This window comes from Oreochromis aureus, linkage group 13 (assembly GCF_013358895.1).
Source record: "Oreochromis aureus strain Israel breed Guangdong linkage group 13, ZZ_aureus, whole genome shotgun sequence".
Lineage (NCBI taxonomy): Eukaryota > Metazoa > Chordata > Actinopteri > Cichliformes > Cichlidae > Oreochromis > Oreochromis aureus.
This window is the reverse complement of record NC_052954.1, coordinates 9716610-9780713: the sequence shown is the minus strand read 5'-3', so window position 1 is coordinate 9780713 and position 64104 is coordinate 9716610. Positions and strand designations below refer to the sequence as shown.

The following is a 64104-nucleotide window of genomic DNA, read 5'->3' as shown; positions in this document are numbered from 1 at the left end:
AAGTATATGTGGTATGAAACAATATTATTATAGATCAAAATCTGATAAGGATAATTCATAAAATAAGTTAAAAAAAAGAAAGAAAACAACTCAAATTCTTTGTTTAGTTTAGTTATAAACAAATTATAAACAAAATCCACACATGTAAAAGCAAAGATGTTGGTAGATCAATCAACTTTTTAATTGATCAAGTCATCCTTACCTAATCTGTAGTCCATACTTTCACATTGGTAATTTTATTGGCATAATCAGAAAATTATTTCTAAACTAAATAACATAGGAACATAATGACATACATAAAACAATAAAGGGTTCCAGTATAGATCCTTGTGGAGTCACTAATTCATTATATGCTATTCTAGTGTCATCATCTTTAAAAGTCTTGTAATATTCAGGATATTTACTTATACTTGTGGAAACAAATACTTGTATGCAGTCTAATATATTTGCAGTGTCTGTTATTAGATAAGCTGCTAAGAGTTAAAATTGATGCAAAACGATATCAATAAAAGCTTAAAATAACCTTCTGTGCGCTGTAACATGTATTACACATGCGCTTTTCTCTTACGCTTTACTCACTTTTTCGGTTTTCATTTTAAACCTCAGATGCTATTTTATTTTTTTGGTTACTCAAAGGTGGTGTTTTGACCTTTTCTTTTATTGCTCACGGTCGCATCTTCACAAACATACTGTATAGTCAGGTTCTGATTGTACATATAGTACATTATTGCTTTTCTTTTTAAGAAAATGTCTTTCTGTGATGTATAGAAGCTTTCTCAACGTTTCAACTGAAAAACAAAGTCATCACAGGGTTAAGGATTCCCAGGTTGTACCTTTAATTATTGAGCCTGGATGGAGGAGACCTTAAATATAGCACAAAACAACATGAATATCTTTAATTCAGCTGGGCCACACAGGTGTTTTGAAAGCATCTCTCTTTGCTTTCATACAATGTAAAACATCAAAACCAGAGCAAACAGTTAACAGCCCCCGCAGCTTCACTGTGAGTGATAGTGAGACGGCTTTTGAAATGGTATCAGTGCAGTGGAGATGGCTGAAAATTACAGGAAGAGAGTGTAGAGCTGAACTGCTGACAGCAGGAGTCACAATACATTAGCAGATCCTCGAGCCGGCTGCTTGTTCGGCGAGACGATCCCACTGTACTGACTCGAATTGTGAACACACATTGTTTGACGTTTTCATTGTTACATTTTCTTTCTTTCCTCCTTTTTTTGCCACATGGGAGAAAATAGTGCCCCAACAAGGTTATCAAGCAGGTGGAACTCCTGCATTTGGCTTGCAGGTTGTGGTGGAGAGCTCTCAGTTTTGCATGTTTGGAAATTGCCACCAGAAGTGAATAAAATGGTCCCATCTGTAAACTCCAGCTTCGTGGGCCCACTTCAGAGACCTGAGATCAATTTTGGTGCATTTATTCTCTGAGAGAGGCACACAATGGGAGTTCGCTGAAGATCAGTTTTCAATTGGATAATAGGGTTGTGAAAAGAGGGGATCTAGAGGGCATTGCTTTCACACATTCTTATGGTTTCATATCTCTGTAACACGAACCATGTACTGCTTCAGTCTCAACACCTCTATAAGCCGTTTTTGTTCCCGAAATCAAATTCAATTTGCACCCGGGACGGTTATGAGCTGTACTACTATATTGTTAGACCACACTGAAGCTCTTCTTAATGAGATACTCAGTCATATAATCAAATCGAATCAAATTATGTCCCTGTTTTCTTTTAATTTTACAGCGCAGTGCATCAAAAGATAGGTTTCAATCAAAGCAGAACTGTTTTGTATCTTTCCGTCCATCCACTCATCCATCTATCTGTCGGAGAGTGCAGCTAGCTGAGATCTAAAACATGCTGCTGACACTGTCCTCCTCCTCCCCCTCTCTCCTTTAACCCACTGCAGCCACTAGATGGGGTATGATAACCACAGAGAGGCTTTCCCAGTGGGATGCCTCCAGCTCTGATGGGTGCTGCCGCCGCTACTCCTGGCAGAGGTGAGGAGAGGAAATTGTCTGCCAAGTTTACCACAGATTCCTATCAACTTCTCATTAGTTTTTACTGTTTCTTTACAACCCGCATAATTCTCAAACTGATTTAATGTTTTTCTCATATACTTAGGTACATATTAGACGTGGAAAGCAGCAGTAAAAGTTCAGCTGGAAAAGCATCCGCTGGTGCTGTTGCTCAGTTCAGCTCAGTTTCCAGTAGCTGTGCATTTTAATGGGTATAATGAATTATCTACATAGTTTTGCAATTTAGCGCTCCAGTTTTTGGCTGATTTTGTGTGTGTGTGTGTGTGTGTGTGTGCATGACTGATATTTTAAGCTTCAAGTTTTAGACAGTCTAAAGCAATAAATGGCACTAAATTACATGTTTCAGTAGATTTATGAAGGAAAGAAACCCAGCTCAAAATGACTTAATAAGCTTGATTCAGGAACTTCCTAACCAGGTGTGATCATTTACTTAAATGTGCAACTTAGATGTGCTATAATTTAGGCTGAATCCTGTGCTCAGTTTTGGTCGGTGCGCACATTTTATTTAATATACACATCATACAAACACACAGACGGGCTGCCGTGCCACAGCTCTCTACCTCGCCAGGATCATGACACTCATGCACAGTGAAATCTATAGCAGGGAAATAAACCTTAAAAACCAACTTTGCTTTACTTTTTAAAACTTAAAAAAAGTCAGCTATCTGTCATATGAAAACAAATTAAATCAAATGGATCAAAATGTATGTTTTAAACCCTGTTTTTTGACTTTTATGACAACAAAAATTAGTGCTATTCATCTGTTATGGTTTGTTCACTGACTGAACTGTGATGCTTGTCACACTTCTGGTCTACAGTGCAGCGCGGTCTGGGGCTCATGAACTCTGCTGGGCTCTCAGGGATTCCCACTACAACAAGCACTTATTATTTTACTCATGATTGACTCCCGAGTTTTTGCTCCATTATCTCCAAACCTACAGTTTGTAAAAAAAAAAAGAAGAAGAAGAAGAAAGGAACAAAAGAAAGGAACCAAAAAACAACAACAAATGTAAAAAAAAAATAAATGTAGTTGAATGTAGTTGATTATTACAAGCTCCCCCTCCTTTGCATTGTTACACAGCCAGCGCCACGCTGCTAACAATCAGTAATGATTTGTTCAAAAGAAGAAGAAAAAGACTGGCTTGCTTGTGATCATAAATTGAAAGCATGCATGTTTTTAAAAACACCATCTCTCTTGAATTTCGTGCTGATTGGTTGAAATCAGCCTAAATTCAGAACATGTACACTAATTTGTGCCTGCAGTCCTGAAAATGACTAAACAAATATTTTGGGGGTTAAAAAAAATCTCTCGTAATTGCATCTCGCTAGTGACTGTGAGGACGACTTTCAAAGGCTACTGTATTGGACTAGTGTGTGTGTGTGTGTGTGTGTGTGTGTGTGTGTGTGTGTGTGTGTGTGTGACAGAGAGGGAGAGAGAGATCGGTGAAGACTATAAACAGCAATGTTATTTTCTTGAGCTCTGTAAATCATTGCAGACAAATTGAAGCTATAATTTCTCTTGCCAGTCACCGGGCTTTGCAGAACTCTTGCAATACCTCTGATATTCTGCAAAAGTGTCTTTAAATCACTTTTTATATCCTATCGAGGAAAGCTTTGAACTATATATTCCTGAGCAGATAATTGTTTCACAGTCCCTACAGTTTTATTGAGATGTTACTGAAATTTGAAAACACTCACAGCGGCGCCTACAAGAATAATAACTCTGTGGTAGCCATATTCTAATGAGCTAAAGGGAATGTATTCTCCCTTATCTGCATTAATGCTTTAAATGGTTCACAGAGAGTTCATTCACATCAATGGACAAAATAGATTTATTTTACTTGGGGCACCTATGTCAACAGTAGTTACAGGAATTACTCTGGATGTGATCCCATTATAGGATGTCAAATATTTTGATGCCATTGGTAAATGGCAGAATGGTGTGGAGGACAACAACTGGATGGCAATTCTGCAATTCCTGGATCAGAATAAAAAATATGCAGCCCGTCTGCTCACCTCTGCAATCTCAGGACTCACCCCAGCCGGCAATGTAATACTGAACAATGAATTTTAAATAAAGTCAAACATTTGCTTCATGCTCTTCTACAGTTTAAACAAGACATTTCTGATGGAGACGTGTGGATTTATTGTAAGTAAGAGATATAAGAGATAACTTAATCCCCAATTGGATTGTAGACCCCACCTCCACTTCACGTGGCTCCACCCCGTCGCACCGCTTTCTTGACCTTTTGTCTCATTTCTCGGCGGGTAATGAATGCTTTCGGACTATTTCAGACGAAAAGATCTTGCACATAGTCCAGAGCATTGGAATGTCATATCAGAAAATCACCCCATCAGCATGCTGGTGTTGAGAGCAAACACAGAGCGAGGCTGCGGCGCTCGCAGAACACTGGTGGACTAGGTCGTCTGGGTGTCAATATAATAGACTGGCTTATGATGTGTAAATAACACACCACTTAATGGTCCTCTCCCACTCTGTCAGAGCATTTTGAATCACATGGAGGGCAGCGGCTTCCTCTCCACAGGGTCTCTTCATCCACTACTCATTCAGCTCGCCTCTTTCATCCACAGAATTTTACAACAACTGCTCTGAGAGATTAAAATGACACCCATTATGTGAGTTTACAGTAATATTACAAGATCCGCTGAGAGGACGTATCTGTTAATTTTGTTAGGGGAATTGTGGTGAAATATGTTTATTTGTAGCACAAGTGCAAAATCCAAAATGTCATTCTCTCTACTGCGTGTGTTTCCAGCGCCTTTAGCTATAACCTGTTTTTAATTTTCCTTCCACTCATTCTCCCAAGCAAAAGTATTTAGAATTAAAAATATCAGACTTATCAAGTAAAAGAAAAAAGTTGACTAAGGTTGATGAAAGCTGCTGCCTCAATATATACAATATACAAAGATATGCTATTTTCTACAACAAATGTGCATTTTATGGCATTCTGAACCTCTAATTTATTTGTTTTAAGCAGAAATCTTTTATATGTGTATTTATGCCTAAATAACAACCTTTTACAATTGAATGTAAGTTCCTTAACTGAATAAATTTAACTCATTTTTGTCATACACATTATTTAAGTTGCAGATTTTATTTTTAACATTCAATTGTGTTTACATGTTTGAACTTTTATTTAAATGTTTTAAATGCACTTATTGTTTTTGCATTAAGTGTATTTCGGATTATTCACTCTAAATCTAAAACTAGAGCACTTTTTAATATACTTCACTTTCTTCTATACTCTATAAATGTGTTTAAATAAATTCTTACTTCCCAAATGTAAAATATTTAAATCCGGCATTTACTAAACATTACAATTAATTCAGCAAGATGAATGAGTGCATGCAGGGTAGAAGACACATTATTTCAAAAAGTACTTAGAAAACAAATACACCCCAGAGACATTATGTGACACATAGGCTAATATTTTTGTGATTTAATAATTAAATAGACACCTTTTTTTTTGTAACTGTTTGATGTTGGGTGTCCTTACAATGGTGGAAAACACCATGACATTTATTACAATAGCCTTGAAATTACTAGACTGAGTCAATGACACACTCGCACCGTGTATTTGCTTTATTTGTTTACAAATTTGAACATATTTGACATTAATACAATGGAATGCTTTCTGTGTTAATTTCACACCCTGTGCTGCACAAATGAGCTGCAGCTCTCTGTAGTTAAAAGTTAGAGGAGGTCCTGTGTGCTGATACCAAAATAGAAGAAGTGTGACTACCGCTTTACAAATACACACACACACACACGCTCAAAGTAATGTGATGGTAGTGCTGTGTAAACACACACAGGTAAATACGGGTCTTAAGTCAGTTGTGTAATCTGTAGCCACTTGGATAACAAGTTCCAAGATGACAAGTCATTCACACCTGCTGATGACATACCTCAGGTGTCATTACTGGTCCTTCCCTTAAAGACCTGCTGCACATATGATACTCTCCCACTGCAGTAATAAATAGATATGACCTCAGTAAACGGATCACTCATGAGCCGTCTTTGATTTGGTCACTGTTTCCGTCAGACCCAGGAGACTAGCAGCAGTTCCCACATCCACTGACCTTGGAGTCTCTTTAGAGCCCTTTCCAAACCCGCTACTCAAGGTTGCATCCAATCTGTCTGTAGTTTTCTACATTAGCAAACCTCAGCCCTCCTTCAACCTGGAGCCCCTCTTGAAAACTAACACCTGAGTGCAAGGGCCATGGTGAGAGGCGACATGGGAGTGCGGGTTGAGGTGGGTCAGATAGAGCGATCAAAAACAAAACGATAGGATAAAAAATATGATTTTACCTCCCCCATAATCCCGGGCTTCCAAGAATGACCTTTGATCTCGCAGCATGTGTGGTATGCTGAGCCGCCTGCTCGTGCTGCATGCCGCTCTGATCCTGGGAAGCAATCACCGAGCGCACCGCTATCAGAAAGGCTGCTGGGGGAAACACTCTAAGCCCAAGTCTGGAGGTGAGCGCCGAGCAAAAAGCAAATGTGCAGGGATGGAAAAAATAACCGAGTGCAGCCAACCACATAGAAAGCCTGATGGGCCAGAGCACTGCATGATAAAGGTAAAGTGGATACTGTATCTACAACACAGCCTGAGGTTGAGTGTGATTCAACAGCAAACAAAAATGGAATGATCTTAACTGGTGAATTGCTGGCTAAAAGAAAAGATTTCCCCACTTATTTAATGTAAGAACTGTATTAATGTATTAGTTTGCATAAATAAAATCCCGATGATTTTTTTTTTTTAACTTGGAAAACAAATTCTTTTTCAGCTTATTATGACTGCTGCGGCTGAAATAATAATAAATTTTTAAAATATACATTTCTGACTCAATTAACACCGAGATATTTTTCATCAGTGTTTTGCGTCTTTTCAAAGGTGTCAAGTCCAACCAGCAAATCTGAAATCACTGCTTTACAAGCTCCATTTGAATGCCTTAGGCATAGCAAATTCTCCGCATGTGCGTTTATTTGATTGTTTAAGAGCGATTTCCGGAAACCAAGTTTTGGACGGGGCAGGAGCTGCCTTGTAACAATTATGGGGTTAAATGGCAGTTGGCCACACAGGAGGGCATTTGCCTGCTGGCAGCCTCTTCCTGCTATGGGTGGGTCAGAGGTCATAGACTTTTCAGGAAAAGTCCATTTCTCAAGCACCCTGAAACAGGTGGAGGCCCGGACAGCCCTGTTTACTCAAACAGCAAAAGGAAAACTGGAGAAAATGGAAAGATTCAACCAACGTTTGGACTCAAGAAGACATTTACTGTGGCTTGTTTTGCTCATGTTTATGCTGCATTGTGGCTGATGCAAGATTCATTAATATCTTTTTAAAAAATTCAGTGAGCTCAGAAACTAGTCTTTTCAAGGCTCGCTAAAGAAGCTGTTTCATCTGTGTTCATACTTTAGAGCAACTCTGAATGAGAAGATTGGAAATAGGAGATTTAATTGTGAGAATTCAAGGAGCAGAATTGGTGCTACAATAAGTGTGGCGGCCTGTGACAGTTTCAAAAAATATAATAATGACACTTGTGTTTTTACAACTGCATCTCTTGATCTTCAATCAGTGGGAAAGGGTTAATACACTGAATTAAAAGAAAAAAAGGGCAAAAGGCAACTCGGCCGAACTCGACCCCTCAGTGCTCTCACTATTTGGATTGGTTAAATCGCCGGGACCTGGAGCTGAACCCATCAGGAAGGGCTTAAGTGTTTAGGATTAGGGATCTAAAAGGCATTTGGAGGCCCTGAATCAAACCCGCAGGACCGGGGCGGAGGACAGCCCTGGTGTTTGGCCTGTGCTGTAATCAAACAGGGGGAGGTAGGACCTTAGCACACCTGCAGGAAGGGCCCACAGCAAAGAAAAAGGTCCCAGCGAGAAGGGCAGACGAAGTAGCGGGGCTTTTTTCTGTGGCTGCAGAGTGACAACAGCTGGGGTGTTGTACGGTGGTGTGGCCCAAGGGCAAGGTCAGCCCGGCAGACCGAGGGGGGAACAGCAGGAGGATTGTTTTCACTCGGGTAGTGAAAACAGCAACCGTGAAGATCCTGAATGTGCCAGCTGTGGTTGTGGATTTCTAGTCCACAGCCTGACCCCATATTAACACTATGATGGGAAGCTGGATTGCTAATGACCAGTGGCCTCTGGCCTCACCTGAGCTCCTCCCACGCAGCAGCAGCTAGATCTCTGGACACACAGTGAGTGCGCGTAAGGAAATCCTAACCGCTTGGATTCTTAAATTAGACGCCTATTAAATGTTTATTACTTTTAATTTAATAATTCCATGTTCTCTAACTAGAAACCGACATAAACTACCTGAATAATAATGAGATAAAAAATTATTTTTACGTTTTAAAAATTCAGGTAAAAAAAAAGTGATTTAATTTATACGGCACGTCTGGGATAGGTTGGTGTATGGTTGCAGCACACAGACGGTCAACCTGAATCCATCCATGAAAGCGTCAGGATTCACACATGTCCTCGGGCTTAATTGGGCTGGACAGTTAACATCAAAGAAGCTGGGCTTTATATGTAATCTGTTCGCTCCTCTGCCACATTCTCGTGCCGGCACTTTTTTTTTTATATGTTCAAACGTTGTAATGAAGGTCATTCTCCATCAATTCACTTTGATCTAAAAATGACAAAAAATTTAGCATTTTAATAAAAAATTCCCTCATTCCGTCTTTCGCCGCTCAGTTTTGCCGTCGTCTTACACCCTCTTTTCCTCACTTTTTCATTTTCTCTCCCCCTGCCTTCTCGTCTTTATTTTTCCTCTTTCGTCGTGTGTGTGTGAAAACAACTCGGCTTATATAAGGCAGGTAAGTGAGACTATTCTGAAAGAAAAAAAAGGATGACAATAAAAATACACCCTGTCTCATAATCGAGCCTCAGACATGCCCTAACACCTGCAATAGCTTTATAATTAAGCCGTGTGAAAGTACCTTGCTTTATAATGATTAGTTACTTTTATAGGCAGTACAGAGTCAATTATGTGTAAACTATAAAACATTTTTTTGTGGCAATAAAATTCCTCTCTGTGGAAATTCCCTCATAGCAGGCTAAAGATTATCATTTAGCCTCTTAAATTGAAGGGAGGTTTGTTGACTTTGTTTATTGCCACGCCAATCTGAATCAGTGGAAAAATGACTGTAATAGTCCCCTGGAATTCTCCTATAAAAGAAAAAAATAACAGATTTGCTTTGAAAGAAAGTTGCGCACCATGGCACGCTCAGACACCATCTTTTGCAGCTGTGTGTTTCTATCAGTCGGTTATAATGAGAAATCAACTGTCTTGCAGATCAGCTGCTGAAATGCTGTAACGAGCCGTGAGTGCTAATACTTGAGGATCAGTTGCACTGGATGAGGCGGCTTTATCCAGTTATTAGGGTAATGTAATGGAGTCTCCTAATCCAAACCCACCAAACCCTTCCACCGTAGGGGGCACAATAGTGAGGCAACACGTTATTCCGGCACAAAGCTGACTTCCCCGCTAATATAGCAGGACACTGCGGCTCACGGCCTGTTCAAACAAGTCCTTCACAGTATCTCCCATAAAATGATTTTCTCCCTTCTTTCTCTCGCGCTCTCTCCCCCTTTCCTGGGCTAACTCGCTCCCCTCCAACAAACGCTCTGCTGGCAAGGCATATTCTACGCTCTTTAATGCCAAATTAAACCCCAACTCTTTTATTTTAAATGAGAAAAGGCAAAAGAGAGTGCTGACAATCTTGATTAGGCCAAAGAGAAGGAGGGGAGAGAAGAGGAGCAAAAATTAAACGGTATTAAAAAATATAGAACATTACATTAATGCCGTCCGGCACAATTGGTGCTAATTGGCAGATAATCCAGGAGCTCTGGGCTGCCTAATGCTGGGCTGAGTATAGGAACAAGCTGGGCCTCTTGTCCTCTCCCACCACAGAGTCCTGCAAGCCATGGGATGGGGTCAGAGCGTGGTGGAGGAGGAGGGATTAGCACTGGCATTGTTGGCTCTTTCCACTGGAACATGACCTTGACGAGAGTTTAGTTGCCCCCCCCCCTTCTTCCCAATATTCCAGCAACATGAACTTTAATAGGAGCATAATGGCCAGTTATAGACTGCCAAGAGAAACACATGAAACACAGAGACACCCCAAATAAAACCTGACATTCCAACACCTTTGAATGTGAACCCACTTAGGAAAGCCCTCTCGTACTGTATTTACACAACCCCACACTATAACGAGCGTCTCAAATTAGGATTATGTATGGATTCTAAAAGAGTAAAAGGGCATACATAATTTATGCACCAACACAAGCTGATAAAAAACAGAATCTGGTCAAAATTGAATGAAAACAGTTTATCCTGGATGCTGCAAGTATTAGATCAACAGTTTTAATAACACGCTGGGCTCTGAAACAGCTGCTCCATCTATAACAATAAAGTTAAAGTGTGCCAAAACGAGAGTGGTGATCCAAAGTGCTGTGGGAAAGCCAGTAAATGTTATGTGTTTTGAAAATGGTTCCGATAATCTTTATCCTAATCCCTTAATTGGGAGTCAATGTGGGTCTCCGGTGAACATACAAAGCCGCTGGCTGGAGGAAAATCAGGACGGAGAAAAGCTCTTAAAGGGGACCATCTACACCTGGGCGATGAGCGTGCTTTTCACTACTCCGAGGAGGCTTTCAAGCAAGTCCTTGGCTGTGAAAGTTCCCATGTTAAAAGCACTACCTATTAAGGTACATCCGAAAGAGATGTATTTCCGCACAGTGTTTGAAGATTTCCCATTTGCATGAAAAAAAAGTTCCCCTGTAAAACTGTAACTTGTGAACTGATCAAAAGCCAGAGGCCGTTCTCGAGTTGAATGGCTTTCCCCCTTTGACACGAAAGAGGCTCTCTTGAGGCGCCTTCACGGCGGTGGCCTTGGAGGTTAGGAAAATGTAGCCCCTCAGACCATACGGGACTATTCTCTGGAGTCTGGACAACACTTGAGTCTGCAGCAGAAGAAAAGAGCCGGTTTGCCGCTGTGGATCAGTACTTCAACAGGCCTCGCTAACATTCCATAAGAGGGCTTTTACTATTCCTATGCCCGGCCTTTCATGTTGAGAGACGTGTGTGTGTGTGTGACTGTGTGTGTGTCTGTGTGTGTCTGTGCACTTAGGTACACATGTCTATAGCTGTGCTGCTATTAACATGCTAATATTATTTCAAACATGCAAAAAAACTTGTTTTAACTATAAACTATAAAAGTGATTGTGTAAAAAAAAATCTTTTCCTAAGGGTTCTGAAACATGCACAAAATAAAATGTCTTCATAAGGGCTGGCCACATCCACACACACACACACACACACACACACACACACACACACACACACACACACACACACACACACACACACACACACACACACACACACACACATCTGTGGTTGAATGTATATGGGTGCAATCCTCTCTTACAAACATCTTCAAAGTGGAAAGTAGAGCGATAGTAAGCTAGAGCATCTGGACCATTTGTTATTGTTTCCAGGTCTACCGAATGTGTTTTGACTAGATGCTCTGCTTGAGAGGAGAGCTGCAGAGCTGCGTAACGACCGAGCGAAGGTCTCACACCAATAAAGTGTCCCCCGAGCAGCGAACACGCCGCTCCAGATTGATGAGCCCGTGAAGCTCAGTGATTGCCAGGCCAGCCCGGCATCAACGCAGAGATCCTTTCTACTTCCCTCCATCTTTCTCCCACTCTGTGACTCAGCTGGTTTCACTTAGAGAACACGGAGAGAGCGGGTCACGGGGTCATACCATGACCTCATCAAATTAGCCCCAACTGAGTGAGGTGTTTAGCACGAGTTAAAACAAGTAATCTGAAGGGCATTAAATGCAAATGCGACGACCATATGCCCACTTCAAACACGATAGCTCCTATCCAGCCACGTCTACCCCCCCCCGTGCCCTCTCACATACACACAGCAGAGCCATTCACATGTCTCACTGAGTGGGGGGCTGTTAAGATGACAATGGGGTTCTGTCATGCCGACCAGGTGCAAAACATTTCAACTGCTGGCCAAGTTCTGGCCTGTTAGATATCTGTTAAAAAGAACATTTGCAACGAAGAGCCTGCAACTGAATTACCCTTTGAAAGAAGATATCGCTCACATGTATGTATTATCTGCATCGATATCACATTTCATCCTGGCCTTAAACTTGGAATATGGAAATAAAGGCAGAGATGCTTACAAAGGTTATACAGCAGTTCAGGGAGAAGTGGAAAAAAAAAAGAGGAGCCAAAACAGCAGGGTAATACCTCTGCTGTGCTTCATAAACGCTACACCATGTGCCCCTGTTAGCAGGAGTGAGGGCCTGGTCAGGCTGTGGAGATTATGGGCAAAGACTGATTTTGCCCCCTCGGGCTGTGGCCAGGCTGGGAACATGTGGCAGCTCATATGTGCTAATAAGCACCTGTGGAGAAGGAGGAGAGGGAGCTGAAAACCCCCGCCGGGCTCTACAGCCGTGCCACCTGCACAGACCTCCACTGTGCCTCTGACTCAGTGAGGCTGGGAAATCTGATGAACATAACTACCACTGAGACAAAGCAAAGGAAAACTGCAAAGTAAGACATCTTTAGTGCTTGTTTTGTGCCTGAGATCACTCGAGCAAACACAGACGTTTGGGCAGTGCTGTACTTTTCTTTCCCCTTTTGTTTTTGACTTTCTACAGATGGCATTATTTTCTTTTATCTCCTTCTTGTTTATCTCTACAAGGTCTTTCCTTGTTTAGCGCAAAACAAACACGCTGCTGCAGTAAATGCAAAATCCACCTCTTCCTGTGCAACAGTCTCAGGAAATGTCGGACTAAGGGATTTAAATAAAGTAGTCACTGCTTGTAATGTCCATCGATTGAATTTACAAAACTCTCAATGATGTAAAATAGCTCTTCAGAAATGTGTCATGAGTAGCACATTCAGGCCTGTGGAGACTTGTATAAGAGTCTCGCTTGTTCCAAGTCGATAGTGTGTGTGTGTGTGTGTGTGTGTGTGCGTGTGTGTGTGTGTGTGTGTGTGCATGAGCACATGCAGGCCATGCATTTTCAGCCTTCATCTCATTCAAAACGGCGCACAGCTGCTTACGAGGAATGTGAGAGCAAAAAGAAGACATTGTGGGAGAGCACCCTCCTGTCAATCAAAAGAAGTCTTATTAAATTTGTTTAAGCTGTGAAAGCATTTTGCAGAGAAGAAACAATGTTCTTCATGTGTTCCTTATGACCACCGGTTCCCCTCTACTCCAATCAGACAAATTTTTGTACAAATTAACATTGAGAAAAAGTATTAGATTTATTTTTTTCACTAAAAAAGAAAAAAAAGGGAGAGAGAGAGAAAGAGAACATCACTACTCCCAAATCCACATGAATAGATTCTTTCTTTTTTCAGCTAACGGATGAATAGAAATCAGCGCACAGGAAAGTTTTGCACGAGGTTAAGTTCATACCTGACAACGAGTACAAATGAGTTTTTCATATCTGTCAGTAATGTATCTTAGCGGCACATGCTTGCATGTGTGAGAAACGGGCAAATACCTAAACGTCGACTTAAAGAATCAGCCATCGGTGTCTCCGGTTTACGTCTCTTGCTTGCTTGTTCTCCCATCCAAGCGCTCCGTAAACCACATTAAAACCTGCCACTTTTTTTTCTTTTTTAAGAAAATATGCATCTCTGTAATCTTTAGAAATCTGCTTTGAGCCATGAGTGATGTACTTATGCATTTTTCAATGACCAAATGTAGAGAGTTTATCAGCCTCTGGTGATTTATGGGATTTCATATTTTGCACATCTGGATCTCATATACACAGGAATATTTAAGACACCACTTTACTACACTCTGCATACTTCATTGACAATCGGGCTATATCACCCCGAATATCCTCCTCTTTATGAGTCAGGAGGCAAATGCCAGAAGGAGCCAAAGCTCACCAACACAAAGCAACAATTTACTGTAATTCAGCCCAAACACACTGAAAGTGACTCATCTTATCAGGCAAGCTCGGACCCTCATGATGGGCTAGTGAAAAAAAAATACTTGGATTAATTTATGTTTAATATTTGAAGAACATTTAGACATAAACTATAACCTTCTAACTCTAACAACGACGCTTCAAATGAACTTTGCCAATTCTTGTTATTCTCAAAGTTTTGTCGAAACATTACTAATAAAATTTCCAATTTGAGTTTTAATTGAACGCAGCGTTCGAGAGCGAAGCTGATTTTAATTTCTTCCCCAGTTATGGATGTTTGAGGAAATTAGCCTGTGTCAGCACAAGAGTTATCAAGCACATTGGAAGATACCGCACATTTGAGCTGATGTCTCTGAGCTCTTAACTTCCAAAGTACGAGTCGAAAACACTGCAAATATACGCGCGTCATTAATGGAATGAATTCACATCATCAGCAAATTACATAGTTTAGTTATTCTGCATGATTCTTTTAAGGAACCATAAACTTAACAATTTATCTAATAATTTATAGTCACTCCAGCCCGTTTCCTCACTCGTATTTTATTGCTGACTTTGTCAAACATAAATTGTTCTCGCTGGCTTGACGTAAAAACTGCTGCAAAGCATCTGTGTTCTGCACCTGAGAGATACTAATGCAATTAACTGCATGAACAAATTTTACCTTTCAACAGACACGCTCGGAAAACATATGATAATAATTCAGTGAAACCCTGAAACAAAGCACTCATCGAACCGGTTTACATTCATCAACTTTATAAAGTACAAGAAACTTTTTACCCCAAATTGTGTATCGTGAAGTAAATTAGGAAAAATAAATGATGACGTGCACAGAGCATGTGAAATAAATAAATATCACGGCAGGTTTCGCAATTCTCAAGTATTAATTATGCGGTCGAACGAGGACAAACCAGTATCTTTGATATTTGTATCATTTTGTTTTCTTATTAAATTGGCTCATAATGCAGTGCTAAAACCTCAGGTGAGAATGTGTATCTTTGTTCTCACAAATTACAAACTATTAAACAGTCATCTCAGAGCAATTGTGAAGTTTCCAGTCTAAGCAACCACTAAGAGCCAAAATATTCCCCCCGAGCCACCATTCAGTAACATTTCTCTACGTCTTTCATTAGCTCAACAAAAGAACCTAGTTTACAAGATGCTGGTATATTTCTGTGAGAACCACAGTGAGTTAAATACTGTGGACTGTATTTGCAGTTGGCTTTAAATGAAAATAAGCTCCACACATCTTAAATCCCTTCTCTGAGACCCTGTGGGCTTTTGCCCCTTGAAGGAGCAGAAGTCTTTGATAATGACTAGATGTTTTAAACTAGTGACACCCCCCAGCCCCACCCTAAACTTCTAATAAATAGCTTCAAAAGTAAGGGATCCTGATCAGTGCTTTGAGCAAAGGAAGCATTGCAAGAGCATGAGATCAACCCCTGGATTATTCTTCCATACACTGAAAAGCAGCCCTCTCCAGCTCTTGGCCCGGGTATAATACCCATTGGTTGCCAGAAGGAACACTATTCGGATTAAGTGGTGCCCCTTTCACATAAGCAACAAGTGACAAAGAAGGAGATTGGGCAACTAACCTGCTGTTTAGATAAATAAAGGTACTCTATCAGCTCTAATAATTGCTAACCCCCTCTCCTCTTGCCCCATTGTCCACCGACAAGTGCTGCTTGGCCTCCTTCTAATTGCTGACAGATTTGATTTTTCAGCGACAGCAGGAGTTCTGTTTGCGGCCTTTGCAACGAATAATTACTCTTTCGCTGTCTTCCCACCACAACCACCTATTTCAGTCCCGCCTTTACTAAATCCTCCTCCTTCCTTTGCCTCTTTCTGAGGTAAATTTCCCGCTTCTATCTGAATAACGTTCAATTAGATTTAAAGACGCTTTCATTAAGTAATAGTAATTAACCCAGCAATACTGATTAGCCATCCAGATCTCTATTAACACAAGGAACCCTTATACAGGACGGGCAAAATGTAACCTTCATGGAAGTGTTTGAGGGGGTCACAAAGGTTTGGTAATCAGCGCTTTGATATGTGAGTTTATTCAAAGACTCAAAGCGACCGACCTCTGAGCAAAACTATGAATGCATTAGGTAAAACCTGCAAAAATATTTGTAATATTGCATGTAACAGTTTAAAAAGTTACTGCAGTGTATATATATAACACAACCAAACTACACGGACAAAGCAAAAGGTTGAAACTTTTTAACAGCTCTTCTTGTGAAGTTTAAGAAATGCACACCCTTTTTATCCGCACTGCAGTCCTGATAGTAAATAAATCACCATTGTTATCTAGAATGGAAGCTCCCAAAATTGCGCATTCATTAACAAAATTTATTATACGTGTAAAACGTGTGTAAAAACCCGCAGCTGAAAAAGACTCGAATGAATCTTTTTTGTCACAAATAGTAACAACTCTGATTAAGTTTGAAAATGATACTGTAACCTTTGGCTTTAGCCAAAACAACACTTTGTCTAACAGCTAGAAATGTTTCTGTGCCTGCTGCTCTCTTAACAAGTGTTGCCTTCCCTTCTCTCCTCTGGCCTGCAGCTCTGCGTGTAACAAGCGCTGCTACCCCATGGGAGAGCTAGAGGGCTCACTCCAAAAGCAGCGGAGCCCAGGAGAGCCTCCACAATCACCCTCGCAACATTTAAAAGCTAATTATCCCAGGAACAAAAGTGCACTTCATTTTCACTTAACACAATTAGTCATAAACTGCGTTTCGGAGTTCTAAATCTACACAGGCTCCTATTCTTCTGCCAATTATTCATAGTTTCATGTTCATATCACATTCAGAGTTTCAAAGCAAACATATTTTCAGTGCTGGTGTCTGTGTTAATCATCCCACCCACACATTTCATGGATTAGTCATTCACATTGCATGAAATATGAACCGGAGTGCATCTCTGCCAACTATATACGTACATATTATCCAGAATATTTCTATTGGGGAGTTTGAAAGGGTTAGGTAGACACTATATATACACTGACAGAGAGAGAGAATCAATGATTCCTAATCCACTCAACAAGCAGCCGAGATAATTATGCATTTCATAAATGATTAGCAAAATACAGGAATATTTAATCCCCCTTTGCATTGATGTTCTTTAAACAGTGCTTAGGTACACCAGGGCATATGATGAGCATCAAATTGGCCTTTCTGCTAGAAAATAGCATATTTGCAGGAAAAGCCATGTTTGAATGTGACCTTTTTTTTGCAGGCATTAAAATGAGGTTTTAAACATATTCATAATTGAAAATGGGTAACTATTTGCAAACAGATGGAAAGGCTTAGAGTGCATAGCGTTGTTATCGGAGTCAATTCAAATTTAAGGGATTAACCATCGGATGGAATCTGTTTCACATATCACTGATGGTCCTAATGGTGGCAAAAGGTCATTGATTAGGATGCTGGTTGATCCTTTAAGTAATAAATATATTGATTACTTACTGTAACAGGTAGTTTGCACGTGCAGCAGTAGGCTATTCTGCCAAATGTGACTGTGTGGGAGCAGCGAGGCAGCTTTTTGCAAAAAACACACCTCAGCTGGTTTGAATAGAAATGTCTTGATGCTTAAAAAAGAGAGAGATCTACTCAAACCAGTGATTGTAATATCGAGAAATCACAGTACAGTACATACTGTGTACATCACAAAAGGTCATGAGCCTCAAATTGCCAATCAGAGATGTCAGCTCGGCTTAATGTCATCTGAGTAACCTTTTGTGGTTGATATGACACAGGAATTAGACAATACTTCAGCATTTCTCCATCATAGACCTTGACCTTTGTTGTCACATTAACAATGTAACAATTATCATATGCCATCACCTCGTGGAAAGATGAGAGCTAATATAGTTTGAATGTAGTTGTGTTAGTGAATATGCTGTTCACAACATCTGGAAGACATGTTAACCCATTTGAAGATTGTAGCGTTTGACAGTGCAAAGTGTAAGCGCTGTGTCCCGGAGAAGGATGAAGGACGGTGCAACAGTTCGTCTCACCCGAGTCAGACCTTCTGCAGACTGAGCAGCGCACAGTGTTTAATGTGTCTTTTGTGTGCTGCAAGACACAAAGACAACAAAACAGGCTTAAAGCTTTGCATTTTTAATTTTAGATGTCAAAATTTGGAATCAGCTGTTTGGTTACGTTGCAACTATAGTTGTTATGCCCCTCTGCAACCCCCGTTTGGCCTTGCAGTTGCAGGCAAGAGTCTTTGGGTGGTGCATGGGCTTTAGAATGTGTGGAGAAGGTATGAATAAAAAGGGTTGCATGGTCACCACTCTTTGGTGATGGAGCTTGCTTTACCCCATACTTTTTAAGATATTTATTAGAATGAAACTCTAATTTTTGCTAACTCCTGTGTCAGTCTTCACTTTATGTTGTGGCCTACAATCTTTCTTAGCTCCTCTCCAATGCTTAGCAGTAGAGAGGAGATTTTTGTGCCTACAAGCTTTGTCGGTACAAGCCTAGATGATAACAGTTTTAATCAGCCATGCTACAAGAGAGCAGAATGGTGTTTATATAACTTTTTTGGTTCTGACTGATCTCTCCAAGAGTTTTACAAGAGAAACCATATTTGGCTTTTTCACGTGTTCATACAGTACTTTATTCCATGCACTTCTGCTACCTTGCATTTAAACCTATAGCCAATTTAGACGCATCAGTTAACATACCGTGCATGTTTTTGGATTTTGGGAACCCAGAGTAAACTCACACAAGCAAAGGGAAAACATGGAAACTTACAGTTGTCACTTGCAATAATGTGACAGTGCTAACACTGCACCGTACGGCACCACCATCACCTCTGAGGTGCTGATCTGTATAGTAGATCATGGCAGCTGTCATTTAACCTGCCAAATGAACCATAGAATGCATCATTCTGGGTTGTAGGTGCTCACCCTTCCCTGGCCTTTAGCAGAGTGAACATAAAGGTCATCAATATGGAGATTTATCTTCCAAAGAGGAGGGACGTTATCTTTTTTTATTCATGACCTTGCTGACATCCTCCCCGTCAGTGAAACATTCAGACCAATATACCAGCTTTTTTGCATAAATTCTTGTCATTGGATTTATGAGTGCAATTTTTGAGAAAGTGTCTATGGGCGTCTCACTGTATACTGCACAACTGTAATATTCTCTACATGTAATTTTTAAGTATAAAAATTGGTCATTTAATTTAGATGATATTAAGACGGGTGACAAAATAAAGACCATTCAATATAAAGTGTCTTAATAAAGTGTGTCACTGCAGGCCAATAAAACAGCTTCAATGTACCTTGGCATATTTTTTCCAAGTCTCTGAAGCTCTGCACGGATAAGTAGATCCAAAGGTCAAAGGTTCAAAGTTTGCTTTAAGTTTTTAATATCAGTTATCTGTCATTTTAGTGGTCAAAAGTTGATGTCAGAGTTGATCAATCGAGGAACAGGGAATTCGATTTTAGAGGAAATCTTGATTCACTAGTGACAAAAGTTTACATTTTTAAGAATCATATAGTGGATAAAAAAAATAAAAATTTGACTTTAAAAATAAAATAAGCTTTTCTTCATATTTTGGTCTGTCATGCATTTCACTTCAAGGTTTATATTTAGTAAATTTTGAACTTTTGAACCAAAATCAACAGGAAGCAAATCCAGACATTACAAATGTCAAATTTAGACTGTGCATGTTTTTTCATATTTAGTTTTTTGTTTGATTTTCTTTCCATTTTGTAAAAACTGCATAACTCATATCTGTTTATTCATATTGTTGTATTCATATATTGGTTGTCTATACTTAAGTCTGACTTTGCTACATTGTGTTGATACATATATTTGTATACAAAAAAATGTTAATTTGAGACTAAATATACGCAAATTACTTTAAACTGTAGACTGAGTAACTGTGTGGGATGTTTATCCTTGTAGAAAGTGGTAATAAGATCATTCCTTTCTGCTCCAAGCTCTGAAGACTGGTAAACGTAATGATAAGCCCACTCCTTTCTTTCTTGAGAGCTGAAGTAATGCTATCCTCTATATTTCGGTGTTTTTGAATGTGCTTACTGTCCAAACGTGGTATTTATTCTACATGTAAATGTCTCACAGTTAGATAAAATACTGGCTATGCAAATGCCTATGCAAATATGCGTACACTATTCTACTTTCTAACATACATGATATTTGCAAAGGCTCTTTAATCATTAATAAATACTTCAAATTACTGTTTACAGCAGCAGGGTTTAAGAAAAGAAATTAACTGATAAAGCTACGCTGACAGTTATTGCAAATGAGTATTTTAAATATTTTCCCAGCATTTGCAGGTTCAAATATCTAACAGACTGTGCTGTAGTAAAACAAGCCAGGAGAGTACAACATAATGCATGCACCATGTGCTACAAAACCACCAATTTCTTGTGGACATTTGCAAGCTCTCTACATGGATTATACAAAGATATAAGGAGTCTGAAAGAGCCTAACCTCTGTTCTGCCATTCCCAATTCATTCAGAGCTGACAGTTTCCCTTTTCTCTGCAAGCATGCTCTTGTCATTAGCATGCCTCTGAACTTTGCCTCACAATGACTCTGCTGAACAGTTCTGATGAATTATTTCATCCTGTATTGGGCTGACTGCAGGGCATACACATGTAGGTGCTTCCTCTGGCCTGGGTAGAGTCTTTTCATACTGGTGCACGACGGACACCTGTTTCCTTGCCCTGTTAAACACGACCCCAGTGTGTGCTGCTGACATTAAACTGTGCATGTTAGAGAGCACTAATTTACACAGGCCTACGGGCATTAAGTACGGCTACTATATGGACTTACTTACATTAAAGTAGCGTCTATAAACTGGCTGTAGTTTCAAGAGTTGGTTTACAACATTCACCAATAAAAACAATACAATAGATATATTTACCTTATTTACCTTAAACTAGTCTAGCCCTTTATACAGCTGCTCAGTTAAGTATTAAATCAGCTGTTTTAGTGCCTGTCTCTTTAGGCAATGCTAAAAGCCTACATTCATCTGATTGCTCACCTTCTGGATGCCTGCTGAGGAGCATATTATGGTGACTTGGCATCAGCTCGCAACAAAAGGAGGAAAAAACACTGAAAACCTAGTAAAACTTTTGGCTCAAAAGAACTACTTTTACTGCTATTTACTTATTTATTTGTAATGCTGGCCATGTTCAATATGAACATTTGAAAATAAGCATGATGTTTTCTCCAAATCTACATAAAATAATAATAAAAGATGTATACAAGTGTCTTACACGTGTCATTACATTTACACAATTCATTCAATTTATTTTATTAACTACTTATTGTGGAAAAGTAAAAATCCCTGTGATTTAATGGACATTAAAATGTGTTCAGAATTTGCAAACTGATGATCATTCACAAAAGTTAAAAGTACTGGTTTGGCACTGGCAACACTGGCGTTGTATTTACTTTGTATCAGGTCAATACCAAAATGCCACAGCACTAGTGGAAGACACATTTTTAAAAGGTTTTATTATTTGTTGAGCTTAAAGATCTGTCATTACTTTTCTGTGTTAATAAATACACAATGTACACTTGTCAATATTTAGACAAATGGAAAAAGGCGAGAAGCAGGGTACAGGGTCTGTGATAGACTGTGGCAGTCCAATTTAGAATTAACTGTTAACTGCTTTAGACTGTGGGAGGAAACCCACGTATGCACAGGCACATGTGAAGATTGCAGAACATGCAATCTTCACACAGCTGACCAGGAGATTTAACCCTCTACCAATGCGCTAAGCAAATTTATCAATAAGGTACATTATCATTGCTTTGAATTCAGAAAGGTGCTTGAGGATGAGACATGTAAAATCCCTCCAACTGGGACTGCTGAAGGTTGCCTCCTGTTGGGCATTGGTGAAATATCTTTAAGAAGACACATCCAGGACATCAGATGCCAGAAGTGCACTCTGATACCAGAATTATCCCTGAGATCTCATTGTGTCACTATCTAGAGCTACTGAACATAGATGAGTCCTGGAATGTGTTGTAAGTCGGCTGTTAACATTTTCCCCATGACAGTCCTGGATGCCTGGACATGATCTCAAGCTCATACCGTGCCTAACTGTGCAATGAGACTCTCCTGCTACCAATGCTCTAATTTCTACACTAGGGATAACATAAATAATGGTGGCGTCAAAACAGTGTCTCCCAGTATACCACAGGTCTGGGCTTGGAAATGCTGACCCTTGTTTCAATCACAAACAACATTTGAGCAAAACTACTTCAACAGCAAAAATCTAAACTATAATCCACAAGTCAGCAAACTAGACACAAGACAGCCATAAACACAGCCGGGCACAGGGCAAGACTATAGTAGAGGCCCATGCCCTCTGGCACAACAATTCTTCTGTTTATACAAGCATCAAATAGCTCCAGGCAGCAGTCCAGCTTCCATAACACCTCTTTACATAAAAGACCTTGTTTTGGAAATGAAGAAAAATAATTCTACACAGCTCAATACATGGTAAACTTAATATATACTTGGTTTATAATAACTAGGTTTAGAATGTGATGACAAAGCCAAATGTTATCAAAAAGCTAATTAGAGCCGCAGCTTTAAAGTTACCTATTTCCTTCTACATGGTCCTGCTCTTTACTTCTGTGTAAAGCACAAGTCATGAGAGGATGATGCAATTTTTTTTTTCTAGTGTTAGTTTCACTTACTTTTTCTAAGGTTATGAGGTAGAAATCAAGACCTTTAGGGAGTCACCGGGCTGACATGTGGCCCCAGCTTAGCGGCCCTTTTTAGCTCTGCTCGTCATGCTGCAGTCGCACATCTGCACCTATATATCAAAGCCATGCACAAAAACATTCCTGAGAGCAAAGCAGGGGTGATTTGTGTGCCTTTCTCCTTCTTTTTTGATTAAAATTCATCTGTGATCTGACTGTTCGCTCAGCTAAAAGCTATACCTTTTAAATCAGTCATCCGTCCAGAACTTTGACCTGCACCACATTAAGACCAGCACTGACATCACAACTGTTTCCCCTCTCCCCGCCGAGTCTCATGCCTCTTTCATATATTTTCTCTTGTCCTCGACAGATGGACAACCTTGCAGCCAGAGATTTTTTAAGTGTTTAATAAATGTAATACAACCTATATAGTGTTGAAGAAAGGGCCCTAAACCAGAACCATGTGCGGGAAGTGGATGGCGGCCGTTAGGGGCCACAGCTAATGTGGTTCAACATGTGGACCGGGCCATGCTAGAAGGTTCACTTACATGTTGGACAGTTTATGACCTTCAGCGCTGTTCCCTCAAAATGTAGACAGCGTCCTTACATTACTATTCTCTAGTTTATAGCGTGATATTTTGTTTTTAAATGCACCTCTCCACGAGAGGAGAGTAATAAAAGGATACAGGTGATGTTGGAATGCAGTGTCTTTCATGTTTTTATCTCACAGAGAAGAAGCACTGTGGTATTATGTTCATAAAGGGGGTAATATATGAAAATGTTTGACTTATTGTCAAATTAAGGGGAAGAGTGTCATGACCCTGGTTGTTTATCTGCATGCCTCTGGTTGTTATTTCATTCAGCTCGGTCCTGACACTGCTAACCACAACAGACAGTGAAGTGCTCCTGAGAAGGAATGTGAGTAGTGATGCGACTGGATAAATCATAAACACTTGGAAGTTACCCAGCAGCTGTGCAGGGCAATTGCTCAAACTGAAGTATTATCAGATCTTGACCTGAGTTGTAAACAAAAATCAGCAGACTCCCAACGGTTTTTGCGGTTTTGTTTTTCTGTAACTTTGCCCCTGCTTAAAATCAAACAGTTACAAATCTAAGATGTGTTTCTTTGTGGGGTTTTTTTTTTTTTTTTTTGCTATTGTATTTTAACCCGTCACTGGGTCAGTCATTGAGAACTCATGCTCTGCAGTCACATTTTGCACAATCCCACTTCCATCAAATGTCTAATAGGAGTGTGTCACTTGGATAAAAGCTTCTGTCACAGCTAATGCAATTTTATATTCTCGCTGGGAGACTTACTGAGCTCTCGCTCCCTCAGTACAGCAGCCAACATACTGAAAGAGCCGTCACACCAAGGACACCATCTGTTTGACCCGCTGCCCCCTGGTAGAAACTTCGGGTCCATCATGTCACAGACGAACAGATTTAAGAACAGCTTCCACCCTCATGTGAGAACTGAACACTCCCAAACATTTAGTGACTGCACTTACATTCCTAAAAAACTGCACAGATGTGCCCATATCTCAGCTGGCATTCATTGCATTGCATAATTATTTATATAATTATACTTATATCATTACTATCTGAAATTAGCTGATTTTTACATTGTGACTGGTGCATGTGGTGTGGATGCACTTACAGGTTTTGTGCTCCATTTCTGCTGATAGACTATAAAACAGGGTAGAGAAATAAAACAGACACTGTGTTCAGACAATAATCTTTGACTTTGTTAAATCAAGTGAACTGACTACTATATACTCAAGAGTCTTTAGATAAAATTTACATTTTGCAAATTACAACTGGCCTGCTAATTTCTAGAAATATCCACAATGGTCTACAACTAAATGGAGTGGGATTTCATTTGTATTATGGATATGTGTTTACACATGTCTAAACTAGTTACACAAACACAACAAAAAGTTTGATAAAGATGCATTATCCCCTCAAAAGGGTACTTATTAAGGTGTGTTTGGAAAATATACACAGGATGCTTTATAATATTACATTTATTATATTTTATATTTTGTAATTGTTTCTGAAAACTTAATATCCTAAATTACAGCAAAGGTTTTAAAGTCTCTAAAGCTATAAAATAAATCAAATTCAAATACGTTTTAAGATGAATACGTAAAAAAAAATGGCACAAAGCAAGTGAAATACATATTGTTACTTTTTTAGCAGAGTGGATCATACCCGGCCTTACTAAAAAAAATCCTCCAGCTAAAGGAATAACTTGAAGAGGTTTGTAGAGAAAACAAACCTGAAGGTGCACATCAACCTCAATAAATGTAAATATTATATATGCTATATTTAAAAAAATATGTTTTATGTATAAATCCGTTTTAGGTGACACAAAAGCCTTTTTTCCAAGACTAAATGTGATATACAGGCTATGGCCAACATTTTGCCACTTCTAAATGCTTTAAAGCCAAAGCTACAAAGAGACATTGTACTTTCATATTCACCTAATGGAACAGCTAATGTAAAACATGAGGGTGAGATCCACGAATGTATTAAATGCTATCTGACTCACATTTTTGTACAGCCTAATATTTCACTAAGCCTTAGCATTTCATTCAGAGATGTACTCTAGATAAGTGCAATAATCTCAGTTTGATGGATGGCCCAGCCGGAGCCTAGGGCCAGTGGTGTGTACATACTGCACTGGTTGCGGCAGAACGATAAAACCCCACACAGGCAGGTGTGTTTGGTTAAGATGCACTTGTCAAGTGGGGTGACAAGCATGTCTGTGTTCATTCAAGTGAACCCCTTATCGGTACCTCCATGTCCCACTCATGAGACAAAAGCACTTCCCATGTTTGTATGATTTACCTCTCAAGAAAATGCGCGAGCACACGCACGTTGTGCACACACATGCGCAACAATATCTCACAGAAAGTGTGTTTGCTAGAAATTTATACATATTTATATATCCTGTCATTGCTGCTTACCTGTACAGTACACCCACAACCCAGCACCAGTACCGAGTATGGAGAACATTCTTCGGTTATGCTGAATTTGTTTTTGTTTTTCAACTTTTTCTTCGTCTTTGGATATTTAAGCAGCTTTCATTGATTTTTAAAAAATATTCTTTCACCTAATTCCCTTAGAACGCGCGAGCGAGCGCTACCACCTTATTTTGACACCTCAACTTTCACCGGGGTGAGCCGGAAGTGATGTCAGACTAGGAAGTAAATCTCGCCACTGGCCGTCAGCAGTGAGCAGTAATGGACTGCAACAACAGCAAGTTCAGCGAAGATTAGCCGAAAGTGTCGCATGAGTGTGTTTGAGGGAAGAGTTTGTGCCGAGCTGAAGCGCTGAATGTCCGTGTGGTGTTGGTGAAAATGACACCGAGGTAAGAAGCTGTGTGCTTGTGTGTGATGCTCTCTGTGTGCTCACCAGCTAGCCGCATAATGCTAACGTTGTCCTCCAGTCTTAACTGAATTTACCTCTAACAAAGCTTCACGAAAAAGTGACAATTTAATATTGCCTCGCATCATTTAATTGTTGTAATCAGTTTAGTAATATTTACTTTTGACAAACCTGTGGAGAGACGCTCACTTAAAGGGACATTGCATCTTAATGTAACTTACATGGCTACTTACACCACTTCTTTCATGTATACCTGCATCAATGCGTCATCTAGAGTTATCTAGAGCCACAGCCCATGACTACTTTACTTGAATATGTGCACAGCTTCTTAATCTCAGTCAAAACCTCTATTTTCAGTCTAAACTAATTTGAAAATAATACATGAAACGGTCGCTCTATATCCCACTGAGTGACTCACTAATTCAGTGACAATGACACCAAAATGTGTCACTGGATGAGATCATCAATATCTGCCTTGAACCTCCATCTTAGGGACATGTATTTAAAGATATTGTGCAAATCATACAGTGCAAAATGTGATTTCTGCTTAGCCGTATTACTTCCAAAGTGGCTGCCATCAAATTATTAGCAGGCTGCCTGCTTTAATATCAGTTCTCTCTGTGTCTTCATAAGCCAGGCTTTCATTCTTGGCAAAAATAATGATGTTTTCCTGGTTCTTTCTGTTCTGTTTTCTTGCAGATGACTCAGCAGTGGCTTGGACATCTGTGACCTGACAGAAGATGAGACTTGCTCAGTTTGTCAAACTTATGGTCCACTGTAAAAAGTGCTGCTAAACGCTGATATCAGACTATAGTGAATCATGATTGCTGCTTCTTGCATGTCACACTCACTGAAAAAAACTGCTGCATAAATTATATTTGACTTTATTTTGAATGGATTTCAGTTAACAGTCGGTGCTTACAATGTCACTGGGCGAGCAGTCTCAAAAGTGGTTTCCAACCCATGTCCAAGCCACTGTTCTTCAAGCAACTGGTTTACAGGCCAAAGGCAAAAATGGCACCAATGATGCCTACACTATCATCCAGCTGGGCAAGGAGAAGTACTCAACATCAGTGGCGGAGAAGACCCTTAACCCTGTGTGGAGGGAAGAAGCCTCCTTTGAATTACCTGGCCTACTTTTGGAGGGCAACCCAGAAGTGTATGAACTCTGCCTCATAGTGATGCATCGCTCTCTGGTTGGGATGGACAAGTTTCTGGGTCAGAAGTGCATAAATCTTAATGAAATCTTCGATAACAAGGAGAGAAAGAAAACAGAGTAAGTAATAAAAGTGTATTAAATATCACAAAACATCACAAAGGTTCTTAGGGAAGTTTTTTGGGGACATAATCACTACTGCAGTGGGCTGTAGAAGTGATCCATTTATCCTCACTTTTGAAGAAGATTATGTTATAACCATGTATTTTTGCTCTCTGATATTTATGATATATATATATATATATATATATATATATATATATATATATATATATATATATGTGTATATATATATATATATATATGTATATATATATATATATATATATATATATATATATACATATATATATATATATATATATATATATATATATATATATATATATATATATATATATATATATATATATATATATATATATATATATATATATATATATATATATATATATATATATATATATATATATATATATATATATATATATATATATATATATATATATATATATATATATATATATATATATATATATATATACATATAGACACACACACTTCTTGGAAAATATAATTCCCTCAGATTTTTGGGACAGAAATACTATTATTAGCAATTTTTGCAGTCATTGTAAGGTCAATAGTTTCCCTTCAAGAGAAGACCTGGGCTGGTTTTAACACTAACACAAATCATGGGACATACAGCACTTTTTTTTTAGATAGTATAGTTCTTAGACATTAGTATCACATGTACATTATTCAGGGTCTTTAGTCTGTAGTGTCTTGTTGGTATAGAGACAGACCTTTGAGAGGAAGTGGAAAATATTTCCACAGCCTTTCCAGTCATAAGTGGATTACACCATGAGCTAAGTCAGTTGTTATTTGTCACATTTGCCACAAGTATTACTGCCATATTAGACTTCACAAATGTGCTGTCTTTTGCATGTTATATTAGGCACTGTGGTCTCAATTAAGGTCATGACCCAACCCTGTTGCGCCACATGATTTAAGTACCATAGTGTTGGCCTTATTTTCTTTGTGCACTTGCTTTAGAAATACACTTTATTAGATACACAAGTTTTAATGTTAAGAGCAGAGTAAATGAAATGCTCTAACAGAAGCACTTCACTTTAAAACTATTTAGCACACCAGTGACACACTTTCATGCTCAGTTAGCAAGGACATGTTGGTTGTACTTTTTTTTTTTTTTTTTTTTTTTTTTTCCATCTTCATGACACTGTATTGTTTGAGGCTTAGCAATGGATTGGCCTACGCTGCAGAGAGATTATTTTAGAGTAATTACTGACACCAGTTGACCTAACTGAAACTAGTGGAGCTGGACAAACATGTCTTGTTAGCCACTCCTATACTCCATTTTTTGTTTTTGTTTTTTCAAAGGTGTGAATGTAATATGGGCTCTCCTTCAGAGCCAAAGACACCTGGGATTAAATCTTGGCTTGTTTCTGTACAGTTTAGTTTCCCTCGTGTTAAAATCTGGCCTCTATGCATTGTGCCTTTCTTGGTGCAAAATACATTCAAGTTTGGAAACAGATATTTATCTATGCCACTATATTGGTGGACAATAGTGGGCGTCTCTCTGAGTCATAATTGGGTGACTTGTTAAGGCTGCTTAGTTGCCTTCAAGTAAAGCCATGCCAGAATAAGGTTTGTCCTCTTTAAAGTTACTGAAAAAAGATTTGAGGAGAGAGATCGATGTATAGGTGTACATTCAAATAAACTAACACAGTGTAAACCATCAGAGCTTGGAAAGACTCTGCTGTATTTGGCTAAACTTTGGTTGATGAGCCTTAAAAGTCCAACACACACACACACACATTTCTTAACCCTACATTAAGCAAACAGGAACTGCGAAACCAAATTGGATCTGGTGTTAATTAGCTCACTGCACGTTTCGGGGGGGGAAGGACATTAGCTGACTTCCTCTTTGCCCATCAGTTGGGAGAATCACAATATGTTATAATCAGTGTGAACGGGTTTTATTTATTTAGGTGCCTCAACTGATGCACCTTGAGGCTGTGCACTTTTTCAGCAGTGGTTCTGTAACGGATATCGCTGTGTTGCTTGCTGGCCTAATACCCACGCCGCAGCCATACTTGACAATGATGCCAGGGCTCTCGATAATATATCCGAACTCCACAGTGGGTCTCTGTTCACCACGGCCCATCCGCAGTGTTTTTGAACTGGCATATTGGGGAGGAAAGCCCGTACTGATATCTGAGAAGGCAGCCCATAATTATCGCACACCTGTGTTTGTTGATTGTGAGGAGTTTCCCAGCGGCTTGGACCGGAGTGGGAGGATTGTGGTTCCAAGCACAGGGCGGTTTATCTTGGCCTTGAGACACACGTGAGGTGCAGGCTCGGCCCCACGGCAGTGGCATGCTGTGGCTACTGATCAGGCTGAGGACGGCGCGCAGCCTGGGAATTGGCCCCAAAAAGGCCTTTCATGATTGAGGCTTCTGGGATGCAAGCTAGACTGCTTAAAATAGCGTTCAACAGCTGTGATTTCTTATAAAGCCAATACCAGGACTTTTTTTTTTTTTTAAATCGATTGAATAGATAACTCAAATTTCATGTCACACTGCAAAGAGTACTATAAATCTTCATTTAAATCTAGAAGAAAATATCAGTAATTGTAGTCAAGCAGATGCACTTAAGCAAATATGTTTTTCGACTTAGTTATACTGATAAAGCATCCCATTTTAGAATATATTCCATGTTTGTGGCAAAGGCAGTGAGAAAATATTGACGCTTGTTTCATCCTGATGCTGGTTTCCTAATGGCCTCCTTCACAGGCCCTCTAACACAGAGGATGTGTCTCATTAGCATGTATGAACTGTTGTGTGCAAAGCCTGCGATGTGGCTTTGCAGTTTCCCAATTGCTTGTCGTTGCATTTCTGAACAAAGGCCAGATTTGTGCAAATGCCACTTTATTTCGCTCAGAGCGAAGGCATAAATCCCATTACTTCCAGTTGAAAAAAGCAGAGAGGTTAAACAAATAGGAGCCAAAAAAACAGCCTGAAATGGTCTGTATTATTCTGCAGCAGACAATTTATTTTTTTAGGTTCAGTTTGCAAAGAATGTTTATCCTTTGAGTTATAAATTTGTGTTCTCATATGTGTCATAAAAAAGTTCAAATGATTTAAGCCCCTGCATTTGTGTGTCGCCTTTGGATTAGTCTTCTCAAATTAGCCTTTTCAGTGGTAGCCATAAAGATGTATGTAAAGCCCATTAGAAGGAATGAGGCTATTTTTCCATTTGTCATATTGTTTGATCGTGTGAGGACTTTTACCACATTCTGACTTTGTATCCCTGTCTTGCTGAATTATGTTGCATTACGCGTAATCAACTCAGAGGATTTTTATAAACCCTGCTCTTTTTATATAAATTGTCTCATTGAATTTGCTCAGCTTAAGCTTCCTGCGCTCTCATTTTTAGCTGGTATTCCTTGGAGTCCAAGCCCGGGAAGAAGAGGAAAGAACGAGGTCGCATTCAAGTCAGCATTCAGTTCATGAGGAACAACATGACGGCCAGCATGTTTGACCTCTCCATGAAAGAAAAGCCCCGCTCGCCTTTTTCCAAACTTAAGGACAAAGTGAAGGGTCGCAAACACGACAGCGGCTTCGGTGACGCTTCTTCAGCCATCTTGCCTCGGTCTGCCGTGTGTGATTCGGAGCCCAGCCGTCAGTCCGGCGCACCAGAACGTCAATCCCAGCCTGAAACAAAAGTCAAGAGACCGCTACTCGCTGGGGCCCATAAACTCTCTGCAGCGCATTCCATGTCAGATCTCATCGGGACCCACTTTCGACCCAAACTGGATTCCATGAACTCCATAGAAGAGAGTGGTGAGGACCAACGCTTCTGTTTTTCACAGTAGTTTGTTACATTGTCACTTTTTGGTTTGGTATACTTTTATTGCTGCTAGAGAGATCTCTGAAGAGGATTTTGATACTGTTTTAAAACCAGTTCCCTTAATATGGGAACTGGTTTTAAAACAGTATCAAATCTGCAGAATCTGCAGATGCATTTTCGTTATTGTGTTTTCAAGCATGGGGGATAGTAGTTTAAGCAGCCGACTGGGATTCAAAATATTTCAGTGAAGACTCAATCTTAAGTGTTAAAATTGTAGAGAATAGTCAGAATGACACTACATTACAAATATATGGCTCTTATAGTGTTAATCCACAATTTCATTGTACATGTACAATGAAAGTAAAAGGCTAGTCTATTTTATTCTATTTTAAAATGGGATGTTGTTGCAATTTCTAGAGGCCATCTGTAGAAGTCTGTAAGAATGCTTGCTTGTATATAATCCTATTAACAATATAAGGTACTGTAAATCTCAACTCAATAAGGTAGTAATGCGCGCCATTTATATCAGTCTTTGCCATTTTAGTCATTTTCTGTTTTTAAGCTGAAATTTTCCATCTCAACCAGTCTCCAATTTACCAGTTCTTTCTGCAAAGTTAATGCAGCTGTAACTCATGCAAACAGTAGTTGTGATTCTTATAGTAAAGGCTGACATGTTCACTAGAATCTGCTGTTAAAATGTAACATGTCAGAGTGAAAAATAAGTTTAAAGATAATAACAAAAAAAAATTATAATTTGCTTTATTTTTGCTGAAAGAGGTTCAAACAGTAGAATACTTCTGCACATAAACCTATGGGAAAAAACCGCCAAACAAACCCTTGTTTTATTATCCACAGTTAGTTTTTAACTGTTGTGATCACAATGGTTCTTCTGGTTCTATATATTGACACAGTATTTTGTTCACAATGGCAACATAAAGAAAAACACTTGTTAATGAGTGTAGGTGTTCATTTTCAAGACCAAATACCCAATCCAGGGTTTGCCATTCGGATTTGACCAGCTACTTATTTATGTTACTGCTTCACTTTTACCTATAAATTCTTCTTTTGGGTTTTCAAACCTGAATGAAAATCGTGGCTCACTTGCACACTGCATCATTATATTTAAAAATATAATATCTATGATTTTAATCATGTTAGACTCCACAGATGCAGTGTGGTAGTTTTGTGATAAAGCAGTAAAAATCTTATTTTTACCAAGTGAAGTTGCAGTCAGACAGTTATCATATTTATCTGTTTTACATTATCAATAAGTCATCTGTTGTCCACTAAGGGTACAGATAATCACTGGCAGATAATCAGAACCTTGTGATAAGTTTGAATTTATATTGAAAGTTTCTTTGCCTAGAGGTGGAGGGGAAACCATTCTCAAGTTCTAAAGGTCTGAATGCAGTTGTAGAGGTTAAAGGGCAGACATAAAAATATATAAAACTGTATGGCGGAGTCATGTAAACCAATGCTGATAAAATATTAGTTGGATAGGCTGCTTGACCACCTCGATGAATGGTACAAGTGTTTCTTTTTATCATTTCTTCTATGTCTAAACTGATAATGAATTGAATTCACCCAATCCCTTTTAACAAAACACTAAAAAAAACCCATATTTTTTTCTTATTACATTTCTAATTTATCTTCTAGGAGGTACAGGTGGCCCTCACAGGCGTTCCCAGAGTGAGGTGCCAGGCTTCCAGGACGACGAAGCACACGGTGACCCTTTCACTGATATCACTGACACCCTGCCACAAAAGTATGCCACGCTCCCACGCAACCGCAACCCATTTGAGGGGGAGCACGGGCAGCTGTGGGACCGACCAGAGCGGAAGGAGAAAAAGGAGAAGGTCAGCCTACTGGAACGCGTGACAGGAAAGAAGGAAGGCCGCAAGACCAGCAATGGGGGGCGTTCAGGGAGCTCTGGAGACCTGCGTTCCCCAAACCCCTTTAGTGGAGACTCGCAAGCAGACACTAACCCATTCAGCTCCAACTACAAAGCCAGGTTGTCCTGTTTTTGTTTGCATTTGTGGTTAAGTTAGCTTTATTGGCTATAGTGACGTCATCACTTTATTTGACTTTTTCTTTTCTTGTCCCAGTCAGGAATAACAATGAAATTTACAAGAGAACACACTTAAAAACAAAATGTATGTTGTCTTATTAAAACTAAGACAAAGTCTGTGTTCGGCTCCTGCAGAGCAGTGATTGCAGCATGCTACTTCTGTCTTTTTCATCACAATCAAGGAATCAATCAAGGAATCCCAAAACATCATCTTGGAATGCCAGTGGAATAGTCACTGCTCCACAGGATATTTGCTTGCAATTCCAGTAAAGTTCTCAATACCTTGTTGATTGAAATCTACTTTCTGATAGACCTTCTCTCGCTCTCTTTCTCATTATGCTGTCAAATATTATTTAAACATTTCCACTGAGCCAGTTACATCTTTTTCCTGTGTTACATAAAGAATTGGTGAGCACTGTAGCTAAGTTCTGGTTTATCAGAGTGGAAGGTGTCATTAGTGGCTCTTTAGAGTGCCTGGGTTTGATAACAGAGCCCTCTGAGCTATAGTAATGAGATCCCCTGAAGAGATAGACCACCCAATTAACCACTTATCTCTGTAGGCACTAGTCCATCATCTTTACTGCTGCCTTTGTCAAACACTAGCTTAGCGGTCATTTGTAATGTAGTGCATGGGTGAAAAAAGGTGTTTTCAAGTTTATTATTTATTCCTTGTTAATGTATTTATTATTATTGTTCTCCTAGCGCAGGACATGAGAACATCAGAGCTTCTATATTTGCAAAAGTCTGCTAAAATACAGAGTGCAATGCTTTAATGTGATTACTAACTTTGCATTTGGTTGTTTTGCAGTGACAAAAAATCAACCGGACCTGACATCACCTTTGGCCAGAAGAAGAAGGACAAAAAAATAGTAAGAATATGGTTTAGAAAGTGATATAGTTTCATATTACCTGACAGTGGCTGAAAGTGTAGAAGAAAAAAAAGGGAGAATAAGTGCAACAGTTATATTTGTGTACATTTTATATGTAATGCTGAGCAGATTTTGTTATTGAGGACTCTTAAGCAGCTGGTGACATTGATTTGTGAGACCCCTGAAAACTCGGACGTGCCATTCAACTAATTAGCAGCTGCACACATCGGTCATCATGTCCGATCTAATCATAGTTTGAAGTGGTGTGAAATTTCGGCCTGTAAGGTCAGTTGTAGTGATGTATTGCACAGATCGTTTAATTGCTGTTTGTTTTTTTATGAGACAGGGCACAGAAATACTTTATGATATCATTTTTACCTTATTTGTAGATAAAGTTTTTAACTCTTTAGTAGTTGCTAGTTGTTTAGTAGTTAAAATTTGCAGACTGTTACACAGCAAAACTGATACACATGAAGGAGCGGGGGGTAGCAATAGCCGAAGTGATGCCTAAATGAGAAGGAGAATGCTGATAATGGCTTTCCTCACCTTTCTTTGTGGGTGTTGAGGGCTGTCGGTATCCACACATGTGCCCCCGTGCATGCTGCTGTGCCTCGCAGAAATGGCAGCTCCCATTTCCTCTGCTTCGAGGCCCTAATTAACTACACGCAGGAGGGAGGGAGGGCAGTGAGAGATTTCAAAGGACTGAGCTTTTAGATTCTCAAAGCTGAGCTCATTAGAAACTGTAATGACACAACTGGAGAATGCCAAGTGTGCGCCTTATCTTCTCCTCACTACTGATCGCAGAAAAATGGTCATCATTACTTTGCCAGTTCATGGTCATTTCCAGGCCTTTGTCACCAACCACTAAAGCTCCTGATTATTATGCCGTGGGGGTGTGTATGTATATGTGTGTGTGTGTGTGTGTGCGTGTGAGAGGGAAAGCGAGTGTGTGCATGTATACACGCTTGTACGTGAAACCAGCATCCTTCCATATGGCTGTCTGCTCTCTTATTCCCTCTCAGATGGCTTAAGTGCAGTATCTTTCAGTGAGATGGCTTTTTTTTTTTGGGTAGGTGTGTTTGTGTGTGAGGAATAGGTTACCAAGCTCTGTTCCTGAAACCCTCCTTACGTTGGACATTTAATCTCTGTGGCAAATATTTCATTTTGGTTTGTGTCGCCCCACAGTAGCCTCTATGCTGTTAGAAGCGATAAGATACCTGGTAAGCAGTCCTGCTCCAGCTCTTTCTGCATTGTCTTTACCCAGCAGTGAAGGCTTGAATGGTGCATGGGAGTGGAAGCTGATAAGTGTGGTATTTTAAACAGGGTGAAGGCTTTGCTGTTCTATCCGTTCAGGGGAGGATGCCCAGCACTGAAGCGATAAAGTGGTCCCTCATTAAAAACGATTACAGCTCCTCTCGTACCCGCGCAATATGATCTGCACATACTGTACCACCCTGCTCTGTCCAACTAGATTGTCCTCAAAGAGCAAAGCTGGGCTTGGGTTGCATTCGTATTTTGGCATTTATTAGCGTGACCTTTATTTGTAGAAATATGCAGCCTGGCATTTCCCCCTCAAAACAAAGATTAAATTGTTTTGGTAATCTTTATTGTTAAGTACTGGCACATTATTTGAAGTTTTTGCCCGAGTCGTCTTGAATTAAAGAGTATGTGTTTTTAACACTAGAAAGCAAAGACAAAAATGTGCTGTAGTGTCAAAGCAGAGTAGTTAAGCTATAAGGGACTAAGGGTCCTTGTTTTTCACCTTTAGATAGGTTACTGTCCAAAGGTCATGTTCTTACTGGTATTTTTTGATTTACTGAAAAATGTACAAACATACATGGAAACACAGTACAGTTAAAACTGAATTTATGCAATTCTAACAACCTTGAAAGTCAATTTTTGATATGACCACCTTTATTCTATAACTGTCTGAGGGGAAGCTTTTTACAAAAACCTTTCTGCATTCATAATTTTGTCAGTTTTGACAGAGAGTACATCACCAGAAAGCATGAAGGAGCCTCCTTTAGTGGTTGCAGTAGTATGACGATTACAACCAAAAATTCCAAATTTGGATTCCTCACTCCATAAGATCTGTTGCCACTGATTTTCAGTCCAGTTCTTGTTTAAATTGTATAATAACTTTCCTCAAGAATGACTTCTTGACAGCCACCTGTCCACTGAGACTGTTGTCTGAGGGGTCAGGTTCATCTTTCAAACTTTAATGAAACAATTGAGAATTGCCTCCAGCATCCGTTTCTGCATTTTGTTCTTCAAGGATCAAAATAAAATCTTTCTTGTGGTCACACGTTAGATGGCCTATACACTGATAGTATTATGTGTGTGATATGCCAGTAACAGCCAAACAGTAAATCTTCAGGCACTAGTGTTAAATCAGAATGTTTATTACCGAATTCATTGACCATGTCAGAGCCAAAACCCTACTATCCTCAGTTAGCCTTCATTAGTAGCACAACAAAAGATAAACATGTGACTCTGTGCCAAACAGCCAATTTAATCAGCAATGATGGCGCATAAAGACTTACTGGTGCCCTGATCGTCAAAGATTTAAGCCCCCTTTTACAAAACATAGGTCATGATCATTTCTTTGTTTTCCACTTTCAGGAGGTGACACAGGAAAGCGTGGCTGCCTATAGCAACTTGTCTTTTGAAGAGGTTGTGCAGGAACTCATCAAACAGAAAGAAGTGGTGAAAAAGAAAGATGCCCACATCAGGGAACTGGAGGATTACATTGATAACCTGCTGGTACGCGTCATGGAGGAGACACCGAGTATTCTACGGACACCCTATGAGCCAAAAAAGAAGGCGGGCAAACTTTCCAAAAAGTAGAAAAAATGACGCAGGATGAAAAGGTACTAATGAAGGTTTAGCAATAGCTCATGAATCGTTATCAGGTGTTAAAGTGAGTGGGAACAAATAGAACTGATCAATTATTGAGTTACTATTCAGTGGTTAGTTTTTCTAGGCTTTTTTATTTTTTTAATATGTAGGTCATACAGGTTTTGGCCTTTTTTGGCATTCTTATAATTCCGTGTTATAATTTTTTTCATGATTACTTCTTGGAGTGTATTCTTAGGTACTTAAACAGGAGACATTTAGCTTATTGAAATCAAATCAAATCTTTTCACACCAACTATGTTTAGCTGTACTGTACTTGTAAACCAACAGAGGTCTGTTGCACACAGTTGCCATCAGCTGCTGAGAAGCTCTTACAGTGCAAATGCTGCCAAATTCGTGTTTACCAGATGCTGTAGTCACAGTTATGTGCTGTTTGCTGAGAGATGGTCTAGAGGTTTATAAGATGAAGCTGTAGGTACTGCGTTACAATCAGTGCAAGTCCAAAACTTGCCACTTAAACTACGTTGCATGTCACGGCATCAGCTTTTTGTCCCCTGCCTGCCTCGTGGTGCAGATGTGGACACATTCAGCTTTAGTGATTGATGGATTTTCTTAGAAACACTGGAAGATACTTGTAAGAATTTGCTGACAGTTCCTGGAAGCCTGATCTGTCTCTAGCTTCCTGAGGTGTGCGTTGTTTTTTTTTTTTTCTCCTCAAGAACAAATGCACATTCCTTTTATCAGTTACTGACATTTTATTTTTTATTCTTATTGTGATGACTATCATTTAATTTTCTTTGACCAAGGCTCTTAAAGTCCCTGGTTGGAGGTGATAATTTTTACTTTAAGTGCAATAATCATATTAAAGGTAATGCTTTATATTCAGCTGGTAGTGGTTTTGTTTACATTTTAATCACATGTTGGAGTAAAACTCATCTCTTTATGTTGATTTGATAAAGAAGCTTCGAGTTCTTTGTTACTGATTGAACAGCCTTCCTCTTTTTCATACTGTTTATTTTTGCTCAAGATTGTGTTAATGGTACCATCTGCACATGTGGGTATATGCTCAATCATTTTTACTTATCCATTTTTCAAAGCTCATTTACAATGGGTTTGTAAGGTACCTGATGTTAAAAGCGACACTGTATTCCCATACCCCCCTCCCACGACCTATCCTATTGTGAAAAAACTAAAACTAAAATTCATGCATATCTAATTCCTATTTTAGGCTCAAATTCACTATGTACCGTGTGTCTTACCACTTTATGGGGTGCTAATGAGAATTCACTAATAATTTTCAGGGTAAATAACCAGTGATTGCCATTTAGATAACATGTTAACCATGAGAAGCTAACTGTTCTCATTTCACTTTAAGGGTTAGGGTTTCTATGTTAAACCATGCTCCTTAATTTTAATTTATCCATGTGTCCTGACCAAATGCTACAGCTACAGGGCAGCTGCTGGTACTTAAGTAAGGTTATTCTTGGATAAAGCCACTTTTATGTGTGATTGTGCCATAGACTGTAGAAAGATGGATGGATATAGCCACTGTGGTGTCACTTACAGCTTTTGGTTTGTGGAGACCCCCATTCTGAGGCTTCAGCTCCAGCTGTTTAGCCATCTCTGAAGCCAAACTTGGTGATCAAAAGGCACCATATGCTAACAAATTGATAAATCGTAGGGTTAAGTTAAAAAGATGTTTTTAAAAAATGCCACACTTGATTTAACAGGCTTGAAGTTGGTAATTAAAACATTAGAAACATTTTTCTAATGATATAATGATCTGCTGGTCATTGGAAAACAAAAAATGGTGGCTGGCTTTGATTTTAGACCCAGGGCTAAATTTTTCTTTTCTATACAGTCTATGGCTTGTGCAACCTGTAGTATAGTCATTTAGTGATGGTTAGGGTTACATCTATAATTGTTTATTCCCGCTGTATTTACAGTGTTAAACATGTTTAATAGTCACATAACTGTCATTTACTTATCGTTGCCATGTTTAACAATATATCAAACATCTGCATCAGGCAATGTTTGATACATGAGGCCATGAGGATGATCCATCTTATCCTGTTTAGTGGTTTTTTGTACTATTTATGAGTTTTTAATTGTTTTGCTGTCTTGGAAATATTTGACCTTTACACTGTATGATACCAAATCCCATATGAGGCAAACTGCTACACTAGATCTGTGGAATTTCAACACAAACACAATTTACATTTTCATGAACGTTACATCAGAAACACATTTTTGGCATGCACAAGTTATTACTTTCTTTCTGCTGTGGAAGTGGTTATTTTATCGGCTGTTGTGCGAACGTAAGGCCAAAACCTCCTGTTACTGAATGTCTTGCGGGCAACTTTGAAATACTTAAGTCTGAAATGTATGTATACGGTACACTAACAAGGTGATCGATCCTTGCTTGCCTTTTAAAGTATTTGTATCCAAAGAGAACATTTCATATGTGTTTTTATTCTCTTGTGTTTTTTTTAAATCCCTTTTCTTTTTACCCAGACACATTATGGACAAGAAGTTACTGCTGATATTTTCTGTCTGATGATGTGACAAAGGCATCGGGTTTATTTCTTTGTATTGAAAATGGTTATCTGATGTTTTATCTGTATTTTTTTTGCAATGCTAACAGTGTTTGAATTAGCTTTTTGGAATCTTGAGTGCTTTGTGGCTAAGAATCTGCTTTCCATGATGGACAAGCTTCTCACTGATTGCCTTCCAACTTTAGCTGAAGTGTTAATCCTGGGCTCGTATGTTTTAGGCTTTACTAACCACTTTAACCGGTCTGTATTGGGCTGCCAGGTGTTCATTGATCTTTTCAAGCTCTTACGAATTCTATTGTACATTTTGTATAGTCGCTCGCAATGTTACTTCAAGCGCTTTTGAGTTTATACACATTTTGTAAAATGTTTGAAATTGTGCTTCCTGGGGAAGGTGTTATTTTACTTGAGTTCCAAAAAGCAATCCACTTTCATCATTTATTTCACATGCTTTTTTATAGACATAATTTCTGGGACTGGTGTTCGGGTGATTTACTCTCAAGTCTACAATGTGGTCCTGTGTTCAGACGATTAACTAACAAAAATATATTTTCTCAGATTATATATAATGTCAGTACATTTGTACCCTGGGGTTGTTTAGTTCAAATGAAAACTGGGGGTGACTAGTTCAAATTAATTGATTTTGGTTGTCAGTTTGTCTTTTAGCTTGATTGATACATTTGCTTTATGCTTTAACATAATTTGGTGCTTTGGTAGATGTCATATGAAAACCCAAATCTAAATGAAAAGCATCTTGAAATTATATTTGACAACAACAGTGCAAAGGGATATTTTGCACTCAAAAAAAGGAAAGATCTGCATCAATATTCCTTGGCTCTTTGCATAATGTTTCTCATACAATAAATCTGAATATGCAAAGCACTTAAAATGCTTGAAGGTAAAATTCCCCCCCCACCATAATTTAAGTTTATTAATTGTGTATATGCATCAGTGTACACCTTAAATGTGTTGTAGGCAAATCTCCGCCCTGTTCTAACAAATAGTGCAAATACACTAGGATTTTTTTTCCCCTTCTTGATGAAAATGACATAAAGCTCCAGTTGGGGATCTGACAATCCTCCTCCTGGTAGTCTTTTACTGATAATATGATGCTGCTTGCCATAGGCCACATACAGCTGCCAGACACTAAGACTTAAGCTGCAGCTAAATCCCCTGACGGTGCTTGTAATGTGGCACACAGTTTTGAAGGAAATGATGACGGCGTTTATAAAAGATCTCGCTATTTAGCAAAGCGTCATTGAGTTTAGAGGAGTGAATGGCGTCGCCTGCACAGGGGCCAACACAATTAAACATGAGTGGCTCCAACATGATGGAGACCTAAAATTACTTTTTTGATGTAAACATGTTGAGTCTACTTCTGTCTGTGTGTGTGTGTGTGATTGGTCTCACAGTTCATTCAGACTTTCTAATGTTACGAATCAATGAAATGGATGTTTGAATTCTTGTCATTCCTGCATGTCGGCCACATGTTTTGATTATGTCTCACTTACACACAAGCCAACTTGTATAGCTTTTACTCATCTAGAAACCTTTGATCGGGTTCTAGTGGGTTCATTTTGATCAAACCTCATCACATGACCATGCTGTAATCTATTTAAGTCAAACTGTATAATTAACGAATGTGAAGGTAGATCAACTTTTTGTGTTTAATTTTTACACTTTAGCAAATATGCAAGACTTTCCTGGATGTTTGGGGATACGAATGTATGGTTTTTTTTTTTTCTATTATTATTCTTATAATTATTGTAGTTATACATTGTGGTGTAGAAAATGTATGTATTATAACAGTGTAATGCTGTTAATGGTGACTGTATGTAAAGTGCCAACAAAAGCACTTCATAAGAATTTGGTGATGCCGTTTAACGTTCACCAATTCTCCATGTGCTACAGTTTGTAACATGAACTTTTAGATATTACCACAACTATTATAATTAAATCCCAAGGTTTCACTGGATGTAGCTTGAAAGGCACAGGTACGATGGTTTTAGTCCTTTTCAATAAAGTTTCAGTAAAGGAAAACTGGTGATTTGCTTTTTTTTTTTTTTTTTTTTGAGTCACATCAAAAGCCCGTAATGGCGAATAAATTAGGATTTTATGTGTTGTGAGTCTCTTTTGCAGTAGATCTGTTTAATCCATCAGTGCAGCTTAAATCTGATGCAAATCTTCCATAAAGTGGATCGCTGTCTCTTCCGTTTAACACCTGTCCTGTGGATAAAATACAAGCCACTCTCAATTAACTCTGATCTCGCTGGCAGTTGAACTACAATTAGTGTTTCTAATTGCGCTGATTTGTGTCAGAGCTTTTGTTTTCTTCCTGCTCAAAGCGTCGCTTCCCTTTGTTCTGGAGAAATTCCCATGCCCTCCAGGCGAAAGAGAGAAGTGGCATCGTCTGACAACTGAGTAGCGAGATTGCTTTTAAAAACTGCACTTTCATTTGCCTATGTGCGCAACAGCGCTGTGTGAAATCTTTTGGGAAAAGCACTTGTGGTGTTTACCAGCCGATGGCTTTTGTAAGAGGCGGTTCGCTTCCCTGTCTCCCCGCCACGTAGCTGGTTAAAACGCAACCTCTCCCTCGTCACCTCAGCCTGACGGTGCATCTCCAGCAGTGCACCAGGTGCCAGTCCACACCAGCACGGCACCACCTTGGAGCTGACAATAGAAGCTGCATACAGTGAAAATGACAGACACCAGTAATATAATAAATGTTACAGGTGAAATGGCAGCACAATCACCTGTGCTGGCTTAGTCATTGAATTTTGAGACTAAATTTAAGCTGGCTCTTGTCATTTAGACACCACCATAATGTCATAATGTTACATTATAGGTAACAGAAGTGGCATCATACATAATAAATCTATTTTTTTCTTTAATGTTTATTAACTTGTAGTCTGACTTGACAGACACTGGACATAAAAAAAGCATGTAATTGGGGCTTTATGTAGGTGTCACCTGTTGTATTTATAAGCTAATTGGCGTGCTCATTGTCATCCTTACACATTCATCACCAGATTGAATTTCCCTGATCCCATCTTTTGTGCGGTGGTGGCACGTGTCATCTGAGTGCCTACTAGACTGAAGCCCCATTAGTTCATTGTGCATTATATCATATGGCTGTAATTTGAGGAAATATCTAACAAACGTGTTATGCAAGATTCTGTGGGCGCAGGAGTGCCCTCAGCGTGCCAGAAAGGGCCACCCACAGGTCACCTGCGCACCCCTTTAAATATGGATGGGCGTCAAAGCGGGGATCAGTGTCACCCTGCACGCGTCTGTGAATGGAAGTGCCTCAGGCAATCATGGAGAAACTTATATGACAAGAAATTCAGCAGATGGATGAGGTGTTTTAGGGGAAAAACCAGACCTATTTGGGCAGCTGGCTCGAACTAGCTGCGTGATCGGGGGCCAGATGTCAAGGTCAACCCCCTCCAGCTCCCAAGAGAATCAGACCCCACCCGCTCATCAAGCGTAGGACCCTTTGTTGCTGGATAGTTAACAATTTGCATAGGTGCTTGAGATAAATCAGGTGTCAAACATGCTGTGGATCCCTGTGTTGAGCATTGTGTTGATGGCATTGTCTTCCTCTGATAGCTGCCACGCGTCTAGTATCAGGTGAACAAAGCCAGATGACAACCAGAGGAAAGAGAAACCTATCAACAGTGAAGCGCAAGCAAGTGTGAAGGTGAAGGAAGAGAACTCATTTAACTGCAAAAGTGATGTAGTAACATTAAATAAACATATATTAACCTCTAATATAATAAAGACACTTTGAAACTGAACTTCCCAAAGAAGAATCAACAGAAACTTTAAAATCCTTCATTCCCACGGCTATTAGGTGAGTTAACACTAACAATTTTAATTTAGGTTAATATTTTTATAACTTATGATTTATTGTTGTTTGCGTTTAAAGACTGTAAGTTGTGTGGGTAAGCTAGAAACAAATTCCCCCTTTTTGGGATTAGCTCATTCTGAATATATGCTCACTGGACACTTTATCAGGTATGCTTTGCTAGTACCAGGTTGGATCCTCTTTTTCCTTCAGAACTGCATACATGTTTTGTGCACAAGTTCAACAAAGTGCTGGAGACATCCCTCAGAGGATTTTGGTCTATATAAAGGGACAGACATGGTCAGCAACAATACTCAGGTAGGCTGTGGAGTTTAAATGATGCTCAGTTGGTACTAAAGGGCCCAAAGCATGGCAATGAAGCATCCCCAAGAAAACAACTGTCAACACAAGGCAGGATGGATATTGGATATCCATATTATTATGTTGTTTATGACAAATTCTGCCTTTACCATTAAAGTATTCAGACCTGACAATGTTTTTCCAGTTTTCTGTTGTACAGTTTTGGCGTCTGTATTGTCATTGTAGTGTTTTTACCTGAAAGGAGTGGCACCCAGGTCTTCTTCTGCTGTAGCCCATCTGCTTCAAGCTTTGATGTGCTGTGCATTCAGAGATGCTCTTCTGCATACCTCGGTTGAAAAGAGTCGTTATTTGAGTTACTGTTGCCCTCGTATCAGCTGGAAGCAGTGTGGCCATTCTCCTCTGACCAAGAAATTTTTGGCCATAGAACTGCTGCTCAGGTCTTATTTTGTCTTTTTCAGACCCTTCCGTGCAAACCTCAGAGATGGATGTGTGGGGGAAAATCCCACCAGAGAACAGTTAATGAAATACTCATACAGGCAGCCGACAATCATGCCATGTTCAAAGCTAATTATATTACCTTTCCTCCCCATTCTGATGCTCGATTTTAACGTCAGCAGGTCGGCTTAATCATGTCTACATGTCTGCTCATAAGATACTTGCGTTTATGAGCGGTTGAACAGGTGGACCTAATAAAGGGGCCGGTAAGTTTACCCCTCACGCTATGTTTTCCAAGCATGTCTCTGATTTTCCTTCTCCATCAGGTATTGAAGTTTGTATTTCTAACAGTTGAATGAATTCGTGTACTTCCGGTTTCAGGTGCTTCCTCTCAGATTTAGCTAACCTTACAGTTTATTTAATCTAATTTCATTATAATTTCGCTTATACAACCAAAACGCTACTAGCAAATCAAGTATTTTTGCTCTGCATCATAACATATGCACCAGACGGTATAGTTCTGGTGAAATTATTCTGTAAATATAGCTAGTTGCTAGATAACTAATCGATAGCTTGTTAATTTAGCTAATTTTCCGATTAGCATCAGCTAATTTCTACTTCTAGTTTAGCAGGTAAACTTTAAATTTACCAACAACACCAACATTAAGATGCGCCTTGTGTGGACCACTTGGAATCCTTTTATTGCATTTTAATTTTTAATGTTGTTATTTATTTATTTATTCATGTTAGATTTACCTTTTTGTAGGCTATGAAAGCAACTGGTCTCTTCACTGCCTCAGCAGTAAGTGGCGCTTGGAAACTGCAGACTTCCATCAGCACACTACATGTTTGCGTGTAATCATTTTTAGCCTGCAGTTGGCATCAGAAATAACATGTGGAAGCATCAAGTCAGTGATGAGGAACTCTGATAATTGAATTTTCGTGTTGTTACCAGGGAAAAACACACCATAAACGATATGTTGTATTCAGTTGTTGTGTTTATAATTTGCAACCATTAAATCTTACATATAATTCTGCTTGGAATTAAGTTAAACATCTTTTAATCTGAAACAGTGTCTATCAGTTTCCTGTTATTACTGTGTGGTATTTTGCAAAGTTCACTTTCTAACCATGATTTGCGATCGTCACAGCAGGCTAACCCAAAAGCACGCGGGCTGCTCGCTGGATAGATCACATTAGAACTTCACTGCTATAGCTCTGCAAAGCCATGCTAAAACTGGAGTAATACAATCAATCAATCAGTCATCTCCTGACTTCACAGCACAGGAGAGCTCTGCTGGAATGCTGCTAAGCTGCAGATGTACCAGCCAAATTACTCCAGAGGGGAATTACCAGGCCATAAATCCAGACGTCAGGAGGATGGTTGTAGCCTATTTCACGGTTTAAAAAAAAAATCATGCAACTTGTTTTCACAACTCCATAAAAACGTCTGGCTGTGCAGAGCTCAAACTTATCTTGGCCAACAGATCTAAACATGTTTGCATCCAAACATGGCTTCAGATCACAGGGACTTTAAACATCCTCAGAATCTGCTCTCGTTCACCATGTCCTGACAGGCCCTTTAAAATGAATGATCTGCAGCGTGACAAACAGTTAGAACAGCTAATAACCATCTCCTGCTCATTCATAATCTGCTATAAATCTGGGGCACGGTGCAGGTTTTACCGTCCTATAGATACAGGCTTAGTTATTACGTGTTGTAAAAGGCCCTTTCAGACTAAACATCTCCATCCTCAAGTGTTAAATATCCATCATCATTACTTGTTTGTTAGCGAATCTAATTGGCTTTAGGAAAAACACATGATCCTTTCACCTATTTCAATTGTGCAGTTCTCATGTAAGTAGCAGGCAAACAACAGGCATACAGTCTAGTCAACACCACACAGTAACTACTGGCAACAGATTGTTGGCAGGTACCGGGCTTCATTATTGCTAATTAAGATGTATAAATATGCTGTCTGGCACTTTCCATCAAACTCAAAAAGTGCCAAGGTAGACAAGGTGAGGGCACGAGTACTGGTAGTGATGTTGCAGTGTGTACTCTGTGGGCACACTTCAGCTCAGCTGGCATACATCTGACTGATGCCTTCATGTGCCAGCAGCTAAACAAGCCCTGGTTTGAGGGGAGAGTGTTGCACATTTTGGGCTGAGCTAAGCAAAGTCTGCCAATGTCTTAGAGTGTCTGGCTTCACGGTGCCTCACACAGAGCACCTTGTTGAGACGCGTTGCCCGGTCTTCTTACAGATGATGGCAGTGGACGGTTTACAGGAGGAGGCATGGCCAGGAGGATGTGACGTCACAGCACACCAGCGTGATAGTGAGTTCTAACCTGTTACTTTAATAAACCACAACTCAGTCTGCTTACTGATTTGAGGCTTGCTTAGACATTTTAGAGAATTAACACTGGTTTGCCTGTCATTGCCTTAAATTTAGTTAGACATAATTATTTCTAAATTTCTATAAATTTCATTGCTATGTAAAGCAACACATTTTTAAGGTTTATCAACAGTAGTATTTTGGAATAGTTTCAGGATCTAGGTTAGAATGCTTTCCAGAATACCATGAATATTTGTTAGTTCATACATAGTGATTAATTGTGATAAACACCAAACCAAAATCATTTTAAGATGGGACCTTCATGCCTTCTAATTAGCACCAGCTCTTGTAGATATAAGTACTTACAGCTTTGACCAAAAAGGTGACCCATGTGATTACAAAGAGACAACTAGCAAAGTGGTAGGTTATGTAGGTAGTCTCTACTGGCACCAAAAAAACAAGATGGCAACAGTCAAAAGACTCAAATTGAGTCCATACGTGGCTGTTTGCCACATTTCTTTGTGCTGTGACACAAATGTGACATCAATCTTTTATACACAAAGATGACAAATACACCTTGCTAAATCTTGCTCACAAACCTTCCTGCTTGACCTCATGGGAAAAGAAAGAAAGCGTTTGGTTTTGGTCACAAGTGAGCCATTTGCCAACCCCTCTGCTTTCTTGGAAAGGAAAGAATCAGGTTTGCGGTACATTTTTGTTTGAGGTAATATAGTTCATAAGTAATGCCAGGAGCCACCAGGGAAGAGCAGGAATCAAAACTAAAAATAATTTAATTTGCATTCCCTGTAGTTCCTGGACTGGTCACCTGATTTTTATACTGGCTCTTTTGTCTATTGACTTCTTTTTTAAGATGTGCAGTATATGACTAATAATGAAATTTTAAAGTGCTGGATTTAATTCTGTGTGGCTTCCCATTGTTAGTGCCAGTGACTCCTGGGGTTCTCCTTTTGCACATATTTGCAAATGTGTTTTTGCAGACATCCAGGGAGCTTCCACTTGTGCGTGCAATGTAACCTTTCTTCATCCTACACATACCACAGACGGCTCTGTAACATGTTCTCAAAGTTTGACTGCTGAGATGAATGTTTTACATTATCCAGTGGGTGATAAGATTTTTTCTAAACGAGTTAGGTGTATTATCCATGATCTTTTATTTATTTTTAACCAGCCTTGAGCACTCCAAACCAAGTCATGTAGTTCTGCCCTAATAATTCAAATTTTGGCTTGCATTTTCCTGAAACCTCTATATACAACATGTTTGACAAGGACAGTTCTATAAATGAGGGTCACTGAAGAAAGCCTGTTATTCCTCCATGGTGACTAATTAGGAAAAAAATAACAATTAGCCAATTGACCAATTAATAACAATCCTCTAATCTACAAAAAGTGATCATCAGGAAAGCTCTATTGATGTTTCTTTGCTGTGAAAAGAGAAGCTCCATGGGCGTTCTGCACCAAACGAGATTTAAAAGGTCTTTAATCTAATTAATCTGAGATAAATAATGGTTTATGTCGTTACAAAATTGCTCATAGAGAGGATTACAATACCATAACATGCAAAGTAATAAGTTTTAATGAAAGGCGTTGAAATGTCTGTCTCCAGCCTCATTCTCTCTGTTGGGTCTTCACTCAGTAACTGCGAGCATTTACCTTGCATACTCATGTATACACACACAACCTCATTTCAGCATTTATTTTCAGTTAATATGTGCCTATTTACATGTGAGTTTAGTGGCTGATAAGATGATATTAATCCTTAAATATAAGAAGGGTGTTACTCTGAGGCTCATAAAAAAATCTTTGGAAACTGATGAGCAAAAGTGTGTCCACTGATTCAAGTTCCTCACATTAGCTCCCCACATTAGCACTGGATGTAAGCCTTAAAGATGGCATCATCAGTCACCAGATAAAGTATATCGCTAGCATATAGTACATTTTGGGGGGAACCTTTTAACGTGTCTTTAGATTAAACCAATGATAGCATGGTTTACAACTCAGTGTGCTCAGTTTGGCAAGACTTTCCTCTTTCCTACCACATGACCCCTCCATAGTTACAGATTACTGACACGTCCTTTTCTAATAACTGGCTTCACCTCTAAAATAGATAATCCTAAAACGCAGCTTTTCAGCTGACTTGTAAGCAGTCAGATTTGCTTTAAAAGTCGAGTCTCACATAAACTTTCTGCAACACAAAACCAACATGTCAGTGTTTCGTAATCCTTGCTGCATGCCTTCGAGCACACTAATCACGGTTTGTTTTTCAAATATAACTTCACTGCAGATAATTGTGAAGCACTTCTCCAAACAGCTCAGAGTGTGTGACCAACAGTGCAGCCTCAGCCATATGGACTATCATCATTAGGACTGTGCATGTTCTTTTTCCAGCCTCCAGTATTATGGAATGTCTCCACTGTTTTCAAAGTGTCACATAGCTGCATGAAGACCTATCAAACCTTGGCTGGTGAGAAGCCCGCTAGCCTCTATGGACTCCTTTGTAGGGGGGTAAAACGCTCGCAATTTGCAAGTGAGATGAGTTGTCAAGCTTTGGAGACATGCAGGTGGCTCAATTTGTCTCCCTGTTTTGATATTGCTGAAACTCAGAGGATTGGCAAAGCGCTAGTAAAAAACTACAAGTCTTGGGTTCAGGAGGTGCTGCAATTAATTATGTCGCCCAAGTTTTGACACCCATAACATTATGTTGTCACTCCCTCGGAGAGATGACGCTGATGTCTTTATCCCATGAATGTAATTGCCGGCTGTCTTTTACTCTCCACAGCAACCCCAGGAAAAAAAATATGGGCTGACATGTTTGATAAAACTTTGATCTGGCCCACATAAAACACTAGCTAATGCATTGTGGAAACATCAAAACCAAGGCGCTTGACCTCTCTTAACTTCCAAGTGATGCATTCACTTAACACTTGTTACATCTGAGGAAAGACAAACAAGTGAGATATTAACGTAATATTCCGTGACATTTTTATATAAATAAATGTCGGTTTAGTCGTTTCCAGGCAGAACTACTACAAGAAAACCATGAATCAGAGTCTGCCTTGGTACGGCTTGAGTCTAAAGGTGCACAGGAAGTGAGATGTTGTCAGGTTTTAGTGTAGATTTAGAGTATTAAAGTCAGTTTATGAAAGCAAAAAAGATAAAAATGAAAAATTGTCCAACTGTTTGTTGGTGAAAATATTAATTTGACTGGAAGAATTAGGTTTTGCCCATATTTGGTAATTGTTGCATTAAGAAAATAATCATTATGATTAACTGTCACACTAGTTTGCAGGAAACCTTAAGTTTAATGCTAACTTTAAAGATCTATGTAAGAATGGAGGAAAGCTGCTGCCGTATAGTGTTTCAATTTCACTGCCTTTGAATAACAAAGTATTTGACATTTAAGTTAGACTTGAATAACTCATCTGTGCAACAGCTTGTCATATCAAGTCCCTTTCTGTAGGCCTTAGCAGCCCGATGATGATGTCGCTCAGATTGCAAAGAAGTTTAAATGAAATGATCTCGGTCATTTCAGTTACATTGTGTTTAGACTTTGACTGTTGTTGAATTTTGAAGCTGTTTCCATTATTTCTGTAGCTGAGAACAGTGATAAGATTTCTCCAGGACCAGGATTCCCTTGATGACATCTGGCCAGGTTCATCTTCAGAGTGTTTGTTAACACTCCTGAATACAGCGGCATTCCCAAAGTCACGTGAACCAAAGAGCAAGTAAGAAAAAATCCTCTATTCAGGGCACATGGAAAACAACTATACTGTAATATACATCGTGTTGTCAGTCCATCAATGTTTTCCTTTAAGACTATTTTAACAGCATCCCACATTTGAAGCGATTGTATTCAGCATGATTAGCATGACATGGAGGTGTTTTGAGAAGACAGCAGTGGTGGATAAGTTGTTAGGCTAGGTGGTGGTTCGTCTGGGGGTATGAAGTTGGAACATGCAGTTCCCTCTCTTCGAGCGGTGAACCAGAACCAAGTGGAGTGAGGCTGGCGGGCCACAAGAGCACCATTGTTCTTCACATTAATCAAACTGAGGAAGGGCAGGTAGCATTTCCCCAGCCCACCCTACATGCACACCCTGCCAACCTCCATGAATGGACTGCTTTTTTAGCTGGCAGCGATTGGCCATCGGAGCTCCGAGAGGATGTGTGTCTGTTTAATTAGTGTGATGAGCTCAGCGGAGTTTATGTGCAGTGTCGGACACCAGGTATTAACCCCTCGAGTTTGACCCTGCGAGGGGGGCGGCCGACCTCACTCTTGACATCTTTCTTTCCACTGTTCTCGCTTTCCTTCTCTTCATTAGAAAAAGGCAGATTAGACAGGGGAAAGGCAATGTAGAAGAGGGGGAGACTGGCCCCAACCTCAGCCTCCATTTTTTTTGGTGTTTTTTTTTTTTGCAGCCCCTATTTGTGGACTCGCACTCAAATGAGGAAATAAATTACCGCTATGATATTTCTAGTGTCATTAGGGTACTGAGTTGTGCTTATCGCTTTTGTGGTATATATGGTGTATATTACGCTTGATGATTTATGTCAAGAATTGAGGTGCAATAGAAACTGTCACAAGTGTGATTTAAACAATCTCAGATTTATGAAAACAAACCTCTAAGACAAAGATGTTATCTAGATAGTGAAAGACATATTTAAAACCATAATTAGAGCTGTGGTCTCCTTCTCTCTGTACCATAAACAGCTATATAAAAAGACACGTAGATCATTCACTGGCGGCTGCCTTACATACTTGCTGGATGAGAGAGTGCAATGTGTTAACATCACCCAGGGGCACTGTTTTCTAATTCATTTAACCACACCAGTGTTTTCCTAAAAGCTTCAGCTGGCAATTAAAAACCATGAAAAGATACGAAAACATTCTTACCATGCCAGATGCGCTCCACAAAGGTAAAACAACCACTTCAGGCACAATCAAAGCTTAGGATATCACCCTTTATCGGATTATGCACTTTATTAGTTCAGTGGAACAAACACAAGCACTTGAGGGGCATCTACTTTAGGATTTTAATGCCTCCTTTACTCGAAGATGGTTAGTTTGTACAAGAGCAATTAATTAGTCGAACTGTTTTCTGTCTTTCTTATATTCTGACTAATTGTTCAGAGAAAGTGACACGGTCGGCGCAGGAGCACACGCCTAAAAGTTAAAGGGCACTTAGAGGTCACTTCCACGGATGAGTTATGGTAATGATTTAGGAAACAAGTTTGAATTAATTCCATAAATGGCTAATTTGTTAAACCATCTGGCAATCATTTTAAAGCTTTTAGCTCAGTCCAGCTTGGGATTTTTATAGGATTACAGCATAAGGACATCCTATAAGCACATTATGCAAGCAACTGCAGTGCATGGCAGAGTGAGAGGTAAGGGAAGAGGTCATTTTTTGAAGTGATTTTGTAGTCAAATTAACTTTAATTAAATATATCCTTCTTCCTACTGATAAAGCAGAACATGCTAAAACTGAATCCCAGTTTTTTTTGTTGTTGTTGTTGTCAAAGGGTATGTAAGACTCTGGGTTGTATTTATTAATATCACCCTTGGTACTAAGGGAGTGCGGAACAAAGAGCTGGAGTCACAGCATGTCAGCTCTCTAAAAGGCGGTGTTTGCTGCACCCCCTCTGAAAACACTTTATTAATTGGATTTAGATATTTGCAAAATGATCTATTTAATGGGATTACCACTCGTATAATGATCTTATTTATGAGGGAAGCAATCCAAGCTTTGAGGCAGGCTGATAATGCATTTCCAGCTCTTTGGCAGTTAATGTTGTGTTACAAGGGGAGATAAAGTTGAAGTCCCATTGTAAATGAATAGGTAAGTTAGCCCGGTGAAATGGAGCTGGTGTGGTGGCAGGTCAGACGGGCTTGAGTAGCTGCACTCGCATTCCAGAGCCCTGTCTGGACTGTAGGCTCAGTCCTGCTGAACTCCTTACAAGTTCAAGGCAGACGTAAAGAGCGAAGGAGGAGGGGATGGAGACAGATAGAGCCCCCCCTCTTCTTACCTCAGCAGCATAATGGCCCTTTCTTACATCTTTATCCACTTCAATATCTCGCTGAAGCTTTTACAGACCCCGTTTCCACTTAAATGCCTGAAGGTAATGTCCTACCTTTCCCTCTGCTGTCCTCTCCGTGCCAGGAAAATTGATTTAATCTTGTCAACGACAGTACCGGTATCATATATATATATATTTTAGACAAAATATCACAAAGCGAATATTTGCAGTTGTTTATTGTGGCTCTTTAAATGGATGTTTCGTGTTTGCCAAGACATTTAAGCTGTTGGATGATTTCCCTCATGGAGGTTTTAGCTCCGTTTGTATCTTTTCATGTAGTGTTGAGCCACTAATGCAGAAGAGAAAAAAAAAGTGTGTATGTAAATGCTCCTCTTTTCTGCAGAGCTCACAGACTTTAAAACATTACCATTTCAATATAACACTTGATTTATATGTGCTTAAAAAAATAGGTTATAATCTTTTACTTTAAAAGGATGTATTCTCAAATGAGATTATGTTAATAGACTGTAATTTGCATAAAACGGGTGGAAATATTAAACCAGATTAAAAATTCAGAATATTTAAGAGTTTTATCCATGCTGTTAGTCAACAAATATATTCATTTTCCTGGAGAATATTAGAGCCTAAATGTGACATTCTAAAAAAAATATAAATAAAAACACACACACACACACGCAGGAAGTAATAATTCCTTCAGTGAGTTTGCTTACTGATGTACCCATGAAGACTTAGAGGAGCAGCTCCTGTGAGGTAAACTATTACTTTATATGTCCCGTTCGTGCTGTTCAGCCTAGTGTGATTTTAGGGTCTTTTGAGCATTAGTCTCAGATGAAGGCTGAGGCACAATGTGAGGCTTGCGACAAAGAGTGCCCTCACAGGCCTCCATTCAAGACATTAATCTGCAGACAAGTGTCTTTTTTGTGTCTCGGAGTCTTATTTTCATCGCCATCAATTTAGTACACAGATTGAAAGTGAATCAGGCTGCGCTCTCAAGTTCCACACGCCTCAGTCCCTCCACCTCCCTTCCTCAAAAGGTCAGCCGGACTTTTTCTTTTCTTTATGTAAACAGAAATAACTAAAAAAAACGCCAAAACATTAAAATCCCAAGTCACAATATATACTTTAGTAACTATGTGAATAATGCAGTGTGTTGTAGAAAAATGATATTCCTTCGCAATTACATAACAAAACCAATATTAAATATTAAACATGAAATAATAATAATAATAAAAGAAAGATGGAAAATAATAATAGTAATAATAATGAAATGATAACTGTACTATATATGAATATATAAATACACACACATCCTGTAATGTTGTAAGTTGTATGTGCAACGTGCAGTATATGTCTTAAAAATATGTACATAATAAAATGCATATATACCGACACACCACCCAATACATAATCATCAGTATTGCACTTTCAAATCTACACGTAAGACATAGAAAGGAGAGTAAAGAGTCTCTTAGCTCAAATAAAAATGATCCTGAAAAACATTCAGCATTCCTCTCACCCCATTTTAATGGTGTATTGATAACGAACAGCCATTTTTGGAATTATTCGATTGTCTTTTTAAATATTAAATAATTTTTATTGTTTTATTTTTTTATTTTTTTACCTTATGTCCAAATTTTATTTTGCCATGTTTATTATATTTTATTGCTGCTGTTGTTCTTGTGTTGTTGTAAGGTGACCTTGAGGGTCTTAAAGGCGCCTATAAATAAAATGTATTATTATTATTATTATTGTTCTTATTAGCTCAGTATTGTATTGCCCTAGGAGCATCATTTTAACAGTGATCCACAGCAGTTTTAGGTGTTAGCACACTTTCAGCCTCTTGCTCTGCATAAAAACTCAAAAAGAACCACGCACCTTTAAATCTCAATTGTAAAGTGTAAATTTAGACTGTTATCGATCTTTTTTAGCTTAAAGTGTATATTTACTCCCCTTACCTTACTCTTAAAGTGTATATTTATTTCTTATTCTTACTGTATTTATTGTTGTTTCTTTGCACTGAATGGAACTGGAGCCTCGTCGTCTCGTCTCTATATACTGTACTGCAAATAGCAGAGATGACAATAAAGCTTACTTTGACTTTGACATATCCCATGAGTTAGATATAATAAATTATAACAGCGCTATGTTACATTTTTACTTGAGTGCCTTCGTTTGTTTCGCTTCATCTTGTACACTTGTACTGAAAAAAAAAGAAAAAGAACCACAAACAGTTGATAACCTTAAGTGACTTCTGTGAGCCCACCCCTGCAGTGAATCAAATGTGAAACAGCACTGCAGCCCTTATTTGTCATGTACTGCACACTGCCCCTTGTGGTGTACTACAAACTGAGATTGAGATTGTGACTTGGCAGCAAGATCCTCTCTTTGCCCTGAGGCTTACACATTTGTACACTCATTTATTTATTGGTTTATTTGAATAGCTTTGCTATTGTGAACTTTGGATACGTTTTTATTTTCATTTTGTCTCGCTACAATACAGTCCAGAGTGATATTTCTTCCATCTGGCAATGGCCGTTTCTGTGACAGCTTTCCCTGCTTTATGGTTTAGAGTTAAAATTATCTTTACAATATGTTATGCAAAAGAATCCTTCTCATAATAGCTGGGTCAGTAAGACCCCGTATTAAATTAGTGTAAAAACCTGACATCCCTTTTCCACCTCATTGTAAATTTGTGAGGCTTTAATCGACTGCAGATGTGTGTGTGTCGCCTCTTCTTTTTCAGGGAGTTATTACTTTCTAAATAATAGCTCAATGGGCTGCCCTTAATGCATTTATGAAAGCTGCCTTTCTGACCTGTGCTCAGTTTCTTTAATTGAAGCAAACAGATTTGCTGCATTTTGTGTGTTTTGATGTTCCAATTTTCTCCATTTAGATTTATGACGTGTCAGCGGCTGAGGTCACTGCCCTATTAGAGATTTATGAAATGCCCACCAGGCACTATTATTCGAGCTCAATAAATCATGCCAGCCATTTTTATTTTATTTTACTAGAATGTGCTATAAGCCTGATCAAATGCATCTCTGCGATATGGAGTGTTTTTTATTTAAGTTGATTCTGCTTGGAAGGCAGCACCGCATTTGTCAGAGCAGAGATGATGTTCATTTCGGGCTTGACTCGTTTAATCACAAAGCATTTATGTTTCTGTATCTTTTGTAGTCACTATGGTGGTAGCCATATGAGAAGTCCCTAATGATACAGCTGCTGTAATCCCCGTAGGCCCCAAAGCCTTTTTATTTCAAATGTGGCAACATAAGAACTCGTCCATTGTAAAGTGGAGCATTGTCCAAACATCCTGCTGGCAGTTTTCCTAAACACTGCTGAATAGAAACATCCAAATGTAAAAGAAGTGCTGCACTTCCTCACATGAAACCCAAAGTAGCACAAATTAAGTGGAGATCCGTGTGAGGCGTATGTCTTAGATAGGTTCAGGTTGTAGTCTTAAGGTGACGGGGGTTGAAGATGAGTGGTGCAAAGGATGTGGATCAGTTGTTTTTTTATGACTTGCACAGGCTTATAATGTAGGTTCCTTTGATTGGGAGCGGTGGGCGTAAGTGTTGTGTTCTGGTGGGCAGAGACAGTTAATGTCCCAGATCTACAGTATGAATAAAGTCATATTGTGAAGTGTGTGGGCTGATATGCTTGGCAGTCAACCCTGACAAGTAGATTAGCTCTTACTGGGCCACCTCTGAATGGCATGCACACGACTCAAGCGTTTCCAGTCACGGCGCTACATATCAAACATCTAACGCCCAGCAACACAGATGAAAGCACATCAAAACACGGGAAAAAAAACCTAAAAAAAAAACAAACCTGCTCTATGTTTTGTGGCTTCTCCACAGCTGCAATGGTTAACAGGAGTCAAAAATTGGCATGTCTAAAAAGTGGGATAATGATTATAAATGTGACAGGCTGAAAACTAATTACAATTGTCTCACTGTGTTTTCCAATAATGCCTCTAACATTTCTATAAAACTCATTTAAATCTTCCACAAGTCCAAAATTCAGTCTTGCTCTAAAGCCATTTGGCACATTTTTCTTCAGTTTACATTTAGAGAGGATTAGCTGAAGAGCTGAAAATAATCATGCCAGATGTCTGCTGCAGACTACCTCCCCGGTGGGCATTTGATTTTATTGAGTTTTTATCGAATCTTAAGTGAATACACTCTGGGATCCTGGTAATGCATGGCCTCATGTTGTGAAGTCATGTACACAAACTGAATATCATGTCACATTTTTACAATAACAGTAAAAAAAACAAAACAAAACTCAAACACGCCCTTTGCTCATGTGAATGCATGAGGAGGAGTTCAAACAGTCAGCAACGATCTGTTTATAGCCAAGTTAAACAGACAGCACATAGCTTAACTGGGCAGACTGGTGGAACAAACAGCATTATAAATAAGCCAAATTCAATGACAGGTTTAAACACTAAACCACATCTGTACACTTTATAAAAAGGCATGGTAAATGTCACTGTCTTTGAAATGTGTCTGAAAAATCAGCTGCCGCTCACACCGATTCATTAAAGCCGCGGAGATGATGAACAAATGGAATTAAGGGTTATGAGAATTTTTTTGGGTGGGGGGGATTTGTGTCTTTCTGGTGTTACAATGGACATATTCAAATTCTAAAAAATATATTATACGTATTCAAATATTGAAAATAAAAAAATCGAGCAGTAAAGGCAGGCATCATGTGCCCTGGCCTGTCCTAGATATTTCGCGGTCCTCTGAGACTGCGCCAGTGTTTGTCGGATTTGTTTTTTAACTTTAATGAGCTCCACTGGAATGCAGTGTCTCCCACATGTCTTGCGGAGGGCGGGGCCTTCTTATTGCTGCCACATGTTAGGCTCCTAGTGACTCTTCCAGGCTTGTGTGGTCAGCCAGTTCAAAGAGCCCAGGCTCATTTGTTATACAACTTTATGTAACAACAAGCCGATGCTTCAGCGTGTCTGAAGAGGCAACAAAGGAATGCCGCCCTTCTCTCTTTCTTTGTCCTAACTGGTTCTGCCCAGAGAGACTTTCATATCATCTGTTTTTCTAATTAGCATGTTTGGTGGACAGTATGGGCTATTGTGCCACAGCGTGCTGCAGAAATCCTTTATTTGAGCCCGCTTGAGCGTTTGAACTCTGACAGTAATGTTTGTTGGATGGCTGTGGTGAACGGTAGTAGTCGATCACTGTCACTGGCAGAGCGGTGCACCGTGCCACATATGGCAACAATCTGACATGGTAGTCCAGTTGAGGTTATGTGTGACTAGGTGTGGGCCCGCGGATCAAACCGACTCTATCAATTCTTCTGTTAGCCATTTCTATGCAGGAGTCGGCTGCTGATTCACCGCTGGTGGCTGACAGGATATCTCAGCAGGAGAACTAACTCTGGCCTCAGCGAATTACCTGCTTGCAGTTTAAAGTAATATTTCCACTTATGAAAGACGGTGGAAAGATAAGCTACATGTCAATTGAGCTTCCTGGTCTAATTCTGCGGCACTAACAACAGCTCCGAACTGGCTATCTGCTGCTTAGACGGTAATCAAACCCATGTTCATTTGTTAAAGTGAGGAAAATTGCAGAGGGTTTCGACCACCCTTTGTGCAAATAACCTGTTTTTCCTTTTTCACACATGAATTCCCCAGGGATGTTTTCAGCTTCACTAGACTGGCGTGTCTTCAGGGACCAGGTCCACTGCATGTGCTGGCTAGTAGGCCATTTGCAATAATCTCCTTTTTACCGTTTAGAGGCTAATTATGTAACATTACACCTGCCTTCCTGAGCCTTGGCTCTGGCATAGTACAGAATGAGTTGCTGTTTTTTTCCCTCCCCACTACTCATAGGGGTGGTTAGAGTTTCTTAATGAGATTAGCCCAAAGCTGAAATCTGCTTTGTGTCCCCTTGCTATATGGCAAGATAGTGGATCAGAAGAATCAAAGCTAAGAGGGGGGAATCATTGGAAGATGCAGGCAGTCGACCTCGTTTCTGTCTCCCCACCAACCCCCCTGCGTGTGACTTGGACGGGATTCGCCGCTATCACACATGACATTGTGTGCAAGCTTTGCATAGGAAATATCTTTGTCTCAGTGTGATGTTTGCTTGCTTCAGTGTTTTCGTGCTTTTCCTTTATCTTGCTGTCCAGTTTCTGTTTGCTATTGGATCAAACTTCTCAATAGTAATTTTCAGAATTTAGGACAGATGGGTTGAATATTGAACAAAATTTCAATAAATAAATAAATAAATCCCCAAAAAAGAGCTTTTCCACCAGTCTGGGATATAAACTTGTCTACTTGTGGTTGCTCTCCTACTGTATTTTTGTCTTTTATTAACTCAAAATATCTTCTATTTTACAACAAACTTCTAAGGCCAAGCCTAAACTCGTATTTGTCAGGGACACCATAATGTGCAAGACAGAGTTTTATAAAGTCAGAGCAACACCACCCACTACAGCCCATCCACAATGCGAGCCTTTCTTCCTCTAATTTATTGGGACCCTAATGTCCTTGTGACTTTTAACTCAGACAAAAGATGAAAAACCAACAGTGGAGCCCGGACAGAATAACACACGCACGCACACACATGCACATACTGTACACACAGCAATGCATGCGAACATGCAAACAACTTCAGCTCAGAATTCCCAGAGTGAAAGCAAATTCTCACTGAACGGTGCGAGAGATAACATGTAAATATTTTGCCCACTTGCTTAAAATATGATGTTGATTAAGAGAGTAAAGGTTAAGGTTAGCGAAGGGGCAAGGATTAGTAGTATGGACTGCATCTAGGGTTACCATAACAGCCTTGCTGCTGGGACTAGTAATAACAACAGAAGTAATAATAATCACAGACTAATTGATTGAACCCCGCGGCTTCCTTGCAAGAGTCATTTTTGCAAAACTTAATGCCTCCACTATGGCAGCCAAAGTAATGCATCAGTTGCTTGAACTGCTTTCAAGTTGGTTTTATTACTACAATTTTTTTCAGCTATAAAATAAAATATACTGGAATAAAGTATTTGTCAAATGCTGGAGTTGAATTTTCACTTTGTCCTAACTACCATTGTATTTACCTTATCTATAATTTGGTACCAAGGACTCTGGTTTCTTTGCATGAGATCCTATCATTGCATTGTAGTTTGTTGAATTCACAAAGAAGCCTAGAAGCCCTGAAGGTATATACTGCTACAGAGAGCTATTTGCTCTGCGTCAGCGGAGTATCCTGTCATGGAGAGAAAATCCCGTTTGAAGTATGGCCCCCGTCTTTCACAGTGACGATAATGCTCCTGGCTTTATCATGTCCTCCGTGCAAAGCCCATGTCTTCTCTTTTGTCCGGCTCCCGCTCCCCCACTCCTGCACACCCCCTGGCTTTCCTCTTTTGTGTCACTCTCTGTTACATTGCTACCCATTCACTGTGTGGAGAACCGGTCCAAACCTTTTCCCCCCCACACACCCCCAGGCATGCTGGGAAGTGTAGTCTCTGGATTTTTGGGGGGGTGTTTTTCTAGACCATAAGTGGTCCAGTGCAGTTTATATTGCAAGTCAAAATTAAAAAACATGAATACTATGTCAAATTTGTTACTTTTTTAATAAGAAACGCTCCACAAAAAAAGGACTATCGTTTTCTGTAAATATTGAATAAATGTGTTATTTCGTTTTATTTATAAGGTTTTAGGGTTGAATAAATTCTAAGGTAAATACTTAGCATTTTAAATTAGATACATTATTAGTATTCATTCTGCTCTAGCTCTTCCTAAATCCACAGCTTAAATGCAAATGCACTGCAGTCTTTTCCATCCATGGCTTTGTTGGCCTCTCAGAAACCTTAAGCCGGTATCTTAAATAGGGGCCTCTCATGGCATATGCATGTGCAGTATCTTATCTGGTGAATATCACAATCATTCTCTAGGACATCAAATATTTAAACAGTCCATGCAAACAAGAGACAGGAGGGAGGGTATGGAAACAACCCTTTTGTGTGCCCCGTGCAAAAAAACAAAAAAACACAGGAAAAAAAAAACAATAAATGCACAACCAGCCCTCAATATTTTCATATTCAATGACTTTTGTATGATCCATATGATCCCGACATAAAGAGGGTCTGTGAACCCTCTCTCTTAAACTGTAGCAGGCATATATTACCAGGCTTAGAGCTTGGCAAGCTCCATATCCCAAAATAGATTTCAACAATACTCTATGAGGATGCATTAAATAAATCTCTGCTCAGCTAATCCGTGGAACAGTTCACATTTTTTGAGAGAGACACTCCGGTAGGACAAAAGCACCGCTCTGCTCGCCGCGCCTTCATCTGGGGACAGACACACATAAAGAGAGATATTTAGAGAGAGAGAGGGGAGGGAATTTTTTCGGGGGGGGGGGTGTAGAAATCCTCCACTAATGTGACAGAGAATTTAAAAAAAAAAAAAAAAAATCATCATTGTGTGCTCTTGCACTGCAAAGCAGATTCTGTATCACTCCACAATTTTCTCTTTTTTTCTTGAGCAAGTGCAATAACTTAATCTTAAAGGCAAAACGTGGACATGAGGGCCATTTCGAAACATGTTGTAGATAAATGTTAATCACATTAGCATTTCCCAGACTTCCGTAAATCTCCATAAATAGCATGCTGAGGTTGATCCCTCTTTTTTGCCCATTGAGGCAAAATTACAGTTGATGAATTGCTTTTGCCATGCATGTAGGCTAATGAAAGCTTTGCTCCTGGGCCCTCCTTAACAAAGGCTCGTAATTTTTCCACTTTCCACTAAAATAAGAACCTGTTCCACTTTTAATTAATAGTTTTACCCTCTCCTATTCAGGACTGTATGCATAGTTTCAAATTAATTTTTAGGTGAGGTTTAGTTATTAATACTGTAGAAACAAGCCCCTTTGTGCTAGAGTAACAGGGAGGTAATGTTAGCCTGCAGGTTTGTAAAGAATTTCCTCTCATGTCACCGAACTGCTTAACGCAACTTACGACACTGCTCTGAGACTAAGGCGTTTCATGACAGGTGGCTATTTCACTTGAAGTCAGCACATTTGTTCAGTGAGGCGCAGGGGAACAAAACATATAAGCACCAGAGATTCATTCACATTCAAACCAAGAACAGGTATTAATCAGAGTGGATCTGAATCTGCATCAGGTGAACGGATTCATAACCTCCCTTAATTGCTATCCAGAATTATAAACGGCTTTCCTTGTGTTTATATGTTGCTTAAACATGAGCTCGCTCTATTAATGGAAGTACATATTAGGTTAATAACAAGCAATTAGCATGCATTAAGGTGCATGCCACACATACTTGGGTACTCAGACAGCTTGATATTTCAGAGACAAATGGTTTCATCTCGCCATATGCGGTTATTACTATCCCCAGACACATCTAAGTGTGGAGGCTTTGACATCAAACCCCCTCCGTATCCTCTCACAGCTGTAATTTATTACTGTCATAATCACTTGTCTCCTGCTGAAAGGCAAAATATTTCTTTGTATAATGAACATATCTGGAAATATTGTGACATTCTGTCGCCCCTCCACTTTTAACTGCTTGTCTAAGTTGCCAAATGGCAATCCTGTCATTGTGTGTAAATCATTTCTTGTCATAATATTTAGAATGGCTCCCTTTGCGTGAGAGAATATCTGCAGCTTTTATGTGTTTCTTGATAATGACAGCAAATAGCACTTATATTCTTCAGCCGCTGATAAGGAAGGGGGAAAAAAAATAAAGCAATAGAGAAGATTTTCTGGTGCAAATCCATTCCCGCTTTGTACCTGTGACTTAAGCTCAAAGGTGGGCGATCCATATGGCAATTTCGTATTTGTATTTCCAGGCTGTCAAAAGGAATCTGCCCTGACACGGTGCAGATGCAGCAAACCAAAGCGGTAGCTGCACTTAAGCACTGTGGGTGATTTCATACCAATTAGTGCAAATCGCAGAGTACTTAAGATTATTGCCTAGTGAGTTTAGCAACAGTTTGGCACCTCCTCCGAAACTGACCCCTCTTAAGTTTATTTTTCCCCAAAGGTTTCAGACTTCTCTGCAGAACGTAAAACTAATTTATCCAGCAGGCTGGGACTTTTCATTTCACCAGTTCTACTTTTTTTTTTTTTTTTTTTTTTTTGAAATATGGCCTCTGGTTACAAATCTGGCTTCCATCTAAGGTCAGCGAAGTCTCCCTCATTTGTAGTAAGGCAAGGGGACAAACTACCAGCGCCTTTTTGCTGCCCCCCTCATCTTGGGGCTTTAGCAGAACTGCTCTGGCATGAAGTAGAGGCTGCCGTCTCCATGGTGACAAGTCACTCCAGCTCCACCAGCTTCAACCAGCACGATCAGCCTGTGAATTGACTGACTTTTAAAAAAAAGAGTGAAAATATACCATTTCATTCCTCTCTCCCCATTATGTCGTCTGGTGAAAAACAACCCTAATATGGTGCATTGGCTGCTAACACGAATAATGGCTGGAGAATATGCGCTGAATAGCTGCTCTGCTGGTGAAAAGCTAATGGAGGGAGTCTTGGCAGCGTGTCTCTCGCTGAGGAGAGAGAGGGAGAGCGAGTGAGTCCCAGAGGTATGGATGGTGCTGCTGTGATAGTTGTGAACTCTTCCAGTGTTTATGCGTGAGCCAACAGCCTCCAGACAGAGACTGGAGACATTCTCCACACCGTCTTCCAGACAAGAACTGGTCCCCTCAATTAAATGAGTTAATTTGAAACCATAAGCTTGTCCTTAATTAAGAAGAGCTTAGACATCTCCTGAAATGAAATATCTGAAATGAGCTATATTGACGACATACTATTCCCTTTTGTTCCGATGCTGGGTTCCCCATCCTCTTCCATTTAGTGGAGACTGTCCATATGATATGCAGAGCTCAGTTCGTGCAAGACACAGATAAATGCTTAAGAGAGACATAACCTCAGCAAAATCGTTTTTTTGAGAGGAGTTTCAGTTTCAAAGTAGATCCATTGTGGACTCCCACCACGTCTTCCCTCACACCGAATTCCCCGTCTGCCTGACTCGGTGCATCCCCGGTGCCAGAGAGAGGAGGATGAGAGAGGAGGAGAGGGAGAAAAGGAGAGAGATTGTGGCATTAAGTAAATAATTTGTATGATAATTCATTACAGCGCAGTCTTTTTCAACTTTAATTGGTCTAAATGAAGAGACATTTCACACCATTTAGATAAAAAAGAAAAAGGAGGCCAGCATAATGAAAAGGGGCCTGCCTATCGGACTTCAGAGGTTTGCTCTAAATGAAAATGTAATTGCAGGCGGAATGGTACAAGAGGAGAGACCCGCGCTGCAGATCCGGGGGTATCTTCAGACAGCCGAGCAAAAGCTAATGACTGAGCAATTTGGAACATTTACTCACCCCAAAGACTCTCATTAAGTCAATCACAGGCTTAGCCGAGACCCACTCGCAGCGTCGGAGCCGGCCCCGCATTTATTCCAACATCAATCAGGAGGGGCCGGCTTCTTCTTCTTTCAGAAGCCATGAAAAACGCCCAAGTAATTTATTCGGGATCTTTGAGAG

General features: G+C 39.5%; 1 protein-coding gene across 1 annotated transcript; it reads left to right on the top strand.

The window, feature by feature from the left end:
* The first annotated feature begins 25941 nt into the window (after positions 1 to 25941).
* On the top strand, positions 25942 to 41610 carry LOC116318773 (rab11 family-interacting protein 2). The gene is made up of 6 exons (XM_031737910.2): positions 25942 to 26128; positions 26845 to 27421; positions 30818 to 31224; positions 32888 to 33242; positions 34108 to 34168; positions 36791 to 41610. Exons 2-6 carry the CDS (start codon positions 27069 to 27071, stop codon positions 37013 to 37015), a joined length of 1401 nt encoding a protein of 466 aa, XP_031593770.1. The 5' UTR covers positions 25942 to 26128; positions 26845 to 27068; the 3' UTR covers positions 37016 to 41610.
* The last annotated feature ends 22494 nt before the right edge of the window (positions 41611 to 64104 follow it).

Excerpts from the sequence above, each read along its gene's own strand:
- LOC116318773 (XM_031737910.2), top strand. The coding sequence starts at position 27,069 with ATGTCACTGGGCGAGCAGTCTCAAAAGTGGTTTCCAACCCATGTCCAA. Across the intron at positions 31,225-32,887 it reads GAACTCCATAGAAGAGAGTG|GAGGTACAGGTGGCCCTCAC; the intron begins GTGAGGACCAAC and ends TTTATCTTCTAG. Across the intron at positions 33,243-34,107 it reads AGCTCCAACTACAAAGCCAG|TGACAAAAAATCAACCGGAC; the intron begins GTTGTCCTGTTT and ends GTTGTTTTGCAG.